Genomic DNA, 55,617 nt, shown 5'->3' on the forward strand with positions numbered 1-55,617 from the left:
GGGTGTTAGGAAAAATGCCTTCACTGAAAGAGTGCTGGAGCGTGGAAATAGGCTTCCCGGGGAGGGGGGTGGAATGCCTGTCCCTGGGGCTGTCTGCAAAACAGCTGGACACGGTGGTTTGGGAGGTGGTGTGGGAGAGGTTACAGTGGTGTAGGGACAGGACTTGCTGATCTCAAAGGTCTTTTCTAACCCAGAGGCTTCCCTGATGCTGTATTTATAAATAGCAAGAGAAAAACATAACAAACTAGAGACTTGAGGCTTCACAAGCCATGGGGGAAAACTGTGACATAACTGTGTGTGCTGCAGCAGCATCGAAACAGGAAGGAAACTCACCAGTGGGAAGAGCAGCACTGGCACTGAACCCAAAGGAGCTTTGGGAACCAGGACAGCTGAGAGAGAGAGATGGAGGGACAGGCACAAGCTGCCACCCAGATGAGATTTACCTTCGACTCCTGGGTGCTCCAGGCACGTAGGGGATGCTGTAGACGTGCGATGGGCTGCAGCGCTGTTTGCACCACCACACGCCTCCCCTCACACCGGAAACGTGAGCCGACTCGCCTCGAAATGTTTTTTCACACATACCCCACGCAGAGAAACTCAGGGGAGATTCTATTTTTTGAGAACATTTTCAATCCCAGGAGTTGGGGTCTCACCCCAGCAGCGTGACGCCGCTGGGAAGAAATGAGTTTGTTTCACAGGAAGGAGGATGAAATGGATTTACCCCCCCTCCCCACCCCCGAGGGGGTCTCACGGGCGGGCGTGTGGGTGGCTGCGGGGTGTGAGGAGAGAGTCAGGGCGAAGGGGCTGCGAGGGGGGTGCTGGGGGGGTCACCTCTGGCCAGACGCCATCTGTAGAGCAGGATGCTCAGCTGGAGCAGGAGGAGGAGGCAGACGCAGGACAGGGCCAGATGCAGCGGCCAGGAAGGGCAGGAACCTGTGTGTGCTGGGAAAGGAGAGGGAATAGAGGGGCAGGGGGTGGGCTTGGTGCCTCTGGAGAGCCCAGCGTCCCCCAGATGGGGTCAGGGCCCAGCGAGGGGGACGCGCAGGTTTAAAGCCTGTGGGTGTGGGGGAATTTGGGGCTGGGGGGACAGGACTAATTACCCTGTGAATGTTCTATGGTGATGGTGGTGTTGATGCTCCTGTTCGTGCCGCTGTTCTCGGCCGTGCACGTCGCAGCCCCGTCCCAGCGCTCGGCCGACACCCAGGTGATGCTCCATGCGCTGAGGACACCGTGCTCATCCACGGCCGCCGCCATCACGGGCGTCACCTCCCCGCCGGGCTGCCAGCGCACGGTGTCCCAGCCCGCAGGGATGTCGTGGAGGTGGCAGAGCAGGGGGAAGGTGGCCGGGGGCTGCCCGGGCTCCTCTGTGCCCACGGGCACCAGGATGGAGAGCTGGGGCTCGGTGGCATCTGAAAAGGGAAACGGGGTGTGTGGGGGCACAAACCTGCCCAGGGATGTCCCCAGCCGCCGGGTGACACTCACTGCTCACAACCAGCCTGGTCCCACTCCCAAACTCAAGGGGGATGTTGAAGTAGCTGCAGTAATAAACCCCGGAGTCCTCCTGCTGTGCAGGGCTGATGGCGAGGAAAAAGTTCTTTCCTGTACTGTTTCTGCCAGAGTATTTTCCCCTTGGAGAGGAGTGATGTGCACTCCGGTAAATCCAGTACAAGCTGCCGTCTGGCTTCTCCCTGTACCAATCTACGTAGGATCTGTAGTCTGAGGTGTGACAGTTGAAGTTCGCCGTGTCCCCAGGGCGCACACAGAGCTGCCCCAGGCTTTGCTGGACCCATCCTGCCTGTGCTGAGACCCCTCCTGCATGGGGGGAGCAGCTCTGAGTTGGGATTTCTGCAATTCAGCCTTTCCAACAGATCACATTACAGTATTTTGGGGGAGAGCCCCCCTTCCCCAGCTCCCCCGGTCAGCAGATGCCAGAGGGTTGGGGTGTTTGTGGAGCAGGCACGTACCTGGCAGCAGGAGCAGGAGGGTCCCCAGGAGCCCGTAGGACATGCTGGCCACGACCCTTGTGCTGGGGAGATCTTCTCTCCCGGCCAGGCTGGGGGCAGCTGGGGGGGCTCTGAGGCACCAGCCCCACGTGTGGTCCCGTCCTCTGGCCGTGATGCCTCCCAGGCCTGGGGGGGACAGAAATGGGGTGGCAGCGGCGGTTTGTCCAGCCGTCCCCCAGCGACGGGACCCTTCTGGGCTGGGTCCAGCGCGGGGTGATGGCGGGAGGGGGACTGGAGGGTGCCAGGGCCCAGCCCCCTGCCCGTGTCTGCCAGCAGCCCTGGGCTGCGTGGTGCCCGCGTTCTGCTGCTCTCCAAGGCACAGGCGTGGCTGGCTCGGGGTGCTGGGGCTGGGTTTGCCCAGGCTCCTGCCTGGCAGCCCCTGGGAATGGCCCCCGCAGCCCGGCGTGGGCGGCCGAGCGCAGCACATCTCTCTCAGGGGTCCCTGGGACAGACCTGGCGCCTTTCTGCAGCAGCCGGAGGCTTTGCTGGAGCCGCAGGTGGCTGCGGTCAGCCTGGCTGCTGGGCTGGGGCGCTTCTGCCGGGTGTCTTGACACCGACCCCCTTCCCCCACCGCCCGCAATGGGGCTCGGGGAGGGTTTTGGCCGCTGATTGGGCCGAGGCCTCGATGTGCTGAAAGCAGCCGCAGGGCTGGGGGCTGGGAAGGTGTTTGCAGCTTTGAGTCCCTTTGAAGGGTGTCGTGGGGGGCTGAGGGGGCGGCTGCAGCCGCCCCAGGGTGGAGGAAGACTCCCCCACACAGCCCCAGCCCTGATGGCAGCCAGGGACTCGCTGGCCCCTGCATGGCTGCTGTGGCTCTGCCTGGGTGGGTAGCCAGGTTGCTCTTTGGGGAGAGCTCTGGGCTTTTACTGGGGGGGTATCGGGGGGGATTGTGGTGCTGGGGGTGAGCCTGAAGGGGGAACCGAGCCCACTCTTCTTCCTGCAGCCCCGGCAGCGCTGCTGAGGCTGCACCAGCCCCAGCCCGTCCTGGTTGTGCAGCCCGGGGACTCGGTGACCATCGGCTGTGAGGCCAGTGAGGACATGGAGGTTAAAGAGAGCACGTCCTGGTACCGGCGTGTTGATGGGAAGGAGCCCAAACTGCTCCTGGATTGTGGGACAGAGAAGGATGGGAGATTCTCCTGTGAGTTCAAGAAGCTCAGTGTCACCCTGAGAATCGCCCATGCCCAACCCAACGACACCGGCATCTACCTGTGTGCGTACTACAATGTGAGGCACCTGGATTTCGGCAGCGGCACCACACTGGTGGTGGGAGGTAGGATGGCGACATGGCCAGGGAGTGGGACCCCCATGTGCACCCATTGTCCCCCATCCCCTGCTGCCATCCTCATCCTCTTCAGCATCCTCCATCTCCCTCCCCAGCTGCCCTGTCCCCTTTTCCCCATGTCCTCCCACCCTTCCTCCCCTCCATCCCTGGTCCGTGCCCCCCTCAGCCCCCCGCAGCCCCTCTCCTTGCTGCAGACAGCTGGAGCGCCGGGAGCAGGGTGATGGTGCTGGCGCCCCATGGGGCTCCCCAGGCCCCCCCCGGCCCGGTCTGTGCCGTGGGTAACGCCACCGGCCCCGTCCTCGTCTCCCGGCCGGGGGGGCCCGGGAAGGTGCTGGGGCTGGGGAAGGACACGAGGCTGCTCATCAGCCCCCTGGGCTCGGCCGGGGGCACCGGGGTGCTCTGCGAAGTGCGATTCAACGCCTCGGGGTCCCCCATCCGCAGGAGCGTGGAGCTGTTCAGGGACAGGGGTGAGTACGGGGAACATCCCCCAGCTGAGGCGACAGCCTGGCCCAAGGTGTGACAGGGCACATGGTGACCAGCCACCCCTCTCCCCCAGACAGCTGCATGATCACCTATATCCTGGCTGGGGCCGGGGTGTTTCTGCTGCTCAGCATCTGCCTCAGCATCCGCTGCCTCCTCCGCACCAGGCTGATGGGTAAGGAGTGTGGGACGTGTGGGGGGTGTCCCACCATGTGCCCTGCTCTCCCCCTGTCCCGTCCATCTCGCTGTGTCCCCTTCTTGCTCATCCTCCTCCATCCTAATCCCTTCCTTCCCTCATCCTGCTCCATCCCCTCTGTCCTCTCCATCCCCACATTGGGACCATGTCTCCCAGCTCCGTCCCCTCCAGGCCCCCAGACTGGCACCACGGAGCCCCCTGCGTCCCGGGAGGATGAGGTGAGTCCGGGCAGCCCCGGTGCCCCCGGGTTGGGCTGGCTGGAGGCAGCGTGTCCCTGCTCGGGGCCCGCAGGCAGCAGGGGACGGGCACAGCCGCGCTGCTGCGGCCAGAGGGGAAACTGGGGTGCGGGGGCTCTGACGGCATCGTCCCCCCAGGGAGAGCTGAACTACGCCCAGCTGACCTTCGCTGCCCCAGCGAGGCCCCGGCCGTGACCCGCAGCCGCAGGCGGTGACACCCCAAGCCCGGAGCTCGTCCCTGCCTGCCCGCACCCCCCGGCATCCCCCTGAGAGCCCCGGGGCGCCGGGGGGCTGCCCCCGCTGTGCCCAGCAGGGTGAAATAAAGAGCTTTGGGCTTCGGCAGCGTCCCCCCTCCCCGGCCCCGTGTGCCCGGCGTGTCCCCAGGGCCTGTCCCCAGGGCGGGACTGCACACCCCGCACCCACCCTCTGTGTCAGAAGGGATTTTGGGTGCAGTGAGGGTCCCCCCTCCCCGCCCAGCCCCACGGCATCTGTAGCACCTTCTGGTTTGAGAGGGATGGGGAGGAGAGGGGCCAGGGCAGGCAGCCCCCTCCCCAGCGTGAGCCCCGTGCTGCAGCAGCCCCAGCCCATCCTCAGGGCTGAGGCCCAGGCCCATTCTTCAGGCTCCCAGGCCCATCCTTACACCCCACGGCCCCAGACTCAGCCCCAGGCCTGATCCTCAGGCCTAAGCCCTTCATCTGGCCCCAGCCCAGGGCCCAAAGCTGAACCCCAGGGCCCCCATTCCTATTCCCAGCCCCATGAGATGTCCCCAGGGCTGCCCTGGCCCTTGGCCTCCTCCAGCCTCTCCCCACCCCAGCCCCACACGTCGCAGCTGGGCTGCCCAGCCCCAGCCCACAGCTGGAGCCCCCAGGAGCAGGGGAAGGTTTGTTCCCCCCACCCCTCAGGAATCCCGCCCGGGGCTGCGCATGACGGACAAAGCACGCTGCGGAGCTGAGAGCCAGCCCAGGGGACGCTGGGGGGGGCTGGCCCTGCCTGGGGGACAGGGACCCCCGCAGCCGCTCGCTCACCCCCCAGATGGGAGGGGGCGGCTGGCGGTGGCACCGCGCTGGCTCGTCCCGTCCCCCCTCGCTGCGAGCCCTTGGCAGCTCCCCGGGGTTTTGCATTATTTCCGGCGTGCTGGGGCGCTGGGTGCTGGTGAACCACAGCCAGGAGCTTTCCGGGCGCTGGGTGTGCACAGCTCGGCCCCTCGGCCTGGCAACGGGGGAGATGTGGTGGCGAAGCCAGCGCTGCGCCCGACGCCCAGGGCTTGGCAAGGGGCCGGGCTGCTCCTGAGCTGCTGCTGCCATGGGGAGGGCTGGAATTGGGCCGGGGGAGATGCAGTGCTGTGCCCAAGAGGGTGCTGGGGGGACACCCACCCAACGCCTGGGAGCTGCCGGCAGCCGGAGCCGAGTGTCAGCCGGCACCCGCATGAGATTCACCCTCGGCTTCTGGTGGCCCCGAGCAGCCGCCAGCGCTTTGGGGATGCTGCAGGGGGGACCCGGGGATGCAGAGGCGTTTCACTGTGTGTCCCCCGAAAACATTTACCCCAAAACACTTCTCCACCCTCACAGCCTTGTTTCCCCCTCTGGCCCCCTCAATTAACTCAATAATTAATTCAGTCCCAGGAGTTGGGGTCTCACCCCAGCAGCGTCACATCACTGGAAAGAAATGAATTTATTTCACGCCGGGGTGGAGGAAGCGGTTTCAGCCCCGAGTGGGTCTCACGGGCGGGCGTGTGGGTGGCTGCAGGGTGTGAGGAGAGAGTCAGGGCGAAAGGGCTGTGAGGGGGGTGCCGGGGGGGTGACCCCTGGCCAGATGCCATCTGTAGAGCAGGATGCTCATCTGGAGCAGGAGGAGGAGGCAGACGCATGACAGGGCCAATGGCAGCGGCCAGGAAGGGCAGGAACCTGTGTGTGCTGGGAAAGGAGAGGGAATAGAGGGGCAGGGGGTGGGCTTGGTGCCTCTGGAGAGCCCAGCATCCCCCAGACAGGGTCAGGGCCCAGCGAGGGGGACAAAAAGGTTTAAAATCTGTGGGTGTGGGGGAATTTGGGGCTGGGGGGACAGGACTAATTACCCTGTGGATGTTCTATGGTGATGGTGATGGTGGTGTTGATGCTCCTGTTCGTGCCGCTGTTCTCGGCCGTGCACGTCGCAGCCCCGTCCCAGTGCTCGGCCGACACCCAGGTGATGCTCCATGCGCTGAGGACACCGTGCTCATCCACGGCCGCCGCCATCACGGGCGTCACCTCCCCGCCGGGCTGCCAGCGCACGGTGTCCCAGCCCGCAGGGATGTCGTGGAGGTGGCAGAGCAGGGGGAAGGTGGCCGGGGGCTGCCCGGGCTCCTCTGTGCCCACGGGCACCAGGATGGAGAGCTGGGGCTCGGTGGCATCTGAAAAGGGAAACGGGGTGTGTGGGGGCACAAACCTCCCCAGGGATGTCCCCAGCCGCCGGGTGACACTCACTGCTCACAACCAGCCTGGTCCCACTCCCAAACTTGGGGGATAAGCTGGAGTCGCTGCAGTAATAAACCCCGGAGTCCTCCTGCTGTGCAGGGCTGATGACGAAGAAATATGTCTGGTCTGATTTCTTCCCACCAGAGTATCTTCCATCTGGATAAGAGAAATTCGTGGTCCAGTATATCCAGTCCAAGCTGCCATCTGGCTTCTCCTTGTACCAATTTACGTAGGTTGTCTCTTCCCAGGTTTGACAACTCATCTTCACTCTGTCCCCAGGGAGCATCCAGAGCTGCCCCGGGCTTTGCTGGACCGATCCTGCCTGTGCTGAGACCCCTCCTGCACGGGGGGAGCAGCTCTGAGTTGGGGTTTCTGCAATTCAGCCTTTCCAACAGATCACATTACAGTATTTTGGGGGAGAGCCCCCCTACCCTGCTCTCCCAGTCAGCAAATGCCAGCGGGTTGGGGTGTTTGTGGAGCAGGCACGTACCTGGCAGCAGGAGCAGGAGGGTCCCCAGGAGCCCGTAGGACATGCTGGCCACAACCCTTGTGCTGGGGAGATCTTGTCTCCCGGCCAGGCTGGGGGCAGCTGGGGGGGCTCTGAGGCACCAGCCCCACGTGTGGTCCCGTCCTCTGGCCGTGACGCCTCCCAGGCCTGGGGGGGACAGAAATGGGGTGGCAGCGGCGGTTTGTCCAGCCGTCCCCTAGCGACGGGACCCTTCTGGGCTGGGTCCAGTGCGGGGTGATGCCGGGAGCGGGACTGGAGGGTGCCAGGGCCCAGCCCTCTGCCCGTGTCTGCCAGCAGCCCTGGGCTGCGTGGTGCCCGCGTTCTGCTGCTCTCCAAGGCACAGGCGTGGCTGGCTCGGGGTGCTGGGGCTGGGTTTGCCCAGGCTCCTGCCTGGCAGCCCCTGGGAATGGCCCCCGCAGCCCGGCGTGGGCGGCCGAGCGCAGCACATCTCTCTCAGGGGTCCCTGGGACAGACCTGGCGCCTTTCTGCAGCAGCCGGAGGCTTTGCTGGAGCCGCAGGTGGCTGCGGTCAGCCTGGCTGCTGGGCTGGGGCGCTTCTGCCGGGTGTCTTGACACCGACCCCCTTCCCCCACCGCCCGCAATGGGGCTCGGGGAGGGTTTTGGCCGCTGATTGGGCCGAGGCCTCGATGTGCTGAAAGCAGCCGCAGGGCTGGGGGCTGGGAAGGTGTTTGCAGCTTTGAGTCCCTTTGAAGGGTGTCGTGGGGGGCTGAGGGGGCGGCTGCAGCCGCCCCAGGGTGGAGGAAGACTCCCCTGCACAGCCCCAGCCCTGATGGCAGCCAGGGGCTTGCTGGCCCCAGCGGGGCTGCTGTGGCTCTGCCTGGGTGGGTAGCCAGGTCGCTCTTTGGGGAGAGCTCTGGGGTTTTACTGGGGTGCATCGGGGGGGATGGTGGTGCTGGGGATGAGCCTGGAGGGGGAACTGAGCCCACGCTTGTTCCTGCAGCCCCGGCAGCGCTGCTGAGGCTGCACCAGCCCCAGCCCGTCCTGGTTGTGCAGCCCGGGGACTCGGTGAACATCAGCTGTAAGGCCAGTGAGGACATGGAGAGTAAAGGCAAAGTGTCCTGGTACCGGCGTGTTGGTGGGAAGGAGCCCAATCTGCTCCTGGATTGTGGGACAGAGAGGAATGGGAGATTCTCCTGCGAGTTCAAGAAGATCAGTGTCACCCTGAGAATCGCCCATGCCCAACCCAACGACACCGGCATCTACCTGTGTGCCTATTACGATGTGTGGAACCTGGATTTTGGCAGCGGAACCACGCTGGTGGTGGGAGGTAGGATGGCGAAATGGCCAGTGAGGGAGACCCCCATGTCCGCCCCATATCCCCCATCCCCTGCTGCCACCCTCATCTTCTCTCCTCCTTCAGCATCCTCCATCCCCTTCCCAACCTCCCCTGTCCCATTTTCCCCGTGTCCTCCCACCCTCCCTCCCCTCCATCCCTGGTCCGTGCCCCCCTCAGCCCCCCGCAGCCCCTCTCCTTGCTGCAGACAGCTGGAGCGCCGGGAGCAGGGTGATGGTGCTGGCGCCCCATGGGGCTCCCCAGGCCCCCCCCGGCCCGGTCTGTGCCGTGGGTAACGCCACCGGCCCCGTCCTCGTCTCCCGGCCGGGGGGGCCTGGGAAGGTGCTGGGGCTGGGGAAGGACACGAGGCTGCTCATCAGCCCCCTGGGCACGGCCGGGGGCACCGGGGTGCTCTGCGAAGTGCGATTCAACGCCTCGGGGTCCCCCATCCGCAGGAGCGTGGAGCTGTTCAGGGACGGGGGTGAGTACGGGGAACATCCCCCAGCTGGGGCACCCGTGGGGAAACAGAGGCAGAGGGAACAGTCTGGCCCTGATGTTTTTTGGGGTACATTAGGACGAGCCAGACCCTCCCATTCAGACAGCTGCATGATCTCCCCCCTCATCCATGTCCTGGCTGGGTCCGGGGTGTTTCTGCTGCTCAGCATCTGCCTCAGCATCCGCTGCCTCCTCCGCACCAGGCCGATGGGTAAGGAGCGTGGGACGTGTGGGGGGTGTCCCACCATGTGTCCTGCTCTCCTCATTGTCCTGTCCATCTCGCTGTGTCCCCTTCTTGCTCATCCCCCTCCATCCCAATCTCCTCATTACCTCATCCCCCTCCATCCCCTCTATCCCCACACTGGGACCATGTCTCCCAGCTCCGTCCCCTCCAGGCCCCCAGACTGGCACCACAGAGCCCCCCGCGTCCCGGGAGGATGAGGTGAGTCCGGGCGGCCCCGGTGCACCCGGGCTGGGCTGGCTGGAGGCAGCGTGTCCCTGCTCGGGGCCCGCAGGCAGCAGGGGACGGGCACAGCCCCGCTGCTGCGGCCAGAGGGGAAACTGGGGTGCGGGGGCTCTGACGGCATCGTCCCCCCAGGGAGAGCTGAACTACGCCCAGCTGACCTTCGCTGCCCCAGCGAGGCCCCGGCCGTGACCCGCAGCCGCAGGCGGTGACACCCCAAGCCCGGAGCTCGTCCCTGCCTGCCCGCACCCCCCGGCATCCCCCTGAGAGCCCCGGGGCGCCGGGGGGCTGCCCCCGCTGTGCCCAACAGGGTGAAATAAAGAGCTTTGGGCTTCGGCAGCGTCCCCCCTCCCCGGCCCCGTGTGCCCGGCGTGTCCCCAGGGCCTGTCCCCGGGGCGGGGCTGCACACCCCGCACCCACCCTCTGTGTCAGAAGGGATTTCTGGGTGCAGTGAGGGGCCCCCCTCCCCGCCCGGCCCCACGGCATCTGTAGCACCTTCTGGTTTGAGAGGGATGGGGAGGAGAGGGGCCAGGGCAGGCAGCCCCCTCCCCAGCTCCCACCCCGTGCTGCGGCAGCCCCAGCCCATCCTCAGGGCTGAAGCCCAGGCTCATTCTTCAGGCTCCCAGGCACCATACTTATACCCCAAGGCCCCAGACTCAGCCCCAGGCCTGATCCTCAGGCCTAAGCCCTTCATCTGGCCCCAGCCCAGGGCCCAAAGCTGAACCCCAGGGCCCCTATTCCCATTCCCAGCCCCATGAGATGTCCCCAGGGCTGCCCTGGCCCTTGGCCACCTCCAGCCTCTCCCCACCCCAGCCCCACACGTCGCAGCTGGGCTGCCCAGCCCCAGCCCACAGCTGGAGCCCCCGGGAGCCGGGGAAGGTTTGTTCCCCCCACCCCTCAGGAATCCCGCCCGGGGCTGCGCATGACGGACAAAGCACGCTGCGGAGCTGAGAGCCAGCCCAGGGGACGCTGGGGGGGGCTGGCCCTGCCTGGGGGACAGGGACCCCCGCAGCCGCTCGCTCACCCCCCAGATGGGAGGGGGCGGCTGGCGGTGGCACCGCGCTGGCTCGTCCCGTCCCCCCTCGCTGCGAGCCCTTGGCAGCTCCCCGGGGTTTTGCATTATTTCCGGCGTGCTGGGGCGCTGGGTGCTGGTGAACCACAGCCAGGAGCTTTCCGGGCGCTGGGTGTGCACAGCTCGGCCCCTCGGCCTGGCAACGGGGGAGATGTGGTGGCGAAGCCAGCGCTGCGCCCGACGCCCAGGGCTTGGCAAGGGGCCGGGCTGCTCCTGAGCTGCTGCTGCCATGGGGAGGGCTGGAATTGGGCCGGGGGAGATGCAGTGCTGTGCCCAAGAGGGTGCTGGGGGGACACCCACCCAACGCCTGGGAGCTGCCGGCAGCCGGAGCCGAGTGTCAGCCGGCACCCGCATGAGATTCACCCTCGGCTTCTGGTGGCCCCGAGCAGCCGCCAGCGCTTTGGGGATGCTGCAGGGGGGACTCGGGGATGCAGAGGCGTTTCACTGTGTGTCCCCCGAAAACGTTTCCCCCCAAACCACTTCTCCACCCTCACAGCCTTGTTTCCCCCTCTGGCCCCCTCAATTAACTCAATAATTAATTCAGTCCCAGGAGTTGGGGTCTCACCCCAGCAGCGTCACATCGCTGGGAAGAAATGAATTTATTTCACGCCGGGGTGGAGGAAGCGGTTTCAGCCCCGAGTGGGTCTCACGGGCGGGCGTGTGGGTGGCTGCGGGGTGTGAGGAGAGAGTCAGGGCGAAGGGGCTGTGAGGGGGGTGCCGGGGGGGTCACCCCTGGCCAGACGCCATCTGTAGAGCAGGATGCTCAGCTGGAGCAGGAGGAGGAGGCAGACGCAGGACAGGGCCAGATGCAGCGGCCAGGAAGGGCAGGAACCTGTGGAGGGGGGGGAAGGAGAGGGAATAGAGGGGCAGGGGGTGGGCTTGGTGCCTCTGGAGAGCCCAGCATGCCCCAGACGGGGTCAGGGCCCAGCAAGGGGGATGTACAGGGTTGTTGTGGGGGAATTTGGGGCTGGGGGGACAGGACTAATTACCCTCCTCACGTCCCTTACCGATGCTGATACTGATGCTCCTGTTCGTGCCGCTGTTCTCGGCCGTGCACGTCGCAGCCCCGTCCCAGCGCTCGGCCGACACCCAGGTGATGCTCCATGCGCTGAGGACACCGTGCTCATCCACGGCCGCCGCCATCACGGGCGTCACCTCCCCGCCGGGCTGCCAGCGCACGGTGTCCCAGCCCGCAGGGATGTCGTGGAGGTGGCAGAGCAGGGGGAAGGTGGCCGGGGGCTGCCCGGGCTCCTCTGTGCCCACGGGCACCAGGATGGAGAGCTGGGGCTCGGTGGCACCTGAAAAGGGAAACGGGGTGTGTGGGGGCACAAACCTCCCCAGGGATGTCCCCAGCCGCCGGGTGACACTCACTGCTCACAACCAGCCTGGTCCCACTCCCAAACTCAGGGGGGATACCGTAGGAGCTGCAGTAATAAACCCCGGAGTCCTCCTGCTGTGCAGGGCTGATGGTGAAGAAATATGTCTGGCCTGGTTTCATCCCTGATGAGTATTTTCCCTTCGGAGAGGAATTAGTTGAGCTCTGGTAAATCCATTCCAAGCTGCCGTCCGGCTTCTCCTTGTACCAGGTGATGATGCTGTTGTAATCCAAACTGCTGCAGCTCATCTCTGCCGTGTCCCCAGGGCGCATCCAGAGCTTCTCTGGACTTTGCTGGACCCATCTCATCTCTGCTGAGACCCCTCCTGCACGGGGGGAGCAGCTCTGAGTTGGGGTTTCTGCAATTCAGCCTTTCCAACAGGTCACATCACAGTATTTTGGGGAACCCCCCTCCCCAGCTCCCCCGATGAGCAGTTGCCAGCGGGTTGGGGTGTTTGTGGAGCAGGCACGTACCTGGCAGCAGGAGCAGGAGGGTCCCCAGGAGCCTGTAGGACATGCTGGCCACAACCCTTGTGCTGGGGAGATCTTGTCTCCCGGCCAGGCTGGGGGCAGCTGGGGGGGCTCTGAGGCACCAGCCCCACGTGTGGTCCCGTCCTCTGGCCGTGACGCCTCCCAGGCCTGGGGGGGACAGAAATGGGGTGGCAGCCGCAGTTTGTCCAGCCGTCCCCCAGCGACGGGACCCTTCTGGGCTGGGTCCAGCGCGGGGTGGTGCCGGGAGGGGGACTGGGGGGTGCCAGGGCCCAGCCCCCTGCCCGTGTCTCCCAGCAGCCCTGGGCTGCGTGGTGCCCGCGTTCTGCTGCTCTCCAAGGCACAGGCGTGGCTGGCTCGGGGTGCTGGGGCTGGGTTTGCCCAGGCTCCTGCCTGGCAGCCCCTGGGAATGGCCCCTGCAGCCCGGCGTGGGCGGCCGAGCGCAGCACATCTCTCTCAGGGGTCCCTGGGACAGACCTGGCGCCTTTCTGCAGCAGCCGGAGGCTTTGCTGGAGCCGCAGGTGGCTGCGGTCAGCCTGGCTGCTGGGCTGGGGCGCTTCTGCCGGGTGTCTTGACACCGACCCCCTTCCCCCACCGCCTGCAATGGGGCTCGGGGAGGGTTTTGGCCGCTGATTGGGCCGAGGCCTCGATGTGCTGAAAGCAGCCGCAGGGCTGGGGGCTGGGAAGGTGTTTGCAGCTTTGAGTCCCTTTGAAGGGTGTCGTGGGGGGCTGAGGGGGCGGCTGCAGCCGCCCCAGGGTGGAGGAAGACTCCCCTGCACAGCCCCAGCCCTGATGGCAGCCAGGGGCTTGCTGGCCCCAGCGGGGCTGCTGTGGCTCTGCCTGGGTGGGTAGCCAGGTCGCTCTTTGGGGAGAGCTCTGGGCTTTTACTGGGGTGCATCGGGGGGGATGGTGGTGCTGGGGATGAGCCTGGAGGGGGAACTGAGCCCACGCTTGTTCCTGCAGCCCCGGCAGCGCTGCTGAGGCTGCACCAGCCCCAGCCCGTCCTGGTTGTGCAGCCCGGGGACTCGGTGAACATCAGATGTGAGGCCAGTGAGGACATGGAGAGTAAAGGCAAAGTGTCCTGGTACCGGCATGTTGGTGGGAAGGAGCCCAAACTGCTCCTGGATTGTGGGACAGAGAGGAATGGGAGATTCTCCTGCGAGTTCAAGAAGATCAGTGTCACCCTGAGAATCGCCCATGCCCAACCCAACGACACCGGCATCTACCTGTGTGCCTATTACGATGTGTGGAACCTGGATTTTGGCAGCGGAACCACGCTGGTGGTGGGAGGTAGGATGGCGAAATGGCCAGTGAGGGAGACCCCCATGTCCGCCCCATATCCCCCATCCCCTGCTGCCACCCTCATCTTCTCTCCTCCTTCAGCATCCTCCATCCCCTTCCCAACCTCCCCTGTCCCATTTTCACCGTGTCCTCCCACCCTCCCTCCCCTCCATCCCTGGTCCGTGCCCCCCTCAGCCCCCCGCAGCCCCTCTCCTTGCTGCAGACAGCTGGAGCGCCGGGAGCAGGGTGATGGTGCTGGCGCCCCATGGGGCTCCCCAGGCCCCCCCCGGCCTGGTCTGTGCCGTGGGTAACGCCACCGGCCCCGTCCTCGTCTCCCGGCCGGGGGGGCCTGGGAAGGTGCTGGAGATTGGGAAGGACACGAGGCTGCTCATCAGCCCCCTGGGCATGGCCGGGGGCACCGGGGTGCTCTGCGAAGTGCGATTCAACGCCTCGGGGTCCCCCATCCGCAGGAGCGTGGAGCTGTTCAGGGACGGGGGTGAGTACGGGGAACATCCCCCAGCTGGGGCACCCGTGGGGAAACGGAGGCAGAGGGAACAGTCTGGCCCTGATGTGTTTTGGGGCACATTAGGACGAGCCAGACCCTCCCATTCAGACAGCTGCGTGATCTCCCCCCTCATCCATGTCCTGGCCGGGTCCGGGGTGTTTCTGCTGCTCAGCATCTGCCTCAGCATCCGCTGCCTCCTCCGCACCAGGCCGATGGGTAAGGAGCGTGGGACGTGTGGGGGGTGTCCCACCATGTGTCCTGCTCTCCTCATTGTCCTGTCCATCTCGCTGTGTCCCCTTCTTGCTGATCCCCCTCCACCCCAATCTCCTCATTACCTCATCCCCCTCCATCCTCTCCATCCCCACTTTGGGACCATGTCTCCTGTCTCCGTCCCCTCCAGGCCCCCAGACTGGCACCACAGAGCCCCCTGAGTCACGGGAGGATGAGGTGAGTCCGGGCGGCCCCGGTGCCCCCGGGCTGGGCTGGCTGGAGGCAGCGTGTCCCTGCTCGGGGCCCGCAGGCAGCAGGGGACGGGCACAGCCCCGCTGCTGCGGCCAGAGGGGAAACTGGGGTGCGGGGGCTCTGACGGCATCGTCCCCCCAGGGAGAGCTGAACTACGCCCAGCTGACCTTCGCTGCCCCAGCGAGGCCCCGGCCGTGACCCGCAGCCGCAGGCGGTGACACCCCAAGCCCGGAGCTCGTCCCTGCCTGCCCGCACCCCCCGGCATCCCCCTGAGAGCCCCGGGGCGCCGGGGGGCTGCCCCCGCTGTGCCCAGCAGGGTGAAATAAAGAGCTTTGGGCTTTGGCAGCGTCCCCCCTCCCCGGCCCCGTGTGCCCGGCGTGTCCCCAGGGCCTGTCCCTGGGGCGGGACTGCACACCCCGCACCCACCCTCTGTGTCAGAAGGGATTTTGGGTGCAGTGAGGGTCCCCCCTCCCCGCCCGGTCCCACGGCATCTGTAGCACCTTCTGGTTTAAGAGGGATGGGGAGGAGAGGGGCCAGGGCAGGCAGCCCCCTCCCCAGCTCCAGCCCCGTGCCGGGACAGCCCCAGCCCATCCTGAGGGCTGAAGCCCAGGCCCATTCTTCAGGCTCCCAGGCACATTCCTTACACCCCAAGGCCCCAGACTCAGCCCCAGGCCTGATCCTCAGGCCTAAGCCCTTCATCTGGCCCCAGCCCAGGGCCCAAAGCTGAACCCCAGAGCCCCTATTCCCATTCCCAGCCCCATGAGATGTCCCTGGGGCTGCCCTGGCCCTTGGCCACCTCCAGCCTCTCCCCACCCCAGCCCCACACGTCCCAGCTGGGCTGCCCAGCCCCAGCCCACAGCTGGAGCCCCCAGGAGACGGGGAAGGTTTGTTCCCCCCACACCTCAGGAATCCCCGCCCGGGGCTGCGCGTGACGGACAAAGCACGCTGCGGAGCTGAGAGCCAGCCCAGGGGACGCTGGGGGGGGCTGGCCCTGCCTGGGGGACAGGGACCCCCGCAGCCGCTCGCTCACCCCCCAGATGGGAGGGGGCGGCTGGCGGTGGCGCCGCGCTGGCTCGTCCCGTCCCCCCTCGCTGCGAGCCCTTGGCAGCTCCCCGGGGTTTTGCATTATTTCCGGCGCGCTGGGGCGCTGGGTGCTGGTGAACCACAGCCAGGAGCTTTCCGGGCGCTGGGTGTGCACAGCTCGGCCCCTCGGCCTGGCAACGGGGGAGATGTGGTGGCGAAGCCAGCGCTGCGCCCGACGCCCAGGGCTTGGCAAGGGGCCGGGCTGCTCCTGAGCTGCTGCTGCCATGGGGAGGGCTGGAATTGGGCCGGGGGAGATGCAGTGCTGTGCCCAAGAGGGTGCTGGGGGGACACCCAACCAACGCCTGGGAGCTGCCGGCAGCCGGAGCCGAGTGTCAGCCGGCACCCGCATGAGATTCACCCTCGGCTTCTGGTGGCCCCGAGCAGCCGCCAGCGCTTTGGGGATGCTGCAGGGGGGACCCGGGGATGCAGAGGCGTTTCACTGTGTGTCCCCCGAAAACGTTTACCCCCAAAACACTTCTCCACCCTCACAGCCTTGTTTCCCCCTCTGTCCCCCACAATTAACTCAATAATTAATTCAGTCCCAGGAGTTGGGGTCTCACCCCAGCAGCGTCACATCGCTGGGAAGAAATGAATTTATTTCACGCCGGGGTGGAGGAAGCGGTTTCAGCCCCGAGTGGGTCTCACGGGTGGGTGTGTGGGTGGCTGCGGGGTGTGAGGAGAGAGTCAGGGCGAAGGGGCTGCGAGGGGAGAGCCGGGGGGGTGACCCCTGGCCAGACGCCATCTGTAGAGCAGGATGCTCAGCTGGAGCAGGAGGAGGAGGCAGACGCAGGACAGGGCCAGTGGCAGCGGCCAGGAAGGGCAGGAACCTGTGTGTGCTGGGAAAGGAGAGGGAATAGAGGGGCAGGGGGTGGGCTTGGTGCCTCTGGAGAGCCCAGCGTCCCCCAGACGGGGTCAGGGCTCAGCGAGGGGGACAAAAAGGTTTAAAATCTGTGGGTGTGGGGGAATTTGGGGCTGGGGGTACAGGACTAATTACCCTGTGGATGTTCTATGGTGATGGTGGTGTTGATGCTCCTGTTCGTGCCGCTGTTCTCGGCCGTGCACGTCGCAGCCCCGTCCCAGCGCTCGGCCGACACCCAGGTGATGCTCCATGCGCTGAGGACACCGTGCTCATCCACGGCCGCCGCCATCACGGGCGTCACCTCCCCGCCGGGCTGCCAGCGCACGGTGTCCCAGCCCGCAGGGATGTCGTGGAGGTGGCAGAGCAGGGGGAAGGTGGCCGGGGGCTGCCCAGGCTCCTCTGTGCCCACGGGCACCAGGATGGAGAGCTGGGGCTCGGTGGCATCTGAAAAGGGAAACGGGGTGTGTGGGGGCACAAACCTCCCCAGGGATGTCCCCAGCCGCCGGGTGACACTCACTGCTCACAACCAGCCTGGTCCCACTCCCAAACACAGGAGACACGCCATAGGAGCTGCAGTAATAAACCCCGGAGTCCTCCTGCTGTGCAGGGCTGATGGCAAAGAAATGTGTCTGGTCTGATTTCTTCCCTGACGAGTATTTTTGCTCCAAAGAGATGTAAGAGGAGCTGTCGTAAATCCATTCCAAGCTGCCATCTGGCTTCTCCTTGTACCAGTGGATGTTGCTGTAGTCTGAGCTGATGCAGTTCATCTCCGCCGTGTCCCCAGGGCGCACACAGAGCTGCTCCGGGCTTTGCTGGACCCATCCTGCCTGTGCTGAGACCCCTCCTGCACGGGGGGAGCAGCTCTGAGTTGGGGTTTCTGCAATTCAGCCTTTCCAACAGATCACATTACAGTATTTTGGGGGAGAGCACCCCTACCCAGCTCCCCCAGTCAGCAGATGCCAGCGGGTTGGGGTGTTTGTGGAGCAGGCACGTACCTGGCAGCAGGAGCAGGAGGGTCCCCAGGAGCCCGTAGGACATGCTGGCCACAACCCTTGTGCTGGGGAGATCTTGTCTCCCGGCCAGGCTGGGGGCAGCTGGGGGGGCTCTGAGGCACCAGCCCCACGTGTGGTCCCGTCCTCTGGCCGTGACGCCTCCCAGGCCTGGGGGGGACAGAAATGGGGTGGCAGCGGCGGTTTGTGCAGCCGTCCTCCAGCGACGGGACCCTTCTGGGCTGGGTCCAGCGCGGGGTGATGCCGGGAGGGGGACTGGAGGGTGCCAGGGCCCAGCCCCCTGCCCGTGTCTGCCAGCAGCCCTGGGCTGCGTGGTGCCCGCGTTCTGCTGCTCTCCAAGGCACAGGCGTGGCTGGCTCGGGGTGCTGGGGCTGGGTTTGCCCAGGCTCCTGCCTGGCAGCCCCTGGGAATGGCCCCCGCAGCCCGGCGTGGGCAGCCGAGCGCAGCACATCTCTCTCAGGGGTCCCTGGGACAGACCTGGCGCCTTTCTGCAGCAGCCGGAGGCTTTGCTGGAGCCGCAGGTGGCTGCGGTCAGCCTGGCTGCTGGGCTGGGGCGCTTCTGCCGGGTGTCTTGACACCGACCCCCTTCCCCCACCGCCCGCAATGGGGCTCGGGGAGGGTTTTGGCCGCTGATTGGGCCGAGGCCTCGATGTGCTGAAAGCAGCCGCAGGGCTGGGGACTGGGAAGGGCTTCACAGGTTTGAGTCCCTTTGAAGGGTGTCGTGGGGGTGCTGGGGGGGCGGCTGCAGCTGCCCCAAGGTGGAGAAAGACTTTCTCCGGCACAGCCCCAGCCCCGATGTCAGCCAGGGACTCATTGGCCCCCACAGGGCTGCTGTGGCTCTGCCTGGGTGGGTAGCCAGGCTGTGCTTTGGGGAGAGCTCTGGGCTTTTGGGGGGCAGTGGCTGCTGGTTGGCAGTAGGGGGGTCAGCAGGGCTGGGGGTGAGCGGAACTGAGCCCACGCTTGTTCCTGCAGCCCCGGCAGCGCTGCTGAGGCTGCACCAGCCCCAGCCCGTCCTGGTTGTGCAGCCCGGGGACTCGGTGACCATCATCTGTGAGGCCAGTGAGGACATGGAGAGTAAAGGCAAAGTGTCCTGGTACCGGCGTGTTGGCGGGGACGAGCCCAAACTGCTCCTGCTTTGCCGCTCAGAGAGGAATGAGAGATTCTCCTGCGAGTTCAAGAAGATCAGTGCCACCCTGAGCATCACCCATGCCCAACCCAGCGACACCGGCATCTACCTGTGTGCGTATTACAGTGCGAGTCACCTGGATTTCAGCAGCGGCACCACACTGGTGGTGGGAGGTAGGATGGCCCCGTGTCCCTCTTTCTCTGCTGCCATCCTCATCCTCTTCAGCATCCTCCATTCCCCTCCCCACCTGCCTTGTCCCCTATTCCCCGTGTCCTCCCACCCTCCCTCCCCTCCATCCCTGGTCCGTGCCCCCCTCAGCCCCCCGCAGCCCCTCTCCTTGCTGCAGACAGCTGGAGCGCCGGGAGCAGGGTGATGGTGCTGGCGCCACATGGGGCTCCCCAGGCCCCCCCTGGCCCGGTCTGTGCCGTGGGTAACGCCACCGGCCCCGTCCTCGTCTCCCGGCCGGGGGGGCCCGGGAAGGTGCTGGGGCTGGGGAAGGACACGAGGCTGCTCATCAGCCCCCTGGGCACGGCCGGGGGCACCGGGGTGCTCTGTGAAGTGCGATTCAACGCCTCGGGGTCCCCCATCTGCAGGAGCGTGGAGCTGTTCAGGGACGGGGGTGAGTACGGGCAACATCCCCCAGCTGAGGTGACAGCCTGGCCCAAGGTGTGACAGGGCACATGGTGACCAGCCACCCCTGTCCCCCAGACAGCTGCATGATCATCTATATCCTGGCCGGGGCCGGGGTGTTTCTGCTGCTCAGCATCTGCCTCAGCATCCGCTGCCTCCTCCGCACCAGGCCGATGGGTAAGGAGTGTGGGACGTGTGGGGGGTGTCCCACCATGTGCCCTGCTCTCCCCCTGTTCTGTCCATCTCACTGTGTCCCCTTCTTGTTGATCCCCCTCCATCCTAATCCCTTCCTTCCCTCATCCCCCTCCATCCCCTCCATCCCCACACTGGGACCATGTCTCCTGTCTCTGTCCCCTCCAGGCTCCCAGACTGGCACCACGGAGCCCCCCTCGTCACGGGAGGATGAGGTGAGTCCGGGCGGCCCCGGTGCCCCCGGGCTGGGCTGGCTGGAGGCAGCGTGTCCCTGCCCGGGGCCCGCAGGCAGCAGGGGACGGGCACAGCCGCGCTGCTGCGGCCAGAGGGGAAACTGGGGTGCGGGGGCTCTGATGGCATCGTCCCCCCAGGGAGAGCTGAACTACGCCCAGCTGACCTTCGCTGCCCCAGCGAGGCCCCGGCCGTGACCCGCAGCCGCAGGCGGTGACACCCCAAGCCCGGAGCTCGTCCCTGCCTGCCCGCACCCCCCGGCATCCCCCTGAGAGCCCCGGGGCGCCGGGGGGCTGCCCCCGCTGTGCCCAGCAGGGTGAAATAAAGAGCTTTGGGCTTCGGCAGCGTCCCCCCTCCCCGGCCCCGTGTGCCCGGTGTGTCCCCAGGGCCTGTCCCCGGGGCGGGACTGCACACCCTGCACCCACCCTCTGTGTCAGAAGGGATTTTGGGTGCAGTGAGGGTCCCCCCTCCCCGCCGGGACCCAAAGCATGTGTAGCACCTTCTGGTTTGAGAGGGATGGGGAGGAGAGGGGCCAGGGCAGGCAGCCCCCTCCCCAGCTCCAGCCCCGTGCTGGGACAGCCCCAGCCCATCCCCGGGTCTCCGTCCTATTCCCAGGCTCAGGCCCATCCTCAGGGCTGAGGCCCAGGCCCATTCTTCAGGCCCCCAGGTCCCATCATCAGGTCCAGGCCCAATGGAAGGCCCGTCCCCCTCCCCAGGCCCATCCTTACACCCCCAAGGGCCATTCCCAATGGGATGGGCAGCAGTTCCTGTCAGGGCAGATCACACTGAGCAGGGAATAAAATGCTTCTCCTTTATTAGCCAGCCAAGAGAGAGCGGGGCAAGAGAAACAATCCAACCCTCACAACACCTCCCCACACCCCTCCCTGCTTCCCGGGCTCAGCTCGATTCAGGACGTCTCGCCCTCCCCCCACCATCTCAGGGGGATGGGGATGGGGCCTGGGGTCAGTTAGCACAGAGGCGCTGCCACCATCACTGGCGGGATGGGCCTTGGGCAGCGGCGGGTGGGTCTCGGAGCCGGCTGGGGTGGGCTCTGCGGGACCTGGGGGAAGGTTCTGGCAGCTTCTGGCAGAAGCCCCCCCACCTGCCCCTCCCCACCTGCCCAAACCTTGCCAGGCAAACCCAAAAGAGGGTGGGGAAGCCGTGGGTGGGTGCTGCACCCCGGGGGTGCTCTGAGCACCCCAGCACGGTGAAGCCCGGCTGGCTGCAGGCGGGTGTTGCACCGTGACCCTGGTTTGACTCGGAGGCCGAAGGGGCGGGTGAGATGGCCGCCGTCCCCGGCTCTCGGCTGCGTCGCCTCACGTCCCCGCGGTCAGGGCCGGAAGCCAGTCTGAAAGGGAAACTGAGGCACAGCCGGTCCCTGGGAGGCGTCCCTCAGCGAGGACTCGCGCCCCAGCAGACGGCGGCAGCAGGATCCCTGCGGGAGCCGCGGGGGGTGACAGGACACCGCAGGGTGTTCTTACTGCAGGGGCTGAGGACACGCGTGAAGGGAACCCCAAAACACCCGTGTGGGGTCTGTGCTGCTCCGTGCGGTGCCGGGTGTCAGCTGAGAGGTGTGGGGATGAGCTGCCCTTCCCAGGGGTTATTTCCATCCCCACGCCCAGCCCCGCTGCCCTGAAAGGGAAAAGAGGGGATGAGGGGCTGCTGGAGATGCTGCGACCCCCGACATGGGAGGGGGCGGCTGGCGGTGGCGCCGCGCTGGCTCGTCCCGTCCCCCCTCGCTGCGAGCCCTTGGCAGCTCCCCGGGGTTTTGCATTATTTCCGGCGCGCTGGGGTGCTGGGTGCTGGTGAACCACAGCCAGGAGCTTTCCGGGCGCTGGGTGTGCACAGCTCGGCCCCTCGGCCTGGCAACGGGGGAGATGTGGTGGCGAAGCCAGCGCTGCGCCCGACGCCCAGGGCTTGGCAAGGGGCCGGGCTGCTCCTGAGCTGCTGCTGCCATGGGGAGGGCTGGAATTGGGCCGGGGGAGATGCAGTGCTGTGCCCAAGAGGGTGCTGGGGGGACACCCACCCAACGCCTGGGAGCTGCCGGCAGCCGGAGCCGAGTGTCAGCCGGCACCCGCATGAGATTCACCCTCGGCTTCTGGTGGCCCCGAGCAGCCGCCAGCGCTTTGGGGATGCTGCAGGGGGGACCCGGGGATGCAGAGGCGTTTCACTGTGTGTCCCCCGAAAACGTTTACCCCCAAAACACTGCTCCACCCTCACAGCCTTGTTTCCCCCTCTGGCCCCCTCCATTAACTCAATAATTAATTCAGTCCCAGGAGTTGGGGTCTCACCCCAGCAGCGTCACATCGCTGGGAAGAAATGAATTTATTTCACGCCGGGGTGGAGGAAGCGGTTTCAGCCCCGAGTGGGTCTCACGGGCGGGCGTGTGGGTGGCTGCGGGGTGTGAGGAGAGAGTCAGGGCGAAAGGGCTGTGAGGGGGGTGTCGGGGGGGTGACCCCTGGCCAGATGCCATCTGTAGAGCAGGATGCTCATCTGGAGCAGGAGGAGGAGGCAGACGCAGGACAGGGCCAGATGCAGCGGCCAGGAAGGGCAGGAACCTGTGGAGGGGGGGGAAGGAGAGGGAATAGAGGGGCAGGGGGTGGGCTTGGTGCCTCTGGAGAGCCCAGCATGCCCCAGACGGGGTCAGGGCCCAGCAAGGGGGATGTACAGGGTTGTTGTGGGGGAATTTGGGGCTGGGGGGACAGGACTAATTACCCTCCTCACGTCCCTTACCGATGCTGATACTGATGCTCCTGTTCGTGCCGCTGTTCTCGGCCGTGCACGTCGCAGCCCCGTCCCAGCGCTCGGCCGACACCCAGGTGATGCTCCATGCGCTGAGGACACCGTGCTCATCCACGGCCGCCGCCATCACGGGCGTCACCTCCCCGCCGGGCTGCCAGCGCACGGTGTCCCAGCCCGCAGGGATGTCGTGGAGGTGGCAGAGCAGGGGGAAGGTGGCCGGGGGCTGCCCGGGCTCCTCTGTGCCCACGGGCACCAGGATGGAGAGCTGGGGCTCGGTGGCACCTGAAAAGGGAAACGGGGTGTGTGGGGGCACAAACCTCCCCAGGGATGTCCCCAGCCGCCGGGTGACACTCACTGCTCACAACCAGCCTGGTCCCACTCCCAAACTCAGGGGGGATACCGTAGGAGCTGCAGTAATAAACCCCGGAGTCCTCCTGCTGTGCAGGGCTGATGGTGAAGAAATATGTCTGGCCTGGTTTCATCCCTGATGAGTATTTTCCCTTCGGAGAGGAATTAGTTGAGCTCTGGTAAATCCATTCCAAGCTGCCGTCCGGCTTCTCCTTGTACCAGGTGATGATGCTGTTGTAATCCAAACTGCTGCAGCTCATCTCTGCCGTGTCCCCAGGGCGCATCCAGAGCTTCTCTGGACTTTGCTGGACCCATCTCATCTCTGCTGAGACCCCTCCTGCACGGGGGGAGCAGCTCTGAGTTGGGGTTTCTGCAATTCAGCCTTTCCAACAGGTCACATCACAGTATTTTGGGGAACCCCCCTCCCCAGCTCCCCCGATGAGCAGTTGCCAGCGGGTTGGGGTGTTTGTGGAGCAGGCACGTACCTGGCAGCAGGAGCAGGAGGGTCCCCAGGAGCCTGTAGGACATGCTGGCCACAACCCTTGTGCTGGGGAGATCTTGTCTCCCGGCCAGGCTGGGGGCAGCTGGGGGGGCTCTGAGGCACCAGCCCCACGTGTGGTCCCGTCCTCTGGCCGTGACGCCTCCCAGGCCTGGGGGGGACAGAAATGGGGTGGCAGCCGCAGTTTGTCCAGCCGTCCCCCAGCGACGGGACCCTTCTGGGCTGGGTCCAGCGCGGGGTGGTGCCGGGAGGGGGACTGGGGGGTGCCAGGGCCCAGCCCCCTGCCCGTGTCTCCCAGCAGCCCTGGGCTGCGTGGTGCCCGCGTTCTGCTGCTCTCCAAGGCACAGGCGTGGCTGGCTCGGGGTGCTGGGGCTGGGTTTGCCCAGGCTCCTGCCTGGCAGCCCCTGGGAATGGCCCCTGCAGCCCGGCGTGGGCGGCCGAGCGCAGCACATCTCTCTCAGGGGTCCCTGGGACAGACCTGGCGCCTTTCTGCAGCAGCCGGAGGCTTTGCTGGAGCCGCAGGTGGCTGCGGTCAGCCTGGCTGCTGGGCTGGGGCGCTTCTGCCGGGTGTCTTGACACCGACCCCCTTCCCCCACCGCCTGCAATGGGGCTCGGGGAGGGTTTTGGCCGCTGATTGGGCCGAGGCCTCGATGTGCTGAAAGCAGCCGCAGGGCTGGGGGCTGGGAAGGTGTTTGCAGCTTTGAGTCCCTTTGAAGGGTGTCGTGGGGGGCTGAGGGGGCGGCTGCAGCCGCCCCAGGGTGGAGGAAGACTCCCCTGCACAGCCCCAGCCCTGATGGCAGCCAGGGGCTTGCTGGCCCCAGCGGGGCTGCTGTGGCTCTGCCTGGGTGGGTAGCCAGGTCGCTCTTTGGGGAGAGCTCTGGGCTTTTACTGGGGTGCATCGGGGGGGATGGTGGTGCTGGGGATGAGCCTGGAGGGGGAACTGAGCCCACGCTTGTTCCTGCAGCCCCGGCAGCGCTGCTGAGGCTGCACCAGCCCCAGCCCGTCCTGGTTGTGCAGCCCGGGGACTCGGTGAACATCAGATGTGAGGCCAGTGAGGACATGGAGAGTAAAGGCAAAGTGTCCTGGTACCGGCATGTTGGTGGGAAGGAGCCCAAACTGCTCCTGGATTGTGGGACAGAGAGGAATGGGAGATTCTCCTGCGAGTTCAAGAAGATCAGTGTCACCCTGAGAATCGCCCATGCCCAACCCAACGACACCGGCATCTACCTGTGTGCCTATTACGATGTGTGGAACCTGGATTTTGGCAGCGGAACCACGCTGGTGGTGGGAGGTAGGATGGCGAAATGGCCAGTGAGGGAGACCCCCATGTCCGCCCCATATCCCCCATCCCCTGCTGCCACCCTCATCTTCTCTCCTCCTTCAGCATCCTCCATCCCCTTCCCAACCTCCCCTGTCCCATTTTCACCGTGTCCTCCCACCCTCCCTCCCCTCCATCCCTGGTCCGTGCCCCCCTCAGCCCCCCGCAGCCCCTCTCCTTGCTGCAGACAGCTGGAGCGCCGGGAGCAGGGTGATGGTGCTGGCGCCCCATGGGGCTCCCCAGGCCCCCCCCGGCCTGGTCTGTGCCGTGGGTAACGCCACCGGCCCCGTCCTCGTCTCCCGGCCGGGGGGGCCTGGGAAGGTGCTGGAGATTGGGAAGGACACGAGGCTGCTCATCAGCCCCCTGGGCATGGCCGGGGGCACCGGGGTGCTCTGCGAAGTGCGATTCAACGCCTCGGGGTCCCCCATCCGCAGGAGCGTGGAGCTGTTCAGGGACGGGGGTGAGTACGGGGAACATCCCCCAGCTGGGGCACCCGTGGGGAAACGGAGGCAGAGGGAACAGTCTGGCCCTGATGTGTTTTGGGGCACATTAGGACGAGCCAGACCCTCCCATTCAGACAGCTGCGTGATCTCCCCCCTCATCCATGTCCTGGCCGGGTCCGGGGTGTTTCTGCTGCTCAGCATCTGCCTCAGCATCCGCTGCCTCCTCCGCACCAGGCCGATGGGTAAGGAGCGTGGGACGTGTGGGGGGTGTCCCACCATGTGTCCTGCTCTCCTCATTGTCCTGTCCATCTCGCTGTGTCCCCTTCTTGCTGATCCCCCTCCACCCCAATCTCCTCATTACCTCATCCCCCTCCATCCTCTCCATCCCCACTTTGGGACCATGTCTCCTGTCTCCGTCCCCTCCAGGCCCCCAGACTGGCACCACAGAGCCCCCTGAGTCACGGGAGGATGAGGTGAGTCCGGGCGGCCCCGGTGCCCCCGGGCTGGGCTGGCTGGAGGCAGCGTGTCCCTGCTCGGGGCCCGCAGGCAGCAGGGGACGGGCACAGCCCCGCTGCTGCGGCCAGAGGGGAAACTGGGGTGCGGGGGCTCTGACGGCATCGTCCCCCCAGGGAGAGCTGAACTACGCCCAGCTGACCTTCGCTGCCCCAGCGAGGCCCCGGCCGTGACCCGCAGCCGCAGGCGGTGACACCCCAAGCCCGGAGCTCGTCCCTGCCTGCCCGCACCCCCCGGCATCCCCCTGAGAGCCCCGGGGCGCCGGGGGGCTGCCCCCGCTGTGCCCAGCAGGGTGAAATAAAGAGCTTTGGGCTTTGGCAGCGTCCCCCCTCCCCGGCCCCGTGTGCCCGGCGTGTCCCCAGGGCCTGTCCCCGGGGCGGGACTGCACACCCCGCACCCACCCTCTGTGTCAGAAGGGATTTTGGGTGCAGTGAGGGTCCCCCCTCCCCGCCCGGTCCCACGGCATCTGTAGCACCTTCTGGTTTAAGAGGGATGGGGAGGAGAGGGGCCAGGGCAGGCAGCCCCCTCCCCAGCGTGAGCCCCGTGGTGCAGCAGCCCCAGCCCATCCTCAGGGCTGAGGCCCAGGCCCATTCTTCAGGCTCCCAGGCACCACCCTTACATCCCAAGGCCCCAGACTCAGCCCCAGGCCTGATCCTCAGGCCTAAGCCCTTCATCTGGCCCCAGCCCAGGGCCCAAAGCTGAACCCCAGGGCCCCTATTCCCATCCCCAGCCCCATGAGATGTCCCCAGGGCTGCCCTGGCCCTTGGCCTCCTCCAGCCTCTCCCCACCCCAGCCCCACACGTCGCAGCTGGGCTGCCCAGCCCCAGCCCACAGCTGGAGCCCCCAGGAGCCGGGGAAGGTTTGTTCCCCCCACCCCTCAGGAATCCCCGCCCGGGGCTGCGCGTGACGGACAAAGCACGCTGCGGAGCTGAGAGCCAGCCCAGGGGATGCTGGGGGGGGCTGGCCCTGCCTGGGGGACAGGGACCCCCGCAGCCGCTCGCTCAGCCCCCAGATGGGAGGGGGCGGCTGGCGGTGGCGCCGCGCTGGCTCGTCCCGTCCCCCCTCGCTGCGAGCCCTTGGCAGCTCCCCGGGGTTTTGCATTATTTCCGGCGCGCTGGGGCGCTGGGTGCTGGTGAACCACAGCCAGGAGCTTTCCGGGCGCTGGGTGTGCACAGCTCGGCCCCTCGGCCTGGCAACGGGGGAGATGTGGTGGCGAAGCCAGCGCTGCGCCCGACGCCCAGGGCTTGGCAAGGGGCCGGGCTGCTCCTGAGCTGCTGCTGCCATGGGGAGGGCTGGAATTGGGCCGGGGGAGATGCAGTGCTGTGCCCAAGAGGGTGCTGGGGGGACACCCAACCAACGCCTGGGAGCTGCCGGCAGCCGGAGCCGAGTGTCAGCCGGCACCCGCATGAGATTCACCCTCGGCTTCTGGTGGCCCCGAGCAGCCGCCAGCGCTTTGGGGATGCTGCAGGGGGGACCCGGGGATGCAGAGGCGTTTCACTGTGTGTCCCCCGAAAACATTTACCCCAAAACACTTCTCCACCCTCACAGCCTTGTTTCCCCCTCTGGCCCCCTCAATTAACTGAATAATTAATTCAGTCCCAGGAGTTGGGGTCTCACCCCAGCAGCGTCACATCACTGGAAAGAAATGAATTTATTTCACGCCGGGGGGGAGGAAGCGGTTTCAGCCCCGAGTGGGTCTCACGGGCGGGCGTGTGGGTGGCTGCGGGGTGTGAGGAGAGAGTCAGGGCGAAGGGGCTGTGAGGGGGGTGCCGGGGGGGTCACCTCTGGCCAGACGCCATCTGTAGAGCAGGATGCTCATCTGGAGCAGGAGGAGGAGGCAGACGCAGGACAGGGCCAGTGGCAGCGGCCAGGAAGGGCAGGAACCTGTGTGTGCTGGGAAAGGAGAGGGAATAGAGGGGCAGGGGGTGGGCTTGGTGCCTCTGGAGAGCCCAGCGTCCCCCAGACGGGGTCAGGGCCCAGCGAGGGGGACAAAAAGGTTTAAAATCTGTGGGTGTGGGGGAATTTGGGGCTGGGGGGACAGGACTAATTACCCTGTGGATGTTCTATGGTGATGGTGATGGTGGTGTTGATGCTCCTGTTCGTGCCGCTGTTCTCGGCCGTGCACGTCGCAGCCCCGTCCCAGCGCTCGGCCGACACCCAGGTGATGCTCCATGCGCTGAGGACACCGTGCTCATCCACGGCCGCCGCCATCACGGGCGTCACCTCCCCGCCGGGCTGCCAGCGCACGGTGTCCCAGCCCGCAGGGATGTCGTGGAGGTGGCAGAGCAGGGGGAAGGTGGCCGGGGGCTGCCCGGGCTCCTCTGTGCTGACGGGCACCAGGATGGAGAGCTGGGGCTCGGTGGCATCTGAAAAGGGAAACGGGGTGTGTGGGGGCACAAACCTGCCCAGGGATGTCCCCAGCCGCCGGGTGACACTCACTGCTCACAACCAGCCTGGTCCCACTCCCAAACACGGCGGGGAAGCTGGAGGAGCTGCAGTAATAAACCCCGGAGTCCTCCTGCTGTGCAGGGCTGATGACGAAGAAATATGTCTGGTCTGATTTCTTCCCACCAGAGTATCTTCCATCTGGATAAGAGAAATTCGTGGTCCAGTATATCCAGTCCAAGCTGCCATCTGGCTTCTCCTTGTACCAATTTACGTAGGTTGTCTCTTCCCAGGTTTGACAACTCATCTTCACTCTGTCCCCAGGGAGCATCCAGAGCTGCCCCGGGCTTTGCTGGACCGATCCTGCCTGTGCTGAGACCCCTCCTGCACGGGGGGAGCAGCTCTGAGTTGGGGTTTCTGCAATTCAGCCTTTCCAACAGATCACATTACAGTATTTTGGGGGAGAGCCCCCCTACCCTGCTCTCCCAGTCAGCAAATGCCAGCGGGTTGGGGTGTTTGTGGAGCAGGCACGTACCTGGCAGCAGGAGCAGGAGGGTCCCCAGGAGCCCGTAGGACATGCTGGCCACAACCCTTGTGCTGGGGAGATCTTGTCTCCCGGCCAGGCTGGGGGCAGCTGGGGGGGCTCTGAGGCACCAGCCCCACGTGTGGTCCCGTCCTCTGGCCGTGACGCCTCCCAGGCCTGGGGGGGACAGAAATGGGGTGGCAGCGGCGGTTTGTGCAGCCGTCCCCTAGCGACGGGACCCTTCTGGGCTGGGTCCAGTGCGGGGTGATGCCGGGAGCGGAACTGGAGGGTGCCAGGGCCCAGCCCTCTGCCCGTGTCTGCCAGCAGCCCTGGGCTGCGTGGTGCCCGCGTTCTGCTGCTCTCCAAGGCACAGGCGTGGCTGGCTCGGGGTGCTGGGGCTGGGTTTGCCCAGGCTCCTGCCTGGCAGCCCCTGGGAATGGCCCCCGCAGCCCGGCGTGGGCGGCCGAGCGCAGCACATCTCTCTCCGGGGTCCCTGGGACAGACCTGGCGCCTTTCTGCAGCAGCCGGAGGCTTTGCTGGAGCCGCAGGTGGCTGCGGTCAGCCTGGCTGCTGGGCTGGGGCGCTTCTGCCGGGTGTCTTGACACCGACCCCCTTCCCCCACCGCCCGCAATGGGGCTCGGGGAGGGTTTTGGCCGCTGATTGGGCCGAGGCCTCGATGTGCTGAAAGCAGCCGCAGGGCTGGGGGCTGGGAAGGTGTTTGCAGCTTTGAGTCCCTTTGAAGGGTGTCGTGGGGGGCTGAGGGGGCGGCTGCAGCCGCCCCAGGGTGGAGGAAGACTCCCCTGCACAGCCCCAGCCCTGATGGCAGCCAGGGGCTTGCTGGCCCCAGCGGGGCTGCTGTGGCTCTGCCTGGGTGGGTAGCCAGGTCGCTCTTTGGGGAGAGCTCTGGGCTTTTACTGGGGTGCATCGGGGGGGATGGTGGTGCTGGGGATGAGCCTGGAGGGGGAACTGAGCCCACGCTTGTTCCTGCAGCCCCGGCAGCGCTGCTGAGGCTGCACCAGCCCCAGCCCGTCCTGGTTGTGCAGCCCGGGGACTCGGTGAACATCAGCTGTGAGGCCAGTGAGGACATGGAGAGTAAAGGCAAAGTGTCCTGGTACCGGCATGTTGGTGGGAAGGAGCCCAAACTGCTCCTGGATTGTGGGACAGAGAGGAATGGGAGATTCTCCTGCGAGTTCAAGAAGATCAGTGTCACCCTGAGAATCGCCCATGCCCAACCCAGCGACACCGGCATCTACCTGTGTGCGTATTACGATGTGTGGAACCTGGATTTCAGCAGCGGAACCACGCTGGTGGTGGGAGGTAGGATGGCGAAATGGCCAGTGAGGGAGACCCCCATGTCCGCCCCATATCCCCCATCCCCTGCTGCCACCCTCATCTTCTCTCCTCCTTCAGCATCCTCCATCCCCTTCCCAACCTCCCCTGTCCCATTTTCCCCGTGTCCTCCCACCCTCCCTCCCCTCCATCCCTGGTCCGTGCCCCCCTCAGCCCCCCGCAGCCCCTCTCCTTGCTGCAGACAGCTGGAGCGCCGGGAGCAGGGTGATGGTGCTGGCGCCCCATGGGGCTCCCCAGGCCCCCCCCGGCCCGGTCTGTGCCGTGGGTAACGCCACCGGCCCCGTCCTCATCTCCCGGCCGGGGGTGACTGGGAAGGTGCTGGGGCTGGGGAAGGACACGAGGCTGCTCATCAGCCCCCTGGGCACGGCCGGGGGCACCGGGGTGCTCTGCGAAGTGCGATTCAACGCCTCGGGGTCCCCCATCCGCAGGAGCGTGGAGCTGTTCAGGGACGGGGGTGAGTACGGGGAACATCCCCCAGCTGGGGCACCCGTGGGGAAACGGAGGCAGAGGGAACAGTCTGGCCCTGATGTTTTTTGGGGTACATTAGGACGAGCCAGACCCTCCCATTCAGACAGCTGCGTGATCTCCCCCCTCATCCACGTCCTGGCTGGGTCCGGGGTGTTTCTGCTGCTCAGCATCTGCCTCAGCATCCGCTGCCTCCTCCGCACCAGGCCGATGGGTAAGGAGCGTGGCACGTGTGGGGGGTGTCCCACCATGTGTCCTGCTCTCCTCATTGTCCTGTCCATCTCGCTGTGTCCCCTTCTTGCTGATCCCCCTCCACCCCAATCTCCTCATTACCTCATCCCCCTCCATCCTCTCCATCCCCACATTGGGACCATGTCTCCTGTCTCCGTCCCCTCCAGGCCCCCAGACTGGCACCACAGAGCCCCCTGAGTCACGGGAGGATGAGGTGAGTCCGGGCGGCCCCGGTGCCCCCGGGCTGGGCTGGCTGGAGGCAGCGTGTCCCTGCTCGGGGCCCGCAGGCAGCAGGGGACAGGCACAGCCCTGCTGCTGCGGCCAGAGGGGAAACTGGGGTGCGGGGGCTCTGACGGCATCGTCCCCCCAGGGAGAGCTGAACTACGCCCAGCTGACCTTCGCTGCCCCAGCGAGGCCCCGGCCGTGACCCGCAGCCGCAGGCGGTGACACCCCAAGCCCGGAGCTCGTCCCTGCCTGCCCGCACCCCCCGGCATCCCCCTGAGAGCCCCGGGGCGCCGGGGGGCTGCCCCCGCTGTGCCCAGCAGGGTGAAATAAAGAGCTTTGGGCTTCGGCAGCGTCCCCCCTCCCCGGCCCCGTGTGCCCGGCGTGTCCCCAGGGCCTGTCCCCGGGGCGGGACTGCACACCCCGCACCCACCCTCTGTGTCAGAAGGGATTTTGGGTGCAGTGAGGGTCCCCCCTCCCCGCCCGGTCCCACGGCATCTGTAGCACCTTCTGGTTTAAGAGGGATGGGGAGGAGAGGGGCCAGGGCAGGCAGCCCCCTCCCCAGCTCCAGCCCCGTGCCGGGACAGCCCCAGCCCATCCTCAGGGCTGAGGCCCAGGCCCATTCTTCAGGCTCCCAGGCACATTCCTTACACCCCAAGGCCCCAGACTCAGCCCCAGGCCTGATCCTCAGGCCTAAGCCCTTCATCTGGCCCCAGCCCAGGGCCCAAAGCTGAACCCCAGAGCCCCTATTCCCATTCCCAGCCCCATGAGATGTCCCTGGGGCTGCCCTGGCCCTTGGCCACCTCCAGCCTCTCCCCACCCCAGCCCCACCCGTCCCAGCTGGGCTGCCCAGCCCCAGCCCACAGCTGGAGCCCCCAGGAGCCGGGGAAGGTTTGTTCCCCCCACACCTCAGGAATCCCCGCCCGGGGCTGCGCGTGACGGACAAAGCACGCTGCGGAGCTGAGAGCCAGCCCAGGGGACGCTGGGGGGGGCTGGCCCTGCCTGGGGGACAGGGACCCCCGCAGCCGCTCGCTCACCCCCCAGATGGGAGGGGGCGGCTGGCGGTGGCGCCGCGCTGGCTCGTCCCGTCCCCCCTCGCTGCGAGCCCTTGGCAGCTCCCCGGGGTTTTGCATTATTTCCGGCGCGCTGGGGCGCTGGGTGCTGGTGAACCACAGCCAGGAGCTTTCCGGGCGCTGGGTGTGCACAGCTCGGCCCCTCGGCCTGGCAACGGGGGAGATGTGGTGGCGAAGCCAGCGCTGCGCCCGACGCCCAGGGCTTGGCAAGGGGCCGGGCTGCTCCTGAGCTGCTGCTGCCATGGGGAGGGCTGGAATTGGGCCGGGGGAGATGCAGTGCTGTGCCCAAGAGGGTGCTGGGGGGACACCCAACCAACGCCTGGGAGCTGCCGGCAGCCGGAGCCGAGTGTCAGCCGGCACCCGCATGAGATTCACCCTCGGCTTCTGGTGGCCCCGAGCAGCCGCCAGCGCTTTGGGGATGCTGCAGGGGGGACCCGGGGATGCAGAGGCGTTTCACTGTGTGTCCCCCGAAAACATTTACCCCAAAACACTTCTCCACCCTCACAGCCTTGTTTCCCCCTCTGGCCCCCTCCATTAACTCAATAATTAATTCAGTCCCAGGAGTTGGGGTCTCACCCCAGCAGCGTCACATCGCTGGAAAGAAATGAATTTATTTCACGCCGGGGTGGAGGAAGCGGTTTCAGCCCCGAGTGGGTCTCACGGGCGGGCGTGTGGGTGGCTGCAGGGTGTGAGGAGAGAGTCAGGGCGAAGGGGCTGCGAGGGGGGTGCCGGGGGGGTCACCCCTGGCCAGACGCCATCTGTAGAGCAGGATGCTCATCTGGAGCAGGAGGAGGAGGCAGACACGGAACAGTCCCAGATGCAGCGGCCAGGAAGGGCAGGAACCTGTGTGTGCTGGGAAAGGAGAAGGAATAGAGGGGCAGGGGGTGGGCTTGGTGCCTCTGGAGAGCCCAGCGTCCCCCAGACGGGGTCAGGGCCCAGCGAGGGGGACGTGCAGGTTTAAAGCCTGTGGGTGTGGGGGAATTTGGGGCTGGGGGGACAGGACTAATTACCCTGTGGATGTTCTATGGTGATGGTGATGGTGGTGTTGATGCTCCTGTTCGTGCTGCTGTTCTCGGCCGTGCACGTCGCAGTCCCGTCCCAACACTCGGCCGACACCCAGGTGATGCTCCATGCGCTGAGGACACCGTGCTCATCCACGGCCGCCGCCATCACGGGCGTCACCTCCCCGCCGGGCTGCCAGCGCACGGTGTCCCAGCCCGCAGGGATGTCGTGGAGGTGGCAGAGCAGGGGGAAGGTGGCCGGGGGCTGCCCGGGCTCCTCTGTGCCCACGGGCACCAGGATGGAGAGCTGGGGCTCGGTGGCACCTGAAAAGGGAAACGGGGTGTGTGGGGGCACAAACCTCCCCAGGGATGTCCCCAGCCGCCGGCTGACACTCACTGCTCACAACCAGCCTGGTCCCACTTCCAAACACGGTGGATAAGCTGGAAGAGCTGCAGTAATAAACCCCGGAGTCCTCCTGCTGTGCAGGGCTGATGGTGAAGAAATATGTCTGGTCTGATTTCTTCCCACCGGAGTATCTTCCATCTGGATAAGAGGAATTCACGGTCCAGTATATCCAGTCCAAGCTGCCATCTGGCTTCTCCTTGTACCAATCTACATAGGTTGTCTGTTCTAAGGTTTGACAACTCATCTTCGCTTTTTCTCCAGGGCGCACCCAGAGCTGCCCCGGGCTTTGCTGGACCCATCTCGCCTGTGCGGAGACCCCTCCTGCACGGGGGGAGCAGTTCTGAGTTGGGGTTTCTGCAATTCAGCCTTTACAACAGGTCACATTACAGTATTTTGGGGTAGAGCCCCCCCTCCCCAGCTCCCCCGATGAGCAGATGCCAGCGGGTTGGGGTGTTTGCGGAGCAGGCACGTACCTGGCAGCAGGAGCAGGAGGGTCCCCAGGATCCCGTAGGACATGCTGGCCACAACCCTTGTGCTGGGGAGATCTTGTCTCCCGGCCAGGCTGGGGGCAGCTGGGGGGGCTCTGAGGCACCAGCCCCACGTGTGGTCCCGTCCTCTGGCCGTGACGCCTCCCAGGCCTGGGGGGGACAGAAATGGGGCGGCAGCGGCGGTTTGTCCAGCCATCCCCCAGCGACGGGACCCTTCTGGGCTGGGTCCAGCGCGGGGTGATGCCGGGAGGGGGACTGGAGGGTGCCAGGGCCCAGCCCCCTGCCCATGTCTGCCAGCAGCCCTGGGCTGCGTGGTGCCCGCGTTCTGCTGCTCTCCAAGGCACAGGCGTGGCTGGCTCGGGGTGCTGGGGCTGGGTTTGCCCAGGCTCCTGCCTGGCAGCCCCTGGGAATGGCCCCCGCAGCCCGGCGTGGGCGGCCGAGCGCAGCACATCTCTCTCAGGGGTCCCTGGGACAGACCTGGCGCCTTTCTGCAGCAGCCGGAGGCTTTGCTGGAGCCGCAGGTGGCTGCGGTCAGCCTGGCTGCTGGGCTGGGGCGCTTCTGCCGGGTGTCTTGACACCGACCCCCTTCCCCCACCGCCCGCAATGGGGCTCGGGGAGGGTTTTAGGTGCTGGTTGGGCCGAGGCCTCGATGTGCTGAAAGCAGCCGCAGGGCTGGGGGCTGGGAAGGTGTTTGCAGCTTTGAGTCCCTTTGAAGGGTGTCGTGGGGGTGCTGGGGGGGGGCGGCTGCAGCTGGCATCCTGCCAGGGTGGAGGAAGACTTTCCATCAGCCTCTGTGCAGAAATACCTGAGAATCCACCGTGGTGATGGGAGTTTGGTTCTTTGCCCAAAAATGAGTGTTGGGATGGAGCCAGGAGCGGGAGGGTGGCCCCATCCCCAGCTGAGTCTGGCCCATGCCACCTGCACCCCTGGCATCCCCCAAAAGCTTCCAGCCCCCCAACGCCCCCCAAGCCTGCTCCAGCCAACACCGGGTTTGGGACCTGCAGCATCTCGCCCGAGTTTTACCTCCGTCACCAGTTGTAGCTCCGTGCCGGTGGGATCCTGGGGGCTCAGCACCCATCCAGCTCGGAGCATCATCCGTCTGGTTTCTTCCCTCCCCCAGTGCTCAAAGCAGCCCAAGTGTTTGTGGGAGGCTTGAAGACGGGAAGGGGTTTGAGGGGCCAGGGATGCTCTGAGATGCTGTGTGTGGCCAGCCGGCCACCGTGTCCCCGGTGACGAAGGCAGGAGAGTGGGGGATGTTGCTGCCCGGGGCCCCTGCGGTTTTGGCAGTGGTGGCTGCTGTGCAGAAGGGCTCAGCTCCGGGGAGGGGCTGCCCCCCGGCACAGCCCCGGCCCCGATGTCAGCCAGGGACTCGCTGGCACCCGCGGTGCTGCTGTGGCTCTGCCTGGGTGGGTAGCCAGGCTGTGCTTTGGGGAGAGCTCTGGGCTTTTGGGGGGCAGTGCCTGCTGGGGTGCAGTAGGGGGGTCAGCAGGGCTGGGGGTGAGCGGAACTGAGCCCACGCTTGTTCCTGCAGCCCCGGCAGCGCTGCTGAGGCTGCACCAGCCCCAGCCCGTCCTGGTTGTGCAGCCCGGGGACTCGGTGACCATCGGCTGCGAGTTCAGTGAAGCCATAGAGATTAAAGGCAAAGTGTCCTGGTACCGGCGTGTCGGCGGGGACGAGCCCAGACTGGTCCTGCATTGCCAGTCAGAGAGGAATGGGAGATTCTCCTGTGAGTTCAAGAAGATCAGTGCCACCCTGAGCATCACCCATGCCCAAACCAGCGACACCGGCATCTACCTGTGTGCGTATGTAGCTGTCTCACAGATGGATTTTGGCAATGGCACCACGCTGGTGGTGGGAGGTAGGATGGCGACATGGCCCCGTGTCCCTCTTTCCCTGCTGCCATCCTCATCCTCTTCAGCATCCTCCATCTCCCTCCCCAACCTTCCCTGTCCCCTTTTCCCCATGTCCCCCATCCCTCCCGTCCATCCCTGGTCTGTGCCCCCCTCAGCCCCCCGCAGCCCCTCTCCTTGCTGCAGACAGCTGGAGCGCTGGGAGCAGGGTGATGGTGCTGGCGCCCCATGGGGCTCCCCAGGCCCCCCCCAGCCCGGTCTGTGCTGTGGGTAACGCCACCGGCCCCGTCCTCATCTCCTGGCCGGGGGGGCCTGGGAAGGTGCTGGGGCTGGGGAAGGACACAAGGCTGCTCATCAGCCCCCTGGGCACGGCCGGGGGCACTGGGGTGCTCTGCGAAGTGCGATTCAACGCCTCGGGGTCCCCCATCCGCAGGAGCGTGGAGCTGTTCAGGGACGGGGGTGAGTACGGGGAACATCCCCCAGCTGGGGCACCCGTGGGGAAACAGAGGCAGAGGGAACAGTCTGGCCCTGATGTTTTTTGGGGCACATTAGGACGAGCCAGACCCTCCCACCCAGACAGCTGCGTGATCAACCCCCTCATCCATGTCCTGGGTGGGATCAGGCTGCTTCTGCTGCTCAGCATCTGCCTCAGCATCCGCTGCCTCCTCCGCACCAGGCCGATGGGTAAGGAGCGTGGGACGTGTGGGGGGTGTCCCACCATGTGCCCTGCTCTCCCCACTGTCCTGTTCCTCCATCCCAATCCTCTACTTGCTTCATCCCCCTCCATCCCATCTGTCCCCTGCATCCCCAAACTGGGGACATGTCTCTGGCTCTGTCTCCTCCAGGCCAATAGTGTGTGAGCTGAAATCACCAGCCGTGACCCGCAGCCGGACGCGGTGACACCCCAAGCCCGGAGCTCGTCCCTGCCTGCCCGCACCCCCCGGCATCCCCCTGAGAGCCCCGGGGCGCCGGGGGGCTGCCCCCGCTGTGCCCAGCAGGGTGAAATAAAGAGCTTTGGGCTTCGGCAGCGTCCCCCCTCCCCGGCCCCGTGTGCCCGGCGTGTCCCCAGGGCCTGTCCCCGGGGCGGGACTGCACACCCCGCACCCACCCTCTGTGTCAGAAGGGATTTTGGGTGCAGTGAGGGTCCCCCCTCCCCGCCCGGCCCCACGGCATCTGTAGCACCTTCTGGTTTGAGAGGGATGGGGAGGAGAGGGGCCAGGGCAGGCAGCCCCCTCCCCAGCTCCAGCCCCGTGCCGGGACAGCCCCAGCCCATCCCCGGGGCTCCGTCCTATTCCCAGGCTCAGGCCCATCCTCAGGGCTGAGGCCCAGGCCCATTCTTCAGGCCCCCAGGTCCCATCATCAGGCCCAGGCCCAATGGAAGGCCCGTCCCCATCCCCAGGCCCATCCTTACACCCCCAAGGGCCATTCCCAATGGGATGGGCAGCAGTTCCTGTCAGGGCAGATCTCACTGAGCAGGGAATAAAATGCTTCTCCTTTATTAGCCAGCCAAGAGAGAGCGGGGCAAGAGAAACAATCCAACCCTCACAACACCTCCCCACACCCCTCCCTGCTTCCCGGGCTCAGCTCGATTCAGGACGTCTCGCCCTCCCCCCACCATCTCAGGGGGTGGGGATGGGGCTTGGGGTCAGTTAGCACAGAGGCGCTGCCACCATCACTGGCGGGATGGGCCTTGGGCAGCGGCGGGTGGGTCTCGGAGCCGGCTGGGGTGGGCTCTGCGGGACCTGGGGGAAGGTTCTGGCAGCTTCTGGCAGAAGCCCCCCCAGCTGCCCCCCCCCCCAGCTGCCCAAACCTTGCCAGACAAACCCAAAAGAGGGTGGGGAAGCCGTGGGTGGGTGCTGCACCCCGGGGATGCTCTGAGCCCCCCAGAACGGTGAAGCCCGGCCGGCTGCAGGCGGGTGTTGCACCATGACCCTGGTTTGACTCGGAGGCCGAAGGGGCGGGTGAGATGGCCGCCGTCCCCGGCTCTCGGCTGCGTCGCCTCACGTCCCCGCGGTCAGGGCCGGAAGCCAGTCTGAAAGGGAAACTGAGGCACAGCCGGTCCCTGGGAGGCGTCCCTCAGCGAGGACTCGCGCCCCAGCAGACGGCGGCAGCAGGATCCCTGCGGGAGCCGCGGGGGGTGACAGGACACCGCAGGGTGTTTTTCCTGCAGGGGCTGAGGACACGCGTGAAGGGAACCCCAAAACCCCCGTGTGGGGTCTGTGCTGCTCCGTGCGGTGCCGGGTGTCAGCTGAGAGGTGTGGGGATGAGCTGCCCTTCCCAGGGGTTATTTCCATCCCCAGGCCCAGCCCCGCTGCCCTGAAAGGGAAAAGAGGGGATGAGGGGCTGCTGGAGATGCTGCGACCCCCGACATGGGAGGGGGCGGCTGGCGGTGGCGCCGCGCTGGCTCGTCCCGTCCCCCCTCGCTGCGAGCCCTTGGCAGCTCCCCGGGGTTTTGCATTATTTCCGGCGCGCTGGGGTGCTGGGTGCTGGTGAACCACAGCCAGGAGCTTTCCGGGCGCTGGGTGTGCACAGCTCGGCCCCTCGGCCTGGCAACGGGGGAGATGTGGTGGCGAAGCCAGCGCTGCGCCCGATGCCCAGGGCTTGGCAAGGGGCCGGGCTGCTCCTGAGCTGCTGCTGCCATGGGGAGGGCTGGAATTGGGCCGGGGGAGATGCAGTGCTGTGCCCAAGAGGGTGCTGGGGGGACACCCACCCAACGCCTGGGAGCTGCCGGCAGCCGGAGCCGAGTGTCAGCCGGCACCCGCATGAGATTCACCCTCGGCTTCTGGTGGCCCCGAGCAGCCGCCAGCGCTTTGGGGATGCTGCAGGGGGGACCCGGGGATGCAGAGGCGTTTCACTGTGTGTCCCCCAAAAACGTTTACCCCCAAAACACTTCTCCACCCTCACAGCCTTGTTTCCCCCTCTGGCCCCCTCAATAAACTGAATAATTAATTCAGTCCCAGGAGTTGGGGTCTCACCCCAGCAGTGTTATGTCACTGGAAAGAAATGAATTTATTTCACGCCGGGGTGGAGGAAGCGGTTTCAGCCCCGAGTGGGTCTCACGGGCGGGCGTGTGGGTGGCTGCGGGGTGTGAGGAGAGAGTCAGGGCAAAGGGGCTGTGAGGGGGGTGCCGAGGGGGTCACCTCTGGCCAGATGCCATCTGTAGAGCAGGATGCTCATCTGGAGCAGGAGGAGGAGGCAGACGCAGGACAGGGCCAGTGGCAGCGGCCAGGAAGGGCAGGAACCTGTGTGTGCTGGGAAAGGAGAGGGAATAGAGGGGCAGGGGGTGGGCTTGGTGCCTCTGGAGAGCCCAGCATCCCCCAGACGGGGTCAGGGCCCAGCGAGGGGGACGCGCAGGTTTAAAGCCTGTGGGTGTGGGGGAATTTGGGGCTGGGGGGACAGGACTAATTACCCTGTGAATGTTCTATGGTGATGGTGGTGTTGATGCTCCTGTTCTTGCCGCTGTTCTCGGCCGTGCACGTCGCAGCCCCGTCCCAGCGCTCGGCCGACACCCAGGTGATGCTCCATGCGCTGAGGACACCGTGCTCATCCACGGCCGCCGCCATCACGGGCGTCACCTCCCCGCCGGGCTGCCAGCGCACGGTGTCCCAGCCCGCAGGGATGTCGTGGAGGTGGCAGAGCAGGGGGAAGGTGGCCGGGGGCTGCCCGGGCTCCTCTGTGCCCACGGGCACCAGGATGGAGAGCTGGGGCTCGGTGGCATCTGAAAAGGGAAACGGGGTGTGTGGGGGCACAAACCTGCCCAGGGGTGTCCCCATCCACCGGGTGACACTCACTGCTCACAACCAGCCTGGTCCCACTACCAAACACGGCGGGGAAGCTGGAGGAGCTGCAGTAATAAACCCCGGAGTCCTCCCTCTGTGCAGGGCTGATGGTGAAGAAATATGTCTGATCTGATTTCTTCCCACCGGAGTATCTTCCATCCGGATAAGAGGAATTCACAGTCCAGTATATCCAGTACAAGCTGCCATCTGGCTTCTCCTTGTACCAATCTACGTAGGTTCTCTGTTCCAAGGATTGACAACTCATCTTCGCTTTTTCTCCAGGGAGCACCCAGAGCTGCCCTGGGCTTTGCTGGACCCATTTCGCCTGTGCTGAGACCCCTCCTGCACGGGGGAGCAGCTCTGAGTTGGGGTTTCTGCAATTCAGCCTTTCCAACAGGTCACATCACAGTATTTTGGGGTAGAGCCCCCCCCACCCCCCACCTCCCCCAGTCAGCAGATGCCAGCGGGTTGGGGTGTTTCTGGAGCCGGCACATACCTGGCAGCAGGAGCAGGAGGGTCCCCAGGAGCCCGTAGGACATGCTGGCCACAACCCTTGTGCTGGGGAGATCTTGTCTCCCGGCCAGGCTGGGGGCAGCTGGGGGGGCTCTGAGGCACCAGCCCCACGTGTGGTCCCGTCCTCTGGCCGTGACGCCTCCCAGGCCTGGAGGGGACAGAAATGGGGTGGCAGCGGCGGTTTGTCCAGCCGTCCCCCAGCGACGGGACCCTTCTGGGCTGGGTCCAGTGCGGGGTGATGCCGGGAGGGGGACTGGAGGGTGCCAGGGCCCAGCCCCCTGCCCGTGTCTGCCAGCAGCCCTGGGCTGCGTGGTGCCCGCGTTCTGCTGCTCTCCAAGGCACAGGCGTGGCTGGCTCGGGGTGCTGGGGCTGGGTTTGCCCAGGCTCCTGCCTGGCAGCCCCTGGGAATGGCCCCCGCAGCCCGGCGTGGGCGGCCGAGCGCAGCACATCTCTCTCAGGGGTCCCTGGGACAGACCTGGCGCCTTTCTGCAGCAGCCGGAGGCTTTGCTGGAGCCGCAGGTGGCTGCGGTCAGCCTGGCTGCTGGGCTGGGGCGCTTCTGCCGGGTGTCTTGACACCGACCCCCTTCCCCCACCGCCCGCAATGGGGCTCGGGGAGGGTTTTAGGTGCTGGTTGGGCCGAGGCCTCGATGTGCTGAAAGCAGCCGCAGGGCTGGGGGCTGGGAAGGTGTTTGCAGCTTTGAGTCCCTTTGAAGGGTGTCGTGGGGGTGCTGGGGGGGGCGGCTGCAGCTGGCATCCTGCCAGGGTGGAGGAAGACTTTCCATCAGCCTCTGTGCAGAAGTGCCTGAGAATCCACCGTGGTGATGGGAGTTTGGTTCTTTGCCCAAAAATGAGTGTTGGGATGGAGCCAGGAGCGGGAGGGTGGCCCCATCCCCAGCTGAGTCTGGCCCATGCCACCTGCACCCCTGGCATCCCCCAAAAGCTTCCAGCCCCCCAACGCCCCCCAAGCCTGTTCCAGCCAACACCGGGTTTGGGACCTGCAGCATCTCGCCCAAGTTTTACCTCCGTCACCAGTTGTAGCTCCGTGCCGGTGGGATCCTGGGGGCTCAGCACCCATCCAGCTCGGAGCATCATCCGTCTGGTTTCTTCCCTCCCCCAGTGCTCAAAGCAGCCCAAGTGTTTGTGGGAGGCTTGAAGACGGGGAGGGGGGTGAGGGGCCAGGGATGCTCTGAGATGCTGTGTGTGGCCAGCCGGCCACCGTGTCCCCAGTGACGAAGGCAGGAGAGTGGGGGATGTTGCTGCCCGGGGCCCCTGCGGTTTTGGCAGTGGTGGCTGCTGTGCAGAAGGGCTCAGCTCCGGGGAGGGGCTGCCCCCCGGCACAGCCCCGGCCCCGATGGCAGCCAGGGACTCGCTGGCCCCTGCATGGCTGCTGTGGCTCTGCCTGGGTGGGTAGCCAGGCTGTGCTTTGGGGAGAGCTCTGGGGTTTTGGGGGGCAGTGGCTGCTGGGGGGCAGTAGGGGGGTCAGCAAGGCTGTGGATGAGTGGAACTGAGCCCACGCTTGTTCCTGCAGCCCCGGCAGCGCTGCTGAGGCTGCACCAGCCCCAGCCCGTCCTGGTTGTGCAGCCCGGGGCCACGGTGACCATCGGCTGCGAGTTCAGTGAAGCCATAGAGATTAAAGGCAAAGTGTCCTGGTACCGGCGTGTCGGCGGGAATGAGCCCAAACAGGTCGTGCTTTGCCACTCAAAGAGGAATGATAGATTCTCCTGTGAGTTCAAGAAGATCAGTGCCACCCTGAGCATCACCCATGCCCAAACCAGCGACACCGGCATCTACCTGTGTGCCTATGTAGCTGTCTCACAGATGGATTTTGGCAACGGCACCACGCTGGTGGTGGGAGGTAGGATGGTGACATGGCCCCGTGTCCCTCTTTCCCTGCTGCCATCCTCATCCTCTTCAGCATCCTCCATCTCCCTCCCCACCCACCCTGTCCCCTTTTCCCCGTGTCCCCCATCCCTCCCCTCCATCCCTGGTCCGTGCCCCCCTCAGCCCCCCGCAGCCCCTCTCCTTGCTGCAGACAGCTGGAGCGCCGGGAGCAGGGTGATGGTGCTGGCGCCCCATGGGGCTCCCCAGGCCCCCCCCGGCCCGGTCTGTGCCGTGGGTAACGCCACCGGCCCCGTCCTCGTCTCCCGGCCGGGGGGGCCTGGGAAGGTGCTGGAGCTGGGGAAGGACACGAGGCTGCTCATCAGCCCCCTGGGCACGGCCGGGGGCACCGGGGTGCTCTGCGAAGTGCGATTCAACGCCTCGGGGTCCCCCATCCGCAGGAGCGTGGAGCTGTTCAGGGATGGGGGTGAGTACAGGGAACATCCCCCAGCTGGGGCACCCGTGGGGAAACCGAGGCAGAGGGAACAGTCTGGCCCTGATGGGGGCACATTAGGACGAGCCAGACCCTCCCATTCAGACAGCTGCGTGATCAACCCCCTCATCCATGTCCTGGCCGGGGCCGGGGTGTTTCTGCTGCTCAGCATCTGCCTCAGCATCCGCTGCCTCCTCCGCACCAGGCCGATGGGTAAGGAGCGTGGGACGTGTGGGGGGTGTCCCACCATGTGCCCTGCTCTCCCCCTGTTCTGTCCATCTCGCTGTGTCCCCTTCTTGCTGATCCCCCTCCACCCCAATCTCCTCATTACCTCATCCCCCTCCATCCCCTCCATCCCCACACTGGGACCATGTCTCCCAGCTCTGTCCCCTCCAGGCCCCCAGACTGGCACCACGGAGCCCCCTGCGTCCCGGGAGGATGAGGTGAGTCCGGGCGGCCCCGGTGCCCCTGGGCTGGGCTGGCTGGAGGCAGCGTGTCCCTGCCCGGGGCCCGCAGGCAGCAGGGGACGGGCACAGCCCCGCTGCTGCGGCCAGAGGGGAAACTGGGGTGCGGGGGCTCTGACGGCATCGTCCCCCCAGGGAGAGCTGAACTACGCCCAGCTGACCTTCGCTGCCCCAGCGAGGCCCCGGCCGTGACCCGCAGCCGCAGGCGGTGACACCCCAAGCCCGGAGCTCGTCCCTGCCTGCCCGCACCCCCCGGCATCCCCCTGAGAGCCCCGGGGCGCCGGGGGGCTGCCCCCGCTGTGCCCAGCAGGGTGAAATAAAGAGCTTTGGGCTTCGGCAGCGTCCCCGCTCCCCGGCCCCGTGTGCCCGGCGTGTCCCCATCCTCCCCGCTCCCCGGCCCGTCTCTCCCCCCCCTCCCCGGGCCGGTCCCGCCGCGCTCCTCCCGCCGCCAGCGGGCGCCGCCTGGGCCCTGCCCGCCCCGGGCCCGCCCCGCGCCCGCCCCGGGCCCGCCCCGCCGCCATGGGGGCCGCCGTCTTCTTCGGCTGCGCCGGGATCGCCTTCGGGCCGGCGTTCGCCCTCGTTCTCTTCACCGTGGCGGCGGAGCCGCTGCGGGTCATCGTGTTGGTGGCGGGGTGAGCCCGGGGGGCCGGCGGGGGCGGTGGGAGGGGGCCGGGAGGGGCCGGCGAGGGGCCATTGTTGGGCTGCGGGGGCTGCGGGGGGGTCGATGGTGGCTCTGCGAGGTGTCTGCGAGGGACCGCGGGGCCTGTGATGGGTCTGTGAGGGGTCTGTGAGGGGCCATTGAGGGGCTGTGGAGACTATTGAGGGGCTGTGGGGTGCTTGAGGTGTCTGTGAAGGCCTGTGGGGTCTGTGAGGGTCTGTGGGGGTTTATGGTGGCTCTGTGAGGGGTCTCTGAGGGGCTGCGGGGGTCTATGATGGGCAAGGGGGCTTCTGACGAAGTGGTGGGCTGCAGTTTTGGGTTAGTTGAGGGGGCTGCGGTGGGCTTGGGAGTTCTGAGAGGGTTTCTGGGGGCTGAGGGAGGCGGGGGGGATAGGCAGTGCTGGAGGGGGCAGGTGAGGGGGTCCCAGAGGGTCCCCTAGACAGCGCCTGTGGAGGCTGGAGGGGAGACCTTGAGGGGGTCCGGGGTGGGAAACAGCCCCCTGGGGGACAGTGCTGGGGGTGCCTGGGGACAGGGGTGGGAAACAGCCCCCCGGGGGACAGTCCTGGGGGTGCCTGGGGACAGGCTGTGTCTGGTGGGGGGGGCTGAGGAAGGCTTGGGACGTCTCCTGTGCAGCTGGGGTGAGGCCATCAAGTTGGAGGGGGTGGGAAGGGCTGTCCCCTCACCGGGGTCCCCGCACTTTGGGATCTCCGGACGCCCAGCTCCGCTGGCTTAAAGACAGCAGAGCACCCAGAGGATGCGGCTTCATCTCTGCCTGAGCTCAGCGACCGTCCCCCAGCCCTGTGTGAGCTGTTCCTGGCTCTAACCCGGTGCCGTGACAGGGGCAGAGCTGCTGGCACCGTCCCTTGTGTGCTGAGCACTTTGCGCTGGCTGAGCAGGACACGGAGCCGGCAGCTTCCCTTGTGCTGCGGGAGCCACGACTGGGAGCAGCGACACGCCGCCCGCTCGGCGTTCGGCTTGTTCCTCCGGTCACTCCCCAGGGTCACGACTCCTGTGCCCTGTGTCGGCGAGGGGGATTCACTGGTTTTGAAAGAGCGAGAGGAGCAGCTGGGCACGTCCCACCGCGTTTGGCTTCCTGAGGGCAGCTGCCGGTTGAGTCTCGGAGGGATGAAGCACCGAGCGCCCTTCCCTGCTCCGCAGGGCAGCAGCTTTCCTTGGAGCAGTTCTGAGGAGAGAAGGGAGTATTTTGGTTCTGGAGTCCACCTGTGCTCAGCCCTGGGCTTGCTTTGCCTGCCCTCCTCACATGGTGGTGACCAGGCAGCTGGTGCTGCTGCCGACAGCTTCCCCTGCGGCCCGCAGCCCAGGCCGACCCCGCCAGCAGCTCGGCAGTGCTGAGCTCCGCAGCCTGAGCCTGGTGTCCCTCTCTCCCCAGGGCGTTTTTCTGGCTGGTGTCCCTGCTCCTGGCGTCTCTGATCTGGTTCGTTTCGGTCCATCTCAGTGACCGGGAGGACGCCAAGCTGCAGTATGGCCTCCTCATCTTCGGGGCTGCCGTCTCCGTGCTGCTGCAGGAAGCTTTCCGCTTCGCCTACTTCAAGCTGCTGAAGTAAGAGCGTCTCCGAGCGCGGCTCCGCGGGGACGGGGCTCTTGTTCTGGTGCCCGACCTCCCCTTTTGGTCTGGGGAACCCCCCCCAGAGCATCTTCCTCACCAGATCCTGGGAAGGGAGGTTCCTCCTCACTCCGGGGCCTGTTCAGAACCACCCCTTCCCCTCTCTGGTGTGATGAGACCCCCAGTTCTGAACCAGCCACTCGTGTTTTCTCTCCACCCGAGCAGGAAAGCTGATGAAGGGCTGGCGATGATCAGTGAGGACGGCCGGTCCCCCATCTCCCTCAGGCAGATGGCTTACGGTGAGCACGAGCTCGCTGGGAACCCGTGGCGGAGGCGGCGCGGTCCGTGGTTGCTCCTCTCTGACTCCCTTCTCCCTCTGCAGTCTCAGGCCTGTCCTTTGGCATCATCAGCGGCGTCTTCTCCGTCATCAACATCCTGGCAGACTCCATCGGTCCCGGCATCGTCGGGATCCACGGGGACTCCCCGTACTACTTCATCACATCCGGTGAGTCGGGGGCCGCGGGGGACGTTGGGTCGTGCCGGTTCCAGCTGGGATCTGGCTCCGGCCCGTGGCCCTTCGCCGCGGTGAGGAAGAGGAAGGTGGTGAGGAGATCTGAGGGTGTCCGTGTCGCTCTGGTCCTGCAGCCTTCCTCACCATGGCCCTCGTCTTGCTCCACACCTTCTGGGGGGTGATCTTCTTCGACGCCTGCGAGAAGCGGCGCTACTGGTGCCTGGGGCTGGTGGTTGCCAGTCACCTCCTCACCTCGGGGCTGGTGAGTGTGGGGAGCCAGAGCTGCTGTTGGGAGCTGTTGGCACAGTGGAGGGGACATGGCTGTCATCAGGGACAGGATTGGGGGGGTCACACCCAGCTGCTTCAGCCTCCCAGAGCCCCCCACATCCCAGTCACATCCCTCTCGGGGTGCACTCAGGGGAAGGAGGTTTATTGAAGGGCTGGGCTCAGCTGGAGGATCAGCCACTAAGCCCCTGGTGGGGAATCACTTTAAGCCAGGCTTAACAGAGCTCTGCTCTGCTTGGAGACTCCCCTTTACCCCCCCGGCTCTTTTGGGGGGGGCTGTGGGGCAGCTCGAGGGTGGTGACGTTCCTGACGTGGCTCTGTCTGTCCCCCAGACGTTCCTGAACCCCCGGTATGAGGCCAGCCTGGTCCCCATCTTCATCATCACCCTCTGCACGGGGCTCTGGGCCTTCATCACCGCCGGCGGCTCCTTCCACAACATCCTCAAGTGCCTCTCCTGTAAGGGGGGGTACCAGGCAGGGAGGGGGGGTGCAGCAGGTGGGGGACATCTGCAGCGCGGGGGCTTCTCCAGTGGGTCTCCCACTAACAGGCCCTCGCCCCCCAAAAGCCCCCTGCTCACCCCTGCCCGCCCCGTTCTGCCCCCCAGGTAAGCAGGAGGACGACAGTGGCGTGATGATGTACTCAGCCCTTCAGGTGCCTTTTGAGGACTGAGTGGCGGCTGCGGCCCGGCCCCTGCTGCTGCCCTACCCAAGTGCCCTCGTCCCGCAGCCGGAAGGTTCCGTCGCTGCCTCTGCCGTTCGCTGCTCCGGTGCTGCCGCCCGGCCAGGCCCCGGCCCTTCTCCATCACACACAGACGGTTCTGGGCCGCCTCCCGCTCCAGAGGGGATTATTTTGGGGGGTCTGACCGATGCTCCTGGGCACCCTGTTACCTTCGTTAGCGGCTTCGTTGGGCTTTTTTCATCACAGGGTGAAGGTGGGAGGGGGGTGCTGGGTGCCCTGGGGTACATCTGGGTGCCCTGGGGTATATCTGGGTGCCCTGGGGTACATCTGGGTGCGTGGGGCTCAGGGCAGGACCCCCCCCCCCATCCCTCACAGTTCCCACCCCCATGACCCCAGGGAGAGCTCTGCCCGACCCCGCTGCTGTTCCCCGCTCTGCAGAAGCCGGGTGATGCTCCTGGGGCGGGGGGAGCTGGATGTGTGTGTGGGGGTCTCTGCCCCTTTCCCCTCCCCTTTCTGCTCCCTGCTGGGGGGCTGGGGGCACCCCTTACTCTGCTGTGGAACTGGGGGGGTAAATTATTTTTTTGATTCAGAGTAAAACCCTTTTAATAGAGCAACAGGTACCGTGGCACCGACTTCTGTGATGGGGGGAGAGGGGTTGGTCCCCCCTGTTTTGCTCCCAGCCCCTGTCTGAGCTTTGGGGAGGGGGGGTAACACTCCTGCACCCTCCTCACTCTGGAGGAGAAGGGATGAGGGGGGGGGGAGGTGGGTATGAATCCCCTGAGTGGGGTGTCCCTGCCCCCTGTTTTCAGGGGGGTCTCCCCTCAGGGTGTGGGGGGAGCTCTCACTTCATCCTCTTGTCCACAAAGTGGGTGATGAGGAAGAGGATGAGGCAGCTGAAGATGGCACTGAAAATGATGATGACAACTTCAGAGGGCTGAGGGGGGGTCTGAAAGGAAGGGGGGGTGGGTCACCCCCACATCCAGCCCCCCTGGCCCAGCCCTACCTGTCGAATACCCCTTGGGCCCTGCAAGAGAAACACTGGGGCTCAGTGCCGCAGCCTGGCACCCAGCGGGGCTGTTTGGGGGTGCAGGGGGGGCCCTTCCCACCCCCTCCCCAAGCCCAGCTCTCACCCCTGGGGAAGGACGACAGCACCAGGCGCTGGTGGAGCTCCTGCGGCACCCGAAAATTCTCCAGCAGGCGCTGGGGCTGCGGCTCGGCCGCCGCCGTGGAGTAAAGGGCTCCCTGGAGCTGCTCCAGCTGGAAGGGAGAGCGGTGTGGGGACACAGCCCTGCTGCTTCCCCCCTAAAACCAGGGGGGGGTCACCCCAAAACGGGTCCTACCAGAGCTGGGCTGCTGGAAGAGGGTGCAGAGGTCCAGGTGTGGGGGCAGCAGGTCCTGGATGCTGAAGGAGGGGATGGCCCTTGTCTGCCCTGAGAGGGGGGGACCGGTTTGGGGGTGCAGAGGGGGGATTTGGGGCTCCCCCACCCCACGCTGTGCGTTCTCCCTGCGCTCACCTGCGTAGCAGATGCTGCTGAGATGGGTCAGGATGTTGTTGTAGGTGGGTGGGGTGGGGGTCAGCACCCACCTGTGACTCCCAGGCTGGGGTCCCCCACTTGCCCCCTTCCCTGTCCCATTCCATGCTGCTGGCTGTGCCCGTCCTAGCAGCTAAACTGGGGGCTCTGTTACCCAGCACAGCCCCGTGCCCCAAAACACCCTCGATTCCCCCCAACAGGGACACGGGGGGGAACATTCCCAATGTCCTTGTTAATCCAGGGGCATCTTTTCCAGCTGGGGGAGCAGGGACAAAGCTGACCCCTGGTGGGGTGTTGTGGGGGACCCATTGGGTCCCCGTGGGCCTGGAGGGATGGGGCTTAGTTGGGAAGTATTAGGAGGATTCCCTGGACAAGGAAAGGCCTGAGCCCCAGGGACAGAGGGACTGCTTGTGGGCTGCCTGGGGAGGTTTCAGGGCAGGTTATGTCTGTCAGTCCTGGCTCCTTTGTTTTGGGGGCTGTTGCTGGTTGTTTACCGGTTTCAAAGGTGGGTGCTGGTAACACACTGTTAAGGTGCAAACCAGTGAGGGGGCAGGTGGGCTGGTGAGCTGTTTCCACAACACTTGGGGAAGGTCTGGTGTCCTCCAGCGACCTTTGCAGGGCTCAGCCCCTGACCCGTGTCACTCACAGAGGGTGTTTGACTGGCAGCTTCCTCAGCTTCTGCTCTCCTCCCCGAGAGGAGGACTCAAGGCATTGCACAAGGTCCTTTTGGCAGTCAGAGAAGGAGCGTGGGCGTGGGAAGCAGAGCTGCACGGCAGCGGTTGTTGCCCGGCTGTGGAAACCGCCTGTTGCTGGCGCTGGGTGACGCTTCTGGCTGTGGAGTCAGCGATGAAGCGATGGGGGGGGTGGAAAAGCAGGGGCACCGTGTGAGGGACTCCTGTCTGGTGGCACCACCTTGCCCATGGCTGAGTGAAGAGGCTGGAAAGACATGGTAAACCTGGTGAATGTCTGATAGCAGCTGGTTGTGAGAATCAAGGAGTTGGAGGGGATGGAAGGGACAACCTTGTGTAGCTCCAGGCCTGGAGGTTGGTGTCCCTGCCTGTGGCAGGGGGGTTGGAGCTCTGGGACCCTTGGGGTCCCTCCCAACCCAGACCAGGCTGGGATTCTGTGATTCTAAGGGACCTCAGGAGATCGTGGAGTCCAACCCCGATCATCAAATCCAGCCCCACACAAAAGGTTTCAGCAGCAAAGGCCAAACTCTAAATCTTCTCAGCTGTGGAGGTCACAGACCTTGCAAAATCCCTGATCCAAACGTGCCACCTCCTTCCTGTCCACTCCTTGGGGACCTGCTATTCGACTGGAGTTTCTGGGAGTTCATGCACAGCTGCTGATGCCATCACCTCGCTGCCCTGGCTCGTGTCCCACGGGGCTGTTACCAGCAGCCCCAGGCTTTGGAAGGAGAAAATCCTGTTTCATCCCTGCGCTTCGCTGTGTATCTCCCACTGCAGGAAGGACTAAGGTTTACTGCAGTCCAGAGAACCTGCCTGTCTCCCTCTCCACCCCAATTCCCTTCAGCTCTCTCTGGGTGGTGCTGATAGCATGAGGCTGAGAGGAGCGAGGAGGGCTGACCTGCTCTGCTGTTCTGGGAGAAAGCCTGGGGGAGAGAGGGGGGGATTCTCCCCCTGAAATGTGAGTCATAAGGAGACCTCCTTCAGGTATTCCTACACCTGAACATCACGTTTCTGATGTGTCCTATAAAGCAGGTCATGGTTTTGCTGTCTTCTGCTGAGAGCCTCATGTAAGTAGCTAAGAATCGGTTCTTGGCGAAGGGGAAATTCTCTACAGTCCTTAAAAATCAGGATATCCCAGAGCCACGAGGCTTCTCCCTGCTCTGAAGTTGTCAACTCAGTGTTGGCTCTGAAAGACCCAGTGTCCTAACTCAGGGTCACTGCATGGTCAGCACAAACAGGACCGTGAGCTGGGGTCACTGGAAGGGGTCCCCTGCCTTGGTGGCATCCCTTACTCCCAACTGCCCTCACCTTGCTGTCCAGCTAATTGGGATTTAGTCAAAAATCTGTCTTGTGAATCCTGGGGGGGGGGAGATCCCAGACAAATAAATTAACTGTCGGATATGAGCATGAGGATAATGAATGGAGCAATTAAGACTTTCCACTCGATGACTGTAATTTTAATGGGCAGGTGCAACCCGGCTGAGTGATATGGGGAGGAAGCTGCTTCGGTGTCACGGGTAAAAACTGGGCAGATGACCCACTAAACAGCTGGGTGGATCATAAAAATAGGAAGCTATGTGGTTCAACTGGCCTGGTGATGAGCAGCTGCATCTTCCCAAGGAGGTCTGGGCACAGCCACTGTCACCGTGGATCGGTACTGGACACCGAAACGAGCTTGGCCGTGACGCACGTCGATGACAAACGCTCTTCAAGCAAGTTCTGCTGGCATCTCAGCAATGCTCCTCATCATGGAATCAGAGAATCCCAGGCTGGGCTGGGCTGGAAGGGACCCCAAGGGTCCCAGAGCTCCAACCCCCTGCCACAGGCAGGGACACCAACCTCCAGGCCTGGAGCTACACAAGGTTGCCCAGGGCCCCATCCAACCTGGCCTTGGACACCCCCAGGGATGGGGCACCCACCCCCTCTCTGGGCAGCCCCTTCCAGCCCCTCACCACTCTCTCTGGACAGAACTTCACCCCCCAATCTCTCCTCTCCCCCTTCCCTCCTCCAGCTTCACCCCATCCCCCTTGTCCTGCCATTATCCACCCTTTAACAAGCTGATTCCCCTCCTGTTCCTCTGCTCTCTTCAGGGACTGGGGGGCTGCAGTGAGGTCCCCCCACAGCCTTCTCTTCTCCAGGCTCTTCTTTCATCCCTGTTGGAGAGGAGAGAATGAGAACAACACCCACTGCTGCAGAGGTTCTGCTGAGGAGTGAGGTGCTGAGGCCACCACCACCCCCCCAGTCTCCCCTAAAACCCGATCCCATGGGGTACCCAGGGCTCTGCAAGCCTCCTGCCTGTGGAATGATAAGTCTTGGTGTGGGACAGGGTGAAATGAAGACTTGCTCTGATGTTTAGAGCCACAGCTGGTGCAGCAAGAGGAAAACACGTGGGTTTCTTGCCCCTGTTTGCAGCAGGTGCTGCCCCCTTTCAGGAGATCGTTAAATGCTGAGTTAATGAGTCTTGATCTGCCTGGCTTGGGCTTACTGGGAGACAGCAGAATTATGGTGTATGAGAAGAGCCCTGATGGGTAAATAAACAGGGAAGAAATGAGGAGCCTGACTCTCCTCACACCACCACAACCCAGGGTAGCTTCAACAAACCCAGAAAGGGCTTCTCAAATCCTGCTGGCACCCAGCGTGGGTGGGTTGGGCGGTGGGTTGGTGCCAGATGCTTCCCATGGATGTCCCGTCACGTGCCCCACTCCCAAAAACGTGGATGCCTCTGAGCCACAGCCCTGAACTGAAGGAATTAATCATCTCCAGCCTGAATGGCTGGTAATTGCCTGGCAAACCACCTTGTCCCTTATCAGGGCAGGAAGTCTGGTTCTGGAGGGTGATGTCTCTGGGTCACAGGATGCTGGGGTGGGTGAGGGCTGGTGGTCCTGTCTGTATCTCATTCCCCATCTTTAAAGGGAAGGAAATGGCCTTCTCCCACCTAACGAGGTGGGGTGATGGTCTTGGGGCTCTCTGGTCACCATGTAGCGTGTGGGAAGTCCAGTACCAGAGGTACTGGGCCTGGAACTGGGATTATACAGACACTATGGACTGATGTTTGAAGGAAGGCAGCAGCTTTTTCTGTGGAAAGGCTGAGTGAGCTGGGGCTGTTCAGCCAGGAGAGAAGACTAAGGGGGGACCTTATGAATGTTTATAAAGGTCTTAAGTATGGGATGCAGGGGGAATTAGCCAGCCCCTTTTCCGTGTCTGTGGGGACAGGACAAGGGGCAATGGCTGCAAGTTGGAGCACAGGGAGTTCCCCCCCAATCTGGGGAAGAACTTTTCCCCAGTGAGGGTGATGGAGCCCTGGGACAGGCTGCCCAGGGGGTGTGGAGTCTCCTTCTCTGGAGAGATTCCAGCCCCATCTGGACACCGACCTGTGTGCCCTGTCCTAGGGACCCTGCTCTGGCAGGGGGTTGGACCCCATGGGCTCTGGAGGTCCCTTCCAACCCCTGTGATTCTATGATTTATGTCTCTCTATGCCCACTCTCATCTGGGTGCTGCACCCCTAGGAGCAAACTAAGGCAGCAGCTTTCAGCCCCAGGCGCGCCCCGTGACGCAGGCCGCGCCGCCGCTTTCCTGCCGTGGAGCTCGTGCCTGGCTCTACCTCACCCCATGGCTGCTGGCACCAGAGACAGGGAGGGGAAGGGCAACCGTGGTGTCAGCGGGCAGGGTGCCTGCAGCACCACCGGGCCTTTCATCGCGTTCCCCTTTGTGCCCCAACCTTCCCTCCTTACAAAATCCCTCGGCGATGAGGCTGTGGGTGTGATAAGGGATCTGCGTCCCTAACGAGGCAGAGGGGTGTTGCTCAATGGGGACTTATCCTCCCTTTGGCTTTATCTGTTGATATCTTGCTTGGTAGGACTTGTCTGGAGGCTGAGGTACGCCAGAGCAAACAGAAAAGATGCAGGGATAAGACCTTTCAGCTGTTGAAAAGCAACCCCACTGCTGTTCCTTGCCACCTCCAATGAATATTGGGTGAAAAAGGTGAAATAACAGGCAAAATATCTTCCCTCCATTGTTTAGCAGAGGGGAATTTAGCAGATTAACCTGTAATCTAATTTTGATGTAGGTATGAGGCAAAATACAACACTTCCATCCGTGTCCTAGAGAGCTCAAAGCTGTTTGAGGGGATCAGCTCTTTGGTATCCAGCAGCCTGCAGGTGCAGTGTAGCCTCCAAGCGTGCCCACCCCCAAACGTTTTCAGGTATTAAACAGAGAAATTGGAAATGTTTAGATCTTGAGGACATTTCTTTGATGTCCCTCGTTTCTTTGATGCTCCTCTGCTCGGGGGACACCTCACCTGCAGTGCTGTGTCCAGCTCTGGAGCCCTCGGCACAAGGAGGAGGTGGAGCTGTTGGAGTGGGCCCAGAGGAGGCTGCTGGTAGGGCAGGCCCAAGTCATCCTATTGCACATCTCCCAAATCCCCATCGTACCACTGATAATTTCCCAACGAGCTTCAGAAGAATGAGGAACCAAGATAGGGGGAAGAAGAGAACTGGAAGCAGGGTGTGCCCAGGGTTTTAATTCGTGTGTCAAACAGCTGGGACCAGATAAAAGTGAAACCAGGAAAAGAACCTATAGCTGGACAATTGAGTGTTCAACTGCCAAAGCCATTATATATTAATTATTGGGGAAAGTTTTTCTTGTTGCAGATCCCATCATCGCTGTGTCCACATTCCTTGGCAGAGAGATATAAACGGTGCCATGTGTTGAGAGGAGGAGAGATGCTCCCAGGAAGAGCCCAAGATCACAGATGGTTAAGAACAGGCTGCCCAGGGAGGGGCTGAGTCCCCTTCCCTGGGGGTGTTTAACAGAGGGGAGATGAGGTGCTCAGGGAGCTGGTTCAGCTCAGGATGGGAACGGTTGGACTTGAGGAGCTTAAAGGGCTTTTCCAACCTGGGGATGCTGTGATCATCGTGAGGGCAAAAGGGGAAATTCTTGGTGGCTGTACCAAGGCGAAGAGCTGGCACTGGGAAGAGGAAAGGATTGACAGCTTTGATCCACAGAATACGAGTGGAACACAAGGGGTGGAGGCAGAAACACTCCAGATTAAAAAAATAATCCTCCCCTTCCAGTTCCTGCACCCATCTGACACCAAGGATTGAGTCAGTGAGAGGCAGGCTGTGCCTTGCCTGAAGAGATGGGGGGGGTGAGGAACCAGGCATGAAAAGGGAGCGATGCTGTGGGAAGATTCCTGCCCAGAGGAGGTGGGTCCATGTCCTCAGGGTGAAGGTGCAGAGCAGGGGCCACCACCCCAAAAGAAGCGTGGCATGGATCCCAGCCACCTCTGGGGACTGTCAGCCACCGATGACACGCGCTGTGTGTGCTGTCTGGCTGTCTGTTTGTCTGGCATACCCAAGCAGCAAGTCTTGCATCACCGGGTCGTCTGGCAGTGGGGCAGGTTGCCCGTTGGGGGAGAGTGGGTAGGTCTTGCTTTGGAGACAGTGGGCTGATGAAGAACTTCATATATCCTGAATATTCCTCATGGATCACCACCGTCCTCCTCATGGACCACTGAGGGGATGCAGGCACAGGCAGGAGAGATGTTGGGCTCCCATAGGCCTGAGAGCTGCCCTGGGGTGAGCTGAGCTCTGAGTCCACCTCACTGGAACAGCGTTGCCCACGAACCCCACGGTGCCCCGATGTGTGTCAGGCTGTGATGCTGGGTATTGTGTGTATTGGGCCATTTTATTAAATGTTTTGCCATGTTACCCTGCTGAGGAAGAAATGGAGGACTTGGAGAGAGAGGACTTATGTCAAGGAGCAGAACCCACTTTGCCTTTACCTCCCCATCCTTACCCACGAGCCTGCGACGTGCAAACAGCCAGGATGCTGGGAAATCGAACAGAAAACAAACTGAGGGCTTCAGAATCACAGGATCAGAGGGGTTGGAAGGGACCTCCAGAGCTCATGGGGTCCAACCCCCTGCCCAAGCAGGGTCCCTAGGACAGGGCACACAGGTCGGTGTCCAGAGGGGGCTGGAATCTCTGCAGAGAAGGAGACTCCACACCCCCTGGGCAGCCTGTCCCAGGGCTCCCTCACCTTCATCATCTCTGTCCCTCCTCTGGACTCTCTCCAGGAGATCCCTGGCTGTTTGATCCCAGGGAACCCAGCACTGGCCACAACACTCCAGTGGGGCCTGAGCAGGGCAGAGCAGAGGGGGAGGATCCCCTCCTGTCACCTGCTGCCCACACTCCTCCTGATGCCCCCGGGATCCCACTGGCTCTCTGAGCCCCCAGGACACACTGCTTGGCTCATGGGCACCCTGTCAGAAGCTGGGTAGATCTTCAGCCTGGGTCACACTGACATCCAGCAGAAGCCTGGCTGTCTCCTGCAATCAGAACGGATGTGAGGGTCACACCTCTTTCCTCATCCAGGCCGAGGATGTAATCAGGAGGTATCAGACAGACACATCAGGAGGACACGTATCCCTCTGTGGCACTGACACCCCACCCTCCTGACACAGCTTTGGGAGCTGCTTCAGTGTGAACGAGAACAACCAGTGCACAGGGTGTTCACTGGGGGGTCTCTGGGTTAAATAAAGGAAAGGGAGCCCCGACCCTCGCGTGCTGCAGGACTCTGCCTCTGCGATGCGATTCCCCATCGTTACGGAGGGCTTTTCTGGGGATGAGGCACTAGGCTGAGACTTTTAAAGCTCTGGTTTAAGTCCCAGGTTTGAAACTTTCCCAAATCACACTTCTGCATTACTAAAGCTCCCATTTATATGACTGGGAAAAGGGACCCTCAGCAGTGGGAAGGAGCAGTTGGCTGGAAGGAAAACACTCCCTTAATTACCAGATGAAAGACCTGGGTGAGCTCAGGAAGTACTGAGAAGAGCTCTAAAGCTGTTTTCAGCTAATGCAAGCATTTAACTTCACTGGAGAAAGGCAGGGATCTGGTGTTGGATGCTGATTTCCCTGCAGTTCCCAAATCCTCTTCTGTTGCTCCTTGCAGTGAGTCCTCCCACAGAGCTGTGAGCATGTGCCAGCACCTCCCTGCTGCTCTGCCCCATCCCACCAACCTAAAACTCCTCGTTTAGACCAAGCAAATCAAGTTCTGCT

The 55,617-nt window shown here is 64.8% G+C and overlaps 4 protein-coding genes, 4 long non-coding RNA genes and 1 gene segment (V, D, J or C); 6 read left to right on the forward strand and 3 right to left on the reverse strand.

Annotated features, from left to right (window-relative positions):
* Positions 1-14,232: 14,232 nt before the first annotated feature.
* Positions 14,233-14,885, forward strand: LOC311202277. Its single transcript, XR_014617912.1, has 3 exons — positions 14,233-14,341; positions 14,526-14,572; positions 14,729-14,885. It is a non-coding gene; the product is annotated as an uncharacterized lncRNA (long non-coding RNA).
* A 2,819-nt stretch (positions 14,886-17,704) lies between these two features.
* On the forward strand, positions 17,705-19,099 carry LOC311202110 (Ig kappa chain V region K29-213-like). The segment is given in 3 exons: positions 17,705-17,801; positions 18,512-18,838; positions 19,068-19,099.
* A 132-nt stretch (positions 19,100-19,231) lies between these two features.
* LOC311202384 lies at positions 19,232-20,040 on the forward strand. The gene is made up of 4 exons (XR_014617916.1): positions 19,232-19,284; positions 19,374-19,472; positions 19,656-19,702; positions 19,859-20,040. It is a non-coding gene; the product is annotated as an uncharacterized lncRNA (long non-coding RNA).
* Positions 20,041-22,133: 2,093 nt separating this feature from the next.
* On the reverse strand, positions 22,134-23,068 carry LOC311202111 (immunoglobulin lambda-1 light chain-like; the record flags this gene model as incomplete). The annotated part of the gene is made up of 3 exons (XM_084276656.1): positions 22,134-22,276; positions 22,452-22,742; positions 22,816-23,068. 3 exons carry the CDS (start codon positions 23,066-23,068, stop codon positions 22,134-22,136), a joined length of 687 nt encoding a protein of 228 aa, XP_084132782.1.
* Positions 23,069-25,208: 2,140 nt separating this feature from the next.
* LOC311202225 lies at positions 25,209-25,854 on the forward strand. Its single transcript, XR_014617905.1, has 3 exons — positions 25,209-25,310; positions 25,495-25,541; positions 25,698-25,854. It is a non-coding gene; the product is annotated as an uncharacterized lncRNA (long non-coding RNA).
* Positions 25,855-30,459: 4,605 nt separating this feature from the next.
* On the forward strand, positions 30,460-31,087 carry LOC311202263. The gene is made up of 3 exons (XR_014617910.1): positions 30,460-30,518; positions 30,703-30,749; positions 30,906-31,087. It is a non-coding gene; the product is annotated as an uncharacterized lncRNA (long non-coding RNA).
* Positions 31,088-32,505: 1,418 nt separating this feature from the next.
* Positions 32,506-33,753, reverse strand: LOC311202112 (uncharacterized protein; the record flags this gene model as incomplete). Its single annotated transcript, XM_084276657.1, has 4 exons — positions 32,506-32,682; positions 32,841-33,155; positions 33,229-33,375; positions 33,711-33,753. The coding sequence occupies 4 exons, from the start codon at positions 33,751-33,753 to the stop codon at positions 32,531-32,533; spliced, it is 657 nt and encodes a 218-aa protein (XP_084132783.1). The 3' UTR covers positions 32,506-32,530.
* Positions 33,754-38,594: 4,841 nt separating this feature from the next.
* LOC311202276 (uncharacterized protein) lies at positions 38,595-39,441 on the reverse strand. Its single transcript, XM_084276826.1, has 2 exons — positions 38,985-39,441; positions 38,595-38,826 (listed from the first exon to the last, which is right to left on the reverse strand). The coding sequence occupies exons 1-2, from the start codon at positions 39,346-39,348 to the stop codon at positions 38,675-38,677; spliced, it is 516 nt and encodes a 171-aa protein (XP_084132952.1). The 5' UTR covers positions 39,349-39,441; the 3' UTR covers positions 38,595-38,674.
* A 3,720-nt stretch (positions 39,442-43,161) lies between these two features.
* APH1A (aph-1 homolog A, gamma-secretase subunit) lies at positions 43,162-46,947 on the forward strand (the record flags this gene model as incomplete). Its single annotated transcript, XM_084276744.1, has 7 exons — positions 43,162-43,274; positions 44,691-44,861; positions 45,090-45,163; positions 45,247-45,369; positions 45,510-45,637; positions 45,993-46,116; positions 46,265-46,947. The coding sequence occupies 7 exons, from the start codon at positions 43,162-43,164 to the stop codon at positions 46,327-46,329; spliced, it is 798 nt and encodes a 265-aa protein (XP_084132870.1). The 3' UTR covers positions 46,330-46,947.
* Positions 46,948-55,617: the final 8,670 nt, after the last annotated feature.

Source organism: Gallinula chloropus, assembly GCF_964237585.1.
Source record: "Gallinula chloropus genome assembly, chromosome: 29".
Classification (NCBI taxonomy): Eukaryota; Metazoa; Chordata; class Aves; order Gruiformes; family Rallidae; genus Gallinula; species Gallinula chloropus.

Excerpts from the sequence above, each read along its gene's own strand:
- LOC311202276 (XM_084276826.1), bottom strand. The coding sequence starts at position 39,348 with ATGGGGACACCCCTGGGCAGGTTTGTGCCCCCACACACCCCGTTTCCC. Across the intron at positions 38,827-38,984 it reads CACCATAGAACATTCACAGG|CACACACAGGTTCCTGCCCT; the intron begins GTAATTAGTCCT and ends CTCCTTTCCCAG.